Below are 72,089 nucleotides of genomic sequence, written 5' to 3'. Positions count from 1 at the left end.
TAAACTATTTATTGTTGTTCATGACCTCAAATTTTACTAATATAATGGCTCAATGCTTAAGGGCATTAGCTATTCTTCTAGAAGACCCAGGCTCAATTCCAGCACACACATGGCAGCTCATAACTATCTGTAACTCTTACCTCTTCCAAGGGATTCACTGCCCTCTTCTATTCTTAGTGGGCACTATGCATGCATGTGGTACAACACAGGCATTTGTGGAGCCAAAACACCCAAACATATAGAAAATATATAATATGTAAGTATTATATGTTTGATATATTACAATCAATAGTAAGATAAATATTAAATATGTATTTAATATGTATTATAAATAAATATATGATGAGAAAGAATGGAATGTGTGTGTAGACAGATGGAAGGATGAATTTTGATTATATAGGTTTCTTAGCATCTTATGACTATTGCTTTTTGTTATAAAAGATTAATATAGTTTCCACAAACTTACTTAAAATATAGGACAAGGAAGTTGCTCACTACCTCTGGCTTTGGTGTTTTTGTCTAAAAGGGGTAAGAGTGACATTCCAGTCATTCATCTTTCCCCATTCATCTCTCATGTATAAGGAAACTTGTTTTGGGATGTGAGAAACTTTCTCTGGGATCCTTTTGGTTTAAAGGATCTGATTTAATGCAGTCTCAATTTTAGCAAAGACTGATGCCAGTGCGATTATTTGAGAATGTGTGAGTCTATGTCAAAAGGGATAAATGTTCAGTAAAATCAGATTTATTAATTTTTGTATTACAGAGTCTTGATACATCATTTGGTGGCCTTGAAAGAATCAAGGTAAATCCTAATCTAGGCTGTGTTGGGATGGATGTGGGGGTCCCTATAAAATTTGTGGATCCCAGTACAATGTACCCGCAGGATAACTGAGACTATAAAACTTACATCTCAAATAGTTCAGTATGTATACACTGGGGACTCTGTAAACATTTTTATCAGATATCTAATTTTGTGGCTTTAAATAGGATTTCTGCTTTATTTTATGTCAACAGTATTTATGAATAGTGAAAGTAGAAAGAATTATCATTATTTCATTTTGTTTTCATTCTGGAACTCGGTGCTAGGCTAAGCTTTAATGTACTCGCAGCAATTGTCATTGAGGCACAGAGTTTTAATTAAGCTCATGTATGATTATTTTTCACCAAACAGACTAATTTATGAAATTGCTAATTGAACTAGCAGGTGCAAGCATCAGCTGGTAGGGTATTGTTGGCATGCAGTGCAGCATGCGCGAGTACCTGGTGCAATGTCAGATGAGAGAGAGAGAGCGCGTACTTTAGCCATTGTCCTTCAGTGACATCTATTCATTCAAAGATATTTATTGTCCTCTCCCCTTTTGTGGCTATCACTGAAGCAGCAGCCTCCAAAATGAAGCTTAATCCCTTTGTGACTTCTGACCAAAGCAAACGCCACAAACTGCATTTCAATGTACTCCTAATGTTTGGAGGGAGATCATGCCTTTTCTTCTTTCCGAAGAGCTGAGACAGAAGTGTCATGCTTGGTCTACGCACACTTGAAAGGGTGGGGAAGTTCAGGTTGTCTGAAGACACCACTAAGATCAACAAAGCAGTTCAGCTGTACAGTATGCAACGTGTCATCTATATCAAATGGGTACATTTAAAAATGGCTAATGGCACAACTGTCCATGGGGACATCTGACCTTGCAAGGGTATTACTAGAATTGATATGGAAAAAAAATTCCTGGAAAGGAAAGCTAAGTCTTACCAAGTACAAAAGGATAAGGGCAAATCAACCAATGGAGACTGAGTTTTATATCATAAAAGTCAGACTTCTTTTTTTTTCTTTTTTTTCTGCACGATGACATCTAAATGCTGTTTAGCACATGGTCCTCGACGTGGTGGTGATTCAGTCTCATTTTATCTTCTGACTCTGCCACTGATGGGCATCTTAGTTTACTTCATTTCTAACTGATTGTGGCAAAAGAAGCTGATGAGAATGCACACGCGCATACACACACACACACACACACACACACACACACACACACATCACTTCTTAACTATTTTCACTTATAAGTCCAGTACATCATTTTTGTTGACATCTCCTGCTAATTGTTGCCCGGAGGAGAGAGGCTGGGGCATGCAGTCTCTGGCTGAATATATCAAATCTATTTTGTAGCAATCTTTGGGGGATGGGCCAGTTATCTCTGCCACAGGTTCCGGGGACTGAACAGTGGGAGCAGCAAGCAACTGAACGTGTCTTCATAAAACATAATCTCTTGCATTTGAAATATGTTAAATTCTCTAGAATTCAAGGCAGGGCAAAGAAGTAAGCCACAAACTATAAGAAATAAAGAAGAAACTAAATGGAGAAGAAGAAGAGAACGCATGGAGCTAGGGCAGGAAATCAGTGTGCCGTGTGAGGCTTCTTTTAGAAGTGGAGTATCAGGGAAAGACCTGGATACTCTGATGAATCCAACCATGTGAATATCAACAGAAAAATAAAGAAAACCTCCAGAGGATCGAGCAGGTAAGAAGGCCCTGCAGCTGGAGAGGAGAGCAGGGGACAGTGTCTCCACAAAGACAACTACAAGCTAAGGCTTTGGCTGATTCTTCTCCCCAGCTGATTCTAGTTTGTGTCAAGTTGACCATGAAAAGTAACCGGGATGTCAACTTGCTGTTGTAGTTAACATTATTGAGATACAACTTTTTATAAAGTAAAATGCATCAGTTTAATATATTTTTGAGAATTGTACACATGTCTAGATACAAGAAAGATGGAATCAGGGCTGGAGAGGAGGCCTGGCTGTTAAGTGCTCAGGGTCACAACCAAAAGATAGAATGTTTCTACCACCTGCCACCTACCTTTTACAGACAATCCGTATCATTCTAGAGTAGAGGCAAGAGGATCTGAAATTCAAGATCCTATTTGGCTTCATAGTAAATTTGAGGGTAGCCTGGGATATGTGAGCTGTTTTAAACAAACAACAATGATTCCTGAGGAATGATGCTTGAGGCTTTCCAGTCTTCTACACACACACACACACACACACACACACACACACACACACACACACACACACACACACACAAAATCTCTGTTTAATTTTTTAAAATTATCTTTAATCTTTTTTTTACTGTCCAGTCATTATCCCCCTCCTGGTCCACCCTCTGACAGTTTCTCATCCCATTCCTTCTCCCCTGTTTCTAAGAGGATGTCCCCAACCCCCTCCCACCACCTGCCAGGCTTCCACACTCTCTGGGGTCTCAAGTCTTTCCAGGGTTAGTGCATCTTCTTTCCCTGAGGCCAGACCAGGCAGTCCTCTGTTGTATGTGTCAGGGGCCTTGTACCAGCCAGGGTATGCTGCCTGGTTGGTGGCTCAGGGTCTTGAGAGATCTCAGGGGTCCAGGTTAGTTGAGACTGCTGGTCTTCCTATGGGGTCACCCTCCTCCACAGCTTCTAGCCTTTCCCTAATTCAACCACAGAGGTCCCTGGCTTCTGTCCATTGTTGGTGTAAGTGTGTCTGTCTCCATCAACTGCTAGTCAGGCCTTTTGGAGGGCAGTCATGCTAGGCTCTTGTCTGTAAACACACCATAGCATTGGTAATAGTGCTAGGCCTTGGAGCCTACCCTTGAGATGGATCCCAAGTAGGGCCAGTCACTGGACATCCTTTCCCTCGGTCTTTTCTCCATTTTTGTCCCTGCAGTTCTTTTAGACAGGAGCAATTCTGGGTCAGAATTTTTGACTGTGGAATGGGATGGCAATCTAATCTCTCCACTTGATGATCTGCCTCTCTATTGGAGGTGAACTCTACAAGTTCCCTCTCCCCACTGTTGAACATTTTTTCTAAGGTCCCTTTCTTTGAGTTCCACTTCCCATGTCTCTAGAGGGTCCCCCCACCTCCTACCCCCCAAGGTCACCTGTTTCCACTCATTCTGCTGGCCCTTAGGGTTTCACTCTTGTTAGCCCCCCTATACCTGATCCTGTTCCTCCTTTCACCTCCCTTGTCCTCTCTCCCACCCATGTCCCTCTTTCCCTTTGTTCCCCACCACCACCAATTGTTTTCTTCTCCCTCCCAAGAGGGATTGAGGCATCCTCACTTGGGCCCTTCGGCTTGTTGACCTTCTTGAATTCTGTGGACTGCATCCTGGGTATCCTGCTCTTTCTGGGCTAATATCCACTTATTAGTGAGTACATGTCATGCATGTTCTTTTGAGTCTGAGTTACCTCACTCAGGATGGTATTTTCCAGTTCCATCCATCCATTTGCTTGCAAACCTCATGATGTCCTCATTCTTAATAGTTGAATAGTATTCCATTGTAGAAATGAACCACATTTTCTATATCATTCTTCCGTTGTGGGCCATCTACAAATATTTAATTATGATTTATAAATACTTGGTTAAACTTATCCCTGCATATGATATATTTTTGAAGATACCATAAATAGTATTTAATTTTTAATTTATAATTTTAATTGTTGATATATAGAAAAACTCTTGGTTAGAAAATATTGGCCATGAAGTCTGTACTATTACTGAGTACTCACAAATTATTCAAGTAGATTTTTAAAAAAAATCTGTCCTAAGTACTCTGGCTTTCTGTTGAGTGAGATGAGATGTTATTAAAGGTAGTTAGAGTCAATAATGGCTCATCCACAGGACAAATCTAAGGTTCTCTTTAAAACATGATAAGAGTAAACACTAAAGCAGTTACATAAATGATCCTGATGTTAAGGGAGAGAGCCATAGGCTGACATACTTACTGGCTCGTGTATGACATGTATAGAATGTATTTGGATATTAACAGGGATGGCTGATATAGTGGTTCTACCTAATACATTTGAACAGAAGTTGATAGGATTGTCAGAGAGGTCTAAGGAAGCCTGCATGCATATGGAATTCTGGAAGCCATGGGAAGCAGTGGTTCATTGTAGCCAGCACTGGCTATGAATCTGGTAAGATGAATGCTGAGCCCTGAAGCAGTAGATATGGCAGGCCCCAGCAAGCACTTCTGATGGTAGGCTTGGGTAAGAGACGGCTTAGAGTGCTGGGAAGAGAAACTGGGGGCTATGAATATAGAGAATGATTTCACTGAGTTCTGACCAAAGGAGAGAAATGAAGGGCAAGATAGGGTAAGTAGAGTCAGGAGAGCCCTCTCCCAATATAAGTTTCAGTTATTTTTCCATGTAAGTTTCAGTTTTAGTGGGAGGAAAGCTGTGTATTTTCACTCTGCTTTCTTATAACTCAGGATAATAGATCAGAGAGGAGGGAGTGTTGCCTAAAAGCCATGGCTTTGATTGGTTAGAAGGAAGGATGGGGTCTGGATAACAACAAAGAATGTGGGAAGGCTGGGAGGTTCCTCCACAGTGACAGGGGAGAGGGACAATGGGTGTGTGCCTGAGGATGTACACATGTGTGGTCACCATTTTATTAACCATGGACATGCTTGCTTTGTTGCTTTCTCATTGGATTGAGCTTGGTGGTTAATTGGGAAATGTTTGAAACAGTGCCTGGCAACAGTAATGCAATTCTTCATGAATCAGTTCATTTTCCTGCTTCCCAGAATCTGGTTATAGACCAATGAAGAATGAATATAGGTTCCACCGTTAATGTTCAAGTTTATAAACCCCAAGGTTGCTCTATTGCTTGGTGATTAGGTGGAGAGAACTGGAAGGATCTGGGTAACTGTTACATTGTCAATTCTTCTATCTTCTGTCCTACTTCTTTATTGAATGGCAAGAGCCCTCAGTTTTTTCTTAATGATAAATGACTTAGAGCTATTGGCCTATTGTTTGTGCTAAATGCCTAGACAGTGCTCATTAGCATCACGAAGAACAACATCTAGGCACACATGATAAATAGACCATACAGTCAACATTTACTGTGTGAAGGGCTTTGCATTAGTAAGTATACTAATTTTCATTAGTATACTTAAGAGCTTTGTGCATAAGATCTTGCATATGCTTTACATGTAGAAACTCAACTCAGTGAATGACACATTGCTGAATAAAATGTACTACTAGGCTTCATTACTCAACTGTCAGGCACACTCTTCTACTGTATTTGTTCTTGCTACTTTTGATTTAAGGTACTATTGGGTACTGAAGGAGAACATGGGGAGACACCAGATTGTGTTTCAGCTCAACCAAATGCTGGTTGATGGGACTTGAAAAATGGCTCGTGAGGTGCTTTGCATCTGCATCCATGAACTTTAAGGATTTCTACCATTCTATTGCATTCTAGCTTTTTTTTTTTTTTTTTTGAGATTTTTGTTAAGTCTGTGCCTATTGTCTTACAGGAACCACATCTCTTTCATACCTACGCCTCCTGGGAGAAAGGTGACTGTGGTTGGGCATGATAGTGACTGAGATTAACATGAACAAGACTATCACCTACACCTGAGGTTTTTCCAGTTGTTTACCAGCAAGATTAAGGAACTGAAAGTCCCCTCACTTCTGCTTCAAGAAGAGCAGTGAGCAAGCTTGCCAAGCACAAGCTTCAGGCTCATCTGGTTCCCAGAGTCCTAGCCCCAAGAGCTAGTTTTAGTGCCTGGTATTTATTATCTTTGTGGAACATTGGCCCAGAGCCTGGAGCTGGGCATGTAGGGTGAATGATTGTACATGGGGCTCTCATGCATCTAACTTTAAAAAATCTCAATTACATCAGAAAGAGGGTTCAGGGTAACAGATGGGGTCCTGGGGACGATCGTGTAAATAACAAACAAAGGCATTTTCTGAGATGTATCACTGGTCCCAGAGAGCACAGAGGCTGATTGTCCAGCTGGAATGCCCGGAGATGAATATCCAGGAGGTGGCAGCACTCACAAACTTACAAACCTGAAAACACAATAGCCTGGTGAGATCTGGATTGGTAGGGGGAATTTGGAGGGTATGAGCGGACATAGGTTTCTCATCTCACAGGAGATAGTAAGAGAAGTGTTTCATGAAGCTAGATAGATGCAGAGTTGCAAAATGAATGAACGCATTGGGACTGGGCTGGGATGGCGCTGAGCAGAGGAGCTCGTTTGACTTGGCAAAGTCCCTTTGTAAGAGACACAGCCATTTGTAATATAACTCAACAACAGAAGGCATCTTCTGTTGAAAGGAGATTGAGAAATCTCTAATTCAAACACTAAGAAACCAAGGTCCTGGTGGAGGGGGAAAGCAGGGCCACTCAGCTGCTTGGTAGTAGACCTTGACTTGGACCCCCATCTCCTGCGTCTCAGATGCTATATCCATATTTGCTCCAGCAGGCTCAGCTTCCATAGTTACCAAACAAGAACTTGGCTTGCTGCCTTTTTGTGTGATACTGAGATTTCTTTGCCTGATGGACAACTCAGGATTGTCCCTCCCCTCCTGCATTTCCAACTCCTACTGTGGATAAAAAGATAGAAAGAACGGAGAGCAAGAGAGAGAGAGAGAGAGAGAGAGAGAGAGAGAGAGAGAGAGAGAGAGAATACACATCAGTAGAGGTGAGAGGATAGTCTCAGATATTGGTCCTCACCTTGCACATTCTTCAAGGCAGGGCTTCTGGTTTTCCTGCCTCTCTGCACATCAAAATAGCTGGTCCACAAGCTTCAGGGATTTTTGCCCTGGTATTTTAGCCATGTCTACTACTTCATCTAGCCTTTATATGGTGTGGTGGTTTGAATAAGAACATTTCCATTGGTTCAGATGTTTGACTAATGTGGGGTTGTGTGGATGGGTGTGGATTTGCTTAAAAAAAAAAAAAAGCATATCACCGGAGAACTTGCTTTGAGGTTTCCAAGCCACATGCAAATTCCCAGTTTGCTCTCTGCTTCCTGTTTGGAGTTCAAGAGGTACCATGCCTCTGCTCTGTCATCATGGTCTCTTACCTCTCAGGAACCAAAGGCCAAACAAACTCTTTCTTCTGTAAGTTTCCTTGATTGCTCTGTTTATCACTGTAATAGAAGAGTGATGAATACACACAGGCTCTAGGAATTTGAAGTTAAGCCATCATGTTTATATGACAAACAATGAATCTATTAATCCGAGTCTCCAGTCCTCTCCTCTACTTCTCTTAACAGTTCACTTCAGCTCACACTAACAAAAAGCTCTTTTCTATCTCCTGTGCGCTACATCAAGGATATTTCTCTAGACTCCTAATCACTGGAAAAGAGTCTAATATTTATGCATCAAATATTTGATTTCGCTCTTATTCTCCAACAACAGGATTCTAGCTTTTATTTAGCTATATTTCGAGTGGGAATAGCCAGCAAGAGAGTGAAGTTGTCACTTTTTCAGGGAGCCAGGTTTGGTCACATGACTTGATTCTGGCCAAATACAGAAAAGGTGAGAGTGAGGCTTCTGGAAGGCTAATTCTGTTGTGGTGCTTGGGACATGAGGCTCAGGCCCCCTAGCTGTAAGGACAGTGAGTAGAAGCACAAAGCAGCACTGGTCTTTAAGGACCACACAGCCTTATGAAACCACACTACCTATCACTGTGGCTCCTTTCCTGGTAAAAGAAAAATTTCTCTTCCTGTTCTCCTGTCAGCCTTCAGAACTCTCACTTTTGAATCTCTCCTTCGCCGTTTTATGTGACTATAATATCATTTATTCCATTTTTGGCTCAAAATTCATCCCAGGATGAGCATCTCTGACAGTTTTCCTAGGTCAATAAACACAGCGCCTCACAGATGCCTGAGATGGTTCTACTATGAGAGGCTCTTCATGTGTTTAGAAATGAGGATGCTTAAGCACAAAACACATGACAATGAGTAGCTTGGGGCTTGACACATAAATAACTGCTGAATGGATGCTGCTACAGCCTGTTAGAATTCTTCCCAAGTCCAGCCTGTCATGGCTGTGTATAGATGCGTTTCAGTGCTTTCCATGTCAATGTAGCGCCTCCTTTTAAAACCAACTTCTTTGGAAGTCTAACATTCTATATAGTTTTCATGTTCTATGTAGTTTCATCTGTTCTTTCTGGGACAATAACATGCATGCATGCACTTGCGCATGCACACAACACACACACACAGACGTGAATGTACACATGCACACATGTACACATATATGAATACACACACATGCACACACACACATGAATACACACACATATACACATACACACACAGATGTGCACGTGCGGGCACTCACACACACACATACATATACACACATAAATAGGGCTGTTTTTCCAAAGTCCTAGATGGGCCTTTCAGGCATATCATTCCTCCATTTTCTTGACACAAACAGATCATGTGTAATAATAGCTTGAAAATTCCCTGAATTCCTGTAAGTGCTCTGTCGTCTGTCAGACTGAATATGATTGTAGGGCCGTGTGTAATTTTATGGGCAGATGCTGCTGTCTAAATTCTGGTGATTCCTTTTTACTGAGCTGTAGTCTCCGTGATCCATGGTTTTGCTATCTGTGTCTTCAATTACCTACAGTCGACTGGTACTCAAAAATTGTGAGTGGAAAATGCCGAAAATAACTTTTATTTTTAAATAAATAAGTTTTAAATAACTTTATGACAGTGTACTATTAACATTGGTTTTTTATTATTAGTTGTGGTTAATTGCTTTCAATGCTTAATTTAGAAGTTAAACTTTATCATAGGTATATATATCTAGGGGAAATAATGTGTTCAGTACTATTTATTCCTTGATTCAAGTATTTGCTGGTGGTCTGAAATTTTCACCATAATGAAAATAATCTTTTAATTCAACAGAGGGCACTCTGGTCATAGGGGTCAGGTTCCTGGAGGAGCTGTTTGCAATCTGAGGGCCACTGGATACATTGTAATCACAGAGCCCAGGAAGAGAAACATTCACTGCTGGCTAAAGCCCCCTTGTAATTCCAAATAGCAACAAGTCAGAGGTTTCCATGCAGTTGTTGGCTCTCTCCAGCAGTATCTGATTTCTGCAATGATGCTGAAGTGGAGCGAGCCTGAGAGTTCATGCTGTCCAGATGGAATCATAAATGTGGATAGCTCACCACTCCTTCACTTTTAATTGTGCAGCATAGGAAGGCATTTTGTTTTATAAAAAGGAAAACATCACATGAATGGACATTAAGTTTGCATATGCACACAGTGCAGTATTACTCAGCCTTAAAAAAAAAGTCTTGTCATGTGTAACATACATGAACGTAACGGGCAGATACTACATGTTATCACTTATGGGGGGTGTGTCTTTAAAATGGTCTCAGAATCAGAGAATAGACTTGTGGAGTCCAGGATGGAGGGAGACGGCAGAGACGGCATTGTTAGTCAACAGTGTAAAGTCTCAGAAGTATAAGATGTCTCCATTCTAAAGATTTGCATGTAACATGATGCCTATGCCGAAGCTGTAGCTGGGCTTGAAATTATATTGGAATATATGGTGTATTTTTTTTTCTTGGTAAGATCCTATTGCTGTGCTGTTTGCATAGCAGATCCTCTCACCTAGGATGTTCTTTTATCCAACCTTGTTACCGCTGTGTGAAGCTTTTTTTTTTTTTTTTTTGTGGTACCCATACAGTCATTGAGCAATTGCCATGGTGATGGGGATTTAGGTTCTCTCCCAGCCACTGATTAACAAATTGTCCTCTGAGGTTTCTTAGGGAACCTTCAGAGGAGCCCCCATGGATCACTAAAATGGAGACAGGAAAAGAAATGGACTGCAGAGCTTCAGACCCCTGAAGGAGCATTAACCAAAGCAATCAAGTTGTGCTTGTTATCTGTACTTAGCTTGCACAGAATTTCATTTAGTAGAAAGCATTCCAGAGGTAAACACCTTTAAATCACTGATCATGTCAAATGATCAGTCCTGTGTGTGTATATGTGTTTGTGTGGTCTATGTGTGTGTGTGTGTGTGTATATATATATGCATGGGCTCCCTTATGTAGGTTATGTGAAGACAAGAGGCATCAACTCCATCTCTCTCTCTCTCTCTCTCTCTCTCTCTCTCTCTCTCTCTCTCTGAGACAGTGTCTCTTAGTGAACATAGAACTCACCAGTTTGGCCAGCCAGGGAGGCCAGGGAACCTTGAGATCTACTTGACCCTACCCTTCCTCCACCGCTGAGGTTACTGGTACATGCTGCTATGCTTGTAGAATGCTGTAGATCCACACTCAGGTCCTCACTTGCCAGCAAGCACTTTATCCACTGAGCCATCCTAATAGCCTCTCTTAGCAAAGTTGTTTAAATGAAGGCTCAGGCATGTGACCACAAAGCCAGTCCACATTAGGATCAGGTTGGATTCCAGATTTAATGTGTGTTCATTGTTTCACCTGGCCATCCTCTTTTACTTCAAATCTAGAAACATCTAACACCAGTTAGAAGGAAATAATCTGGTTCCAATCTGTATAGAAAAGAAATATTACTAATATGTAGATCAACTAATATGATCCTTTCAGGTGTCTCGGGGGCTCTTATGGAGCTGATGCAGCAGGAGTGCAAGCCTGATGCCTTCCTAAGCTTGCATGGGTCTCTAGATTGTTTATAATAAAAGGGATTGGCGCTTTCATAATTTTCTTTATTGAGCACCTACTTGGTTATGATACTGTATTTTCATGTGTGCCACCCCACTTAAAGCAATATAGCATTAGTAGTATTTGATGAGATTCCTATGTCAGTTATGTGACTGGAGGTACAGTCATGCAGACAAGGTATCTGAGGCTGCAGTGGATGTGCAAATCCACAGCCTTCTCCACAACCAGCACAAATACTTCTTCCTTGACTTGGCAAACATAATACTCAAGACGTTTCTGTGTAGCTGCATGTTTGCTGTTCTACAGGCCAAGCTACTTCAAGGCCATCATCCCTGGCATTTACATTAGGAAGGGATCCTGGAGAGGGGGTGCTAGTGCAAGTCTCTCTCTGGATCACTCTTCACTGAGCATCTCCATGTCAAGGCTGTGCTGTGATGGGGCTGTTCAGAGCTGATGTCCTTTCTCTGGTTTCTCTCTTATTATTATTTTTTAGAGCCTACTGGGCAAGACTAATATGCAGTAAAACTGATTTGTGCACTCTTCAGCTCTGGCTGAGAACAACAGCTGTGTGTATTAGTTGGGAGGTATTTAATGGATGATTTATAAGATGTTGAAGATAAAACTTGAAAGATACATGGGCAGCACTGAGGTGCAACGTTCTTGAGACATAGAGAACATTAAGTGCTTGATTGGCTGAGATGATTTAGAAGGAAGCCCCAGGCTCTCATCCAGCCACCCCTACATTGTTCTGGCATCTTCTCACCCAACAGCCATGATGCCAGGCTAGAGTAGAGATGTGCTGACTCGTAGATTTTAAACATAATGTGTGCTTTGTCTTTGGCCAACCCTTGAGGGCTTTCTTTTCCACAAGCCCCTTGGGGATGGAGCTTACGTTTTATAGAGGAAATCTGAGCAGTAGACGGTATGATGCTTCCTGGGGGAGAGCCCTAGCAGCTCAGCTGGTTTTCTTCTCTTTCTTCCTGCAGACAGACAGCTTCTAGTTCAATGGTTGATGGCTGTCTTCCTATCTGAAGATGGCATTTGGTCTTGGAGAAGAAAGATGAACAGGATAAGCAAGAGTGACCCAAACTCCAACCTTTTCCCCCTTTTGATATTTCTGAGACAAAACAAAGGCATCCGCTGTAAGATAAACTCTCAAGAAAGAGCTATTTAGAAACACCTCAGGGGCTCCAGAGACTGCGAGGTCAGCACACACCTGCTGGGCAAAAGTGAGAGTTCATATTCCAGAGCCCATATAACCGCCACGGCAAAAGGCTGGAGTCTCGGTGCTGTGAAAATGGAGGAAGGAAGATTGCTGGGGCTGCCTGGCAAACCAGACTATTTTACTCGGCAACCCCTAGACCAGTGAGAAATCCTGTCTCAAACATAAAGCTGGACAGCACCCAAGGAATGACATCTGATGTTGACCTCTGGTGTGCAAACACAAGCACACACATTGACATACACCTTTGCATACATGTGTAAGCCCCACAATAACATACACACACACACACACACACACACACACACACACACACACACTGAAAAATCTGATGTTCTGATTAGGACTCCTATCTTGTTCCATTTCTGATGCTTTTATAAAATTCCTAGACAAGAGTAACTTGGGGGAAAAGGGTTTATTTTAGCTCACTATTCCAGAGGGGATACATTTCATCATAATGGGGAGGGCAGGGCATAAGATCGTGGGGCCACTCTATCACATTGCATTGACAATTTAAAAGCAGAAAGAGAACAGGAAGTAAGGCCAGGCTATAGAACTTTAAAGCTTGTCCCAGTTACTTATTCCCCTAGTAATGTTCCACCTCCCAATAACTCCACAACCTTTTGAACAGTACCACCAGCGATGAACCAAGTGTTTAAATGCATGACCTTATGATCACATTCCAACGACAACATCCCATGCCTAGCTCATAAAGGCTCTTGGCTACCTTCATAACAGAATCTGTCTAGTCCTTTAGAAGTCCCCATTGTGCCTAACAGTCTGCAAACTGTTCACAAGTCCAAAGTCTCTTCTGGACACTAAAGGCACTCTCGTAACCTTGATTCTTTGTTCAATTAAAGAAAACTACAGATTTCCAACACACAGTGGCACAGAATGCATGTTTCCATTCCAAGAGAAAGGAATGAGAGGGTAGTGAGGAAAGACTGTGAAGAACAAGATCGAGACAGCTAGCATCAGATCCTGAGTCTAGTATCTGAGGCGTCACTTTCAAATGGCTCATGTGGCTCTGCTGCCCCTGGATTGGTAGTTGCAACATCCCCCTCTTGGGCTGTTTCCACTTCATGTATACAGCTCTTGTTGGTACATATCCCGTGCCATGGCTTTGGAATCTCCAACATTTTGGTTATATCTCTACCCTAATTTAGGCTTCACCTTTATAGCATCACACAATGGCCTTTCAAGGCCTCCTTGCTGACACTGAACCTGCCACATGGTGCCTGGCATTAGTGGCTCTCAGAAACCATGGAAGAAGATTCTATCACTCCCTTAACATTGCATCTTTCATCCCTCCAAAGCCAGCACCATTTTGATGACACTGCCAAGTTCTGTCGTCAGCTGGAGAAGGAACCTGTCCCCTGAGAACTACAGTTGCAGCAGCTTCTTTACGATAAAGGTGGTGAAAAACTTCCATAGGTTGTTGTTTTCAAGATTCATGAAATTCCTTTGGTTCTATCATTTTACAAGTGAGAGCCTTTGGTGGGCGGATCTTGCCACAATTCCCCACTATTCTACAATTTCCCACCATTCTAGTGAAGAAAAGGAGGCTTCTCTTACTGGGACCAATCTCTTTCACAGTTGGACACACTCTGTTTTTTCCAGCAGATGCTTTGGCTGCAGCCTTGACCTTCTCAGTGTACCTTTTCCTTCCAAAGTACACATACATGTTTTATTTTTGTCTGTTCCTCTTGTTGCTCTTTGCCATTGTAGACAGGCATAAGAATAATCAGTAGCAACCATGCCATAGAATCAAAGTTTTATGTCCAGAAATTTCTTTCATCAAATGAGTTAGTTTTAAATTACTTTAAAATTCACTCACACTCATGTTGTTGGGAGATGAACGAAGTAGTGCTGTATTTTTGCTGAAATATATAGAATAAAATCTTACCTTGATTACTTTTCTATTTCTATGATGAGACACCATGACCAAGAAGAACTAATTGATTGGCCCTTACAGTTTCAGAGGGTAAGAATCTGTAACCGTCATTGTGGGGAACATGGCATCAGATAGGCAGGCAAGCAGCCAGACAATGATAGTAATTGTAACAGCAGCCAAGAGTTCAGCCCTTGAGACACAGCCACTGGGCATAAAGAAAAAGGTGGCATAGTGTGGGCTTTTGAAACCTCAAAGCCCACCTCCAAGATCATGCCTCCTAAGGCTGCATCCTTAATCATTTCCAAACAGTTCCACCAACTATCTTCCAAATTATTCAAATATATGAGCTGGTGGGAGCCATTTTTATTCAAACCATCACAAATCTGTACGAGCTCTAGCTACATTTTTCATAGAGATTTGTTCTCTGAAATCTCAAATACTGGACCTCCATTATCTGCATTGTTTTTGGTCTTCTGGTCCTCTAGGTTCTCACTAGAATAGCCTGCTAATCAATCCTTGGACCTACATTGTCTGCATTTCCTGGCTTTCTGGTCCTTTAGATTCCCACTAGAATAGTCCATGAATCCCTGTTTATAGAATTCAAGGGCTTTTCTAGCCCAAAGTTCTAAACCTATTTCTAAACAAAGTTCTTCCATATTTCTCAATCTAATTCCAAAGGTCATGAGATCAGGTTTATCAAAGCAATGGCCCCACCTCTGATACCAATTACTGAATTAATTTCTCATTGCAGTGATTAAAAAAGAAAGAAAGAAAGAAACCCCAATTGAGGCAACTTCCTGCAGTAGAATCAATGAAGCAGAAATATGAAGCTGTCAGTCATGCTCACAGTCAAGGTGTGTGTGTGTGTGTGTGTGTGTGTGTGTGTGTGTGTGAGAGAGAGAGAGAGAGAGAGAGAGAGAGAGAGAGAGAGAGAGAGAGGAGCAAGCATTGTGCTCTGTGCTTTTTAGCTCTCCACTTTACTTTTAAAAAGTTCAGAATCTCTTCCCAGGGAATGGCACCATTTTCCAACTTCAATTAACATAATCAACTAATCCCCATAGACATATCCGCAGGCTACCCTGATCTAGTTACTTCCTCACTGAGACTCTTTCCAGATCATTCTAGATTGTGTTGTGTTGATGATTAAAACTAACCATCCCGACTCCCAACTCGATAAGGCAGTGAGTCACCACTGGTTTGAAAAGTTCTATTCTTTTTAATTTTCATTATTTTTACCTCACAATGCAAAACCATTGTGGTTCAGTCTTGGTTACTTGTGGTCTCAGGAGGGCCCATTACATCTTGTAGGCCTATTCTCGGGAGAACTACAAAGTAGGTAAGTGGCCATCATGCCTTTTCTACGCAGAAGATGGCCTTTTCTTTCTTTCCAACTCACACACTGGCATCCTCACTCAAGCTGATGAAATTCAACATCGATATTCCATACACCATGCTATGCCATAGCTGGTACAGAGGAGTGTCTCTGGGGACCAGTAATTTGCACTGGGGCCCTGAATGGTAATGGAGTTCTGAGACCTAAAAGAATAACCTCTATGATGGTAGGATTTCAGTAAGTAACAGGAAGAGATGTCATTTGGTCTTGTTAAATCTTTTTTTTTTCTTTTCTTTTTTTATTAACTTGAGTATTTCTTATATACATTTCGAGTGTTATTCCCTTTCCCGGTTTCCGGGCAAACATCCCCCTCCCCCCTCCCCTTCCTTATGGGTGTTCCCCTCCCAACCCTCCCCCCATTGCCGCCCTCCCCCCATAGACTAGTTCACTGGGGGTTCAGTCTTAGCAAGACCCAGGGCTTCCCCTTCCACTGGTGCTCTTACTAGGATATTCATTGCTACCTATGGGGTCAGAGTCCAGGGTCAGTCCATGTATAGTCTTTAGGTAGTGGCTTAGTCCCTGGAAGCTCTGGTTGCTTGGCATTGTTGTACATATGGGGTCTCGAGCCCCTTCGAGCTCTTCCAGTTCTTTCTCTGATTCCTTCAACAGGGGACCTATTCTCAGTTCAGTGGTTTGCTGCTGGCATTCGCCTCTGTATTTGCTGTATTCTGGCTGTGTCTCTCAGGAGCGATCTACATCCGGCTCCTGTCGGTCTGCACTTCTTTGCTTCATCCATCTTGTCTAATTGGGTGGCTGTATATGTATGGGCCACATGTGGGGCAGGCTCTGAATGGGTGTTCCTTCAGTCTCTGTTTTAATCTTTGCCTCTCCCTTCCCTGCCAAGGGTATTCTTTTTCCTCATTTAAAGAAGGAGTGAAGCATTCACATTTTGATCATCCGTCTTGAGTTTCGTTTGTTCTAGGGATCTAGGGTAATTCAAGCATTTGGGCTAATAGCCACTTATCAGTGAGTGCATACCATGTATGTCTTTCTGTGATTGGGTTAGCTCACTCAGGATGATATTTTCCAGTTCCAACCATTTGCCTACGAATTTCATAAACTCGTTGTTTTTGATAGCTGAGTAATATTCCATTGTGTAGATGTTAAGTCTTACCTCATGGGTGGACCATGTGAGATTTTTCTGATTCTTGTTTGCAGTTTCTCCCAGATACTTGGGTTGGGCTAAGGGGCCAGGAGTACTGGTTTTCAGCAGGTGAACGAATGCTTATCTTTGGTGAACTTCTCAGCACTGCAGTCTTTACTTGTGACAATAAGATCAGAAAGGTATAGTGACTGAGTTTGCATAAGAAACACTGGATATAGAAAATGGGCAGTTGGACTTATCAAAAAATATATAACGAGGGACAATTGTTCATCACAGAAAATGAGAACATATCACCTTAGGGGTCAGCACCTTCAGAGCAGTAGTTGTGTGTTGTATCAAATGGCTTATGAATATTACAGAGAATTTTGTGGTCCTGGGAGGTTATGTGTGTACCTGGGGGTCACTGGGTCACTCAGTGGTGGGGTCTGAATTTGGAATTATGCAATTTGTTGTGTAAGCCTGGCTTTTCTGAAGCTTGGGTATAGCTTCTCCTAGGAAGGAAGGTGCAACTGACCCATCTTTACAACCATGGTGAGGAGTCTCAGAGGTCTGATTTATGTGAACTGAGGTGACCTCTTGATGCCTGTTCTGCCTTTCCACCATTATAAACCCTTCTCTGTCCCATGCAATTCTGGACAATAAATGAAAAGATGCAGAGTAATTAGCCCCATTGCCATCTTTAACGGAAGAGAAAAAAAGATTCAGAAAGTTCTCTGCTTTTTAACTAATAACCACCTGGTGGCCTCAGTGCTCTCATTGGCTCCAAGGTCAGAATACATTACAGACATCATCAATATACCCAGCAAACAGAAGTACATCCAAGGTATTGTCATGGGCCTGGGAGACAGGAGCATATCATTTAATTCAATTTAGCCTAAGTATGCTGAGGCCTGTGTGAAATAGATAGAGAATGATAAAAGATTATTTTCTACATGAGAGAAGCCAGGGTGGACGGCCTTATTGTCTAGCGAAAGAAGTGTACGCCAATAGAGACTACATTAAAATATGAAGACAGACACTGAAACATAAACAAGTCAAGCACCGTCCTCAGAACATATGAACTCAACTCAGCACTACTGCCAGCCGATGAAGCAGCTAGACTCACTTTTACTCTTGTCCTTACTCTATGGACAATTTATGTCATTATGTGGTCAGAATACTGACATGGACTCAGCCTATCAACCATGTCCAAGCCTCATCATTTTTCATTCTGTGTGTGTTGTGTTGTGTTGTGTGTGTGTGTGTGTGTGTGTGTGTGTGTGTGTGTGTGTGTGTGTGTTTAGGGCTGTTTTGAAGGTATACATGATTGGCATCACAGTCTGACACAGAATGGTGCCACTGTACTGAGAATTGTTGCATGTTTTTTTTATGGTCACCATACTTTCTCTGTGCTAGTGAAGCCATGCCTGGCCATCACTGTTGTCTGCTCCATTTGGAGAACGTTACTATGTCAGGAATGCTGAATAAATGAAATAATACAGTCTGCAACTCTAGGAACTGGTTTTCTTTTTACTTGTAATTTTCTCAACATCCATCCAAAGTGCTGGCTGTTGCTTACATCAACACTTTAGTCCTATTAATCACCAAGTTCTAGTTCCTGGCACAGATGTCTCACAATTTCTTTAACCATTTACCCCATTGACAGACATTTGGATTGGTTTCAGGTTTTGACTGTTACAAATAAAGTCACTTACAAACCTTCATGTACAGATATTTGCATGAACAAAGTCTTATTTTTTTGTGCTAAATGCCTATGACGAGTTGATTATGGACAGAGTCTAGAATATATCTTATTTTGTGCTTTTATCTCAATGCCCAGTCCACCTTTGGGCTCATATTTGCGTACCTCTGCTACTTCTCATTGAAGATGCTGGCCAACAAAGGTGGATGTTCAGGAATGAAGAGGGTGATGGGTATATTGCCCAAACCTTGAGGATCTCTCTTGACTGGCTTGGTCCCATGGGAGCTTTGTGCAGGCAACCATAGGAGCTGTATGTTCTTGAGTCTTTGGTTCTGTCCTGGGAACCAAAAGTACCATGGCACAGGAGTCCTCCTAGCCTGTGTCTCTTACACTCTTTCTATGTCTGTTTTTGTGATGTTCCTCAGCCTTGGAGGGAAAAACGTATTGCCTCATTTGTGACTGAGGACTCTGGAGACACATATACTCTGCACGTTGACCAGTTGAGAGTCCCTACAAAAGAAAGCTACTCTGCTGAGATATGAGAGCTGCACTGATCTCTGAGTAGAAAGATAAGTGTTTAGAAGGCAGTTTGATATTGTGCCTACTTTGAAAAACAGTGGGTTCCCCTAAAGCCCTGTGTGTGATTTTGTCAGTCACAGGTTTGGCAAGTTTACCATACCAGGCATGAGTTTCCTCATGTGGAGTGAGTGAGACTTAAATTCCACCAGAAAGTGTTAAGGTACTCCCTTAATTTCCTGACTGCAGATGCAAAACCACTAGGTATCCTGTGTTAGAGGCTGTCTGTGCCCTTGAACTAGAACCCATATAAACCCTTTTTTTAAGTTGCATTTATCAAATGTTTTATATGTCAATGAGAAAAGTTATGAATTCATTATTTCACCCTACTTTATTGTGTAGCTAAAGGCAAGTCCTGTCCTAAGCAGGGAGACATTTAGTGGTTCTGGTATGGTGGGTCAGGACAAGCAGTTTAAGAGGGGCTAGAATTCAGAGTCACATGTGTTCCCTTGATATTGGACCGGGATGGCCATCCCTATAACCCAAGTCCAGAATCCTTACTTTGGGCTGAGAGGGACGGAAGTGAGAAGGTACTGTTCTGGTTTGCCATGGCTGGCTTGACAGCTGCCTTCTTCCCCATCATTCCAGTCAAATCTACAAGTCCTAGAAAGGGAAGAGAGAAAAAACATCAGTCTAGGTTTGAGAAATGCTTTCTTTAAAGCATGTAGTTGAATCGCCTCGCCAGCAGACAGGCAGAGCACATCTAAATGATTTAGCTGCAATACACAGAGTTCATGGAGTGAGGAGTTCCCATTCCCATCTCTGAGAAGCTAGGAACTGAATAAAGCCAAACGAATGCTTGGCAGTGCAGTGCCAAGAATCATTTGCGTTCTTATTTAAAGGTATAGACCCTTATTTTGAGTAAATTCCCCATGGTTTCAGTAAGATATTCCAGGCTACAAAATATTCATTCCTTATATCATAAAACCATCTTAATTAGAAAATTCAAGCCATTTTTACCCCGCAAGCTTCTGTATCTATTTAGAACTGCAAGGCTAATAATAATAACACAACAACAACAACAACAACAACAACAACAACAACAACAACAACATCTTTTTTGTTGTTTTCTTTGAGACAGGTTCTCCTGTAGAGCAAGATGACTTTGAACTCACCAAGAAGTTGAAGATAGCCTTAATTCCTGACTCCCCTACCTTTGCCTCTAAACTTCTGGGATTATAGTTTATTATTCCTCTACCTTGCCCAGCTCAATAATTAATATTGTATGTCAAATATTTTCGTGTGTTATGTCATTGAAATCTTCATAGAAACCCATATGGACTTAGTAATGTTGCTGTGTCTAGTTTGCAAAGATTAGGTTGAGGCTAAGAAAGGCGAGGTCACTTGTTCAAAGCCACTGAGCTACTGAGTGGAGACGGCAGACATGCTTGCACTCTGGCCAACAGTGTGGCTGTGAATATCCATTCCAAAGCTGGGCGGTGTAGGCTACTCGAATTCTGGGTTTCAGAGCCTCATTTTTTGATCCAAAGTTGGTTGTCAGGCTCTAACATGGGCTGGGAGGCTCAGTTTCTGGATGAAGTAGTTAGAGGTCGGTCTCTCTACTTAGTGTAGGACCTTGAAATAGGTCAGAGCTATGCTGTGTCTCAGTGTTCCATTTGTGTCAAGGATTACAAACCTTACCCAGAGAGTGCAAAGACTTGAAAAGGCCCATGGCATGAGTATGTTCAAGGGAATTTTACTTTAATTCAATGGTTCTCGACCTATGCATTATGACTCCTTTAGGGTTCAGCCCCTTACACAGGGCTAACAGATCAGATATCATGCATATCAGATATTTATATTATTATTCATAACAGTAGCAAAATTAGAGTTCTGAAGTAGCAACAAAATAATTTTATGGTAATGGACCACCAGAACATGAATTATATTAAAGGGCCACCAGCATTAGGAAGGTTGAGAAGCACTGTTCTCAGAGTACAGTGTTGCAGGGGAAGCACGAGTGAGACTATAGCATCTGTGGGAGAGAGACTGGCTGAAGGAGCCAGGGACCTTTAGGTCACAGCCTGTCTGGGTTTGCCATCAGTCTGGCCTCAGGATCTCTGGATCCTGAGGGCTTCTGACTCCCCCTCCTCTAGCCCAGGATATGCTGTGGAATGGTGGAGTCAATTCTGGCCCCATGGTTATTCCCTTTATACTCCTGGCCCAGTCAGAATCCCTTCTTAACCTGGAGTCTTAATCACAGGGAGCAATTACACGAGAACAGAACAACAAATTGAGATCGATACCGACTCGACTGTCTACTGGAAGAAACAAAATTTATGATTTGGCTGGATTATGCTTACCTGCCCAAAATAGCAGTAATTCCAAGCAACCCCACCAACCAGGATCAATCAGGGCATTTTATTACTTTGCTAAACCCTGCTTGCTCCCCACTCTCCAACGTCCATCTCGTTAGAACCCAATCTCCAAGGAAAATATTGCACTTGTTATCAAATTTTAGAAGAAGAATTTATGGCAGAGACAGATTGATTTAAAGCCTTCTTTTAAAGGAGAGTGAGGGCGGTGGAGAGGTAAATTTTGCAGCGTCTTTTAGATTGGTTCTTTTGCTTATCTCTTCATTTTATGACATAATCTGTTGTAGCATTACCCAGGGTCCTCTGGGCTGAAGCTTCTGGCCCAGCGTTAGATAAGGGGGAGATATTGTCTGGGTGTAAAGTTTAAAGCCCGTGGCAAGGGCTCATTTTTCTCATTTCAAGCAAGGGAAAAGGGATATAAAATGAAAAGCAAGCAATCAATAAAGAAGAAAGATAGAGATCTTTCCAGAAAAGGGGGGAAAAAAGAAATCCTTAGCTCTCAGACTACTTTCCTAACTAAGACTTTAAGGGGTTGATAATGAGTTCACACATCCTGTGGTTTGTCAGGGACTGGAGGGCAGGTCCCCAATGCCTGTATAATCCACTGCCCTTTCCTCTCACATTCTGCACCATGAGTGTTTGCATTTTGTTGTAAAACTCATCTCTCCTCACTCCTCCTGTCCAACTTTTAAAACAAGAGCAGATTGGATAATTACTTTTCTTGTAATAGATGGGAGTTTTAGGGTTTTGTTCAAGCACAGTAACACGGGCTCTGACCCTATCCTGCCTGAGTGGACACTTCTATTCCCCCATGGCTCATGAGCGAATAAAAGAAAAGGTAAAAGGTATTCTTTGGTTAATACTGAAGTTTATGATAGACTAGTGTGATTTAATGGTTCTACAGTCATTCTGTTGTTAAAAAAATCAATATTTTCCTGGGAAAGAGTATAGGCTATCATAAATATACTCCCAGTTATATGAACTTTAGCCATAGAACTTACATACTGCAGAGGCCATAATGAGCAGCCAGGAAACAGCCCCCAAAGCATCAGAGGAAACAGGGCACTCCATAAAGATGTCCATCGACCTGTGTATGGCCTCAGTCCCTTTGAGACCAAGAGCTTTTCTGTGACCTTGAGGAAATGAGAGTTCCCTGTGGAGTTTCTGTGCTCCTCATTCCAGAAGAGCAGGGATGGGATCAAACCCCGAGTGTATCCTCAAGGAAAAAGAGGAGGCAACAGTAAAGCAAAGGCAGCCCAGAGTCATCAGACAGAGGCAGGGTCTTGCAAGTGAACCACTTATTGACACAGTATGTTAAGCAAAAGAAGACAGATTCAGAAAGAATAATGTGGCATGTCCTCCAACAAGTGATTAGTGAGCTCTCTTCCTTTTTAAAGGTTTACTGAGAGGGGAGACTGCAGCTGGGTTGTACACACTAGTAAACAGAGACAGAGAGCGAAATGCTGGTTACCAGGGTTCTGCCTGCCCAGGAGGAAATGGGAGACACACGTCAGAGGATACAAATGGCAAATGATTAGACTGAGCAATTGAAAGACCTAAGCACAATAGGAAAATAATAGTGTATTATATTCGGGACTTTTATTAAATGAATAGATTATCAGGCAGATGAAAGAATGGGAGAATATGGGACACAATGGGCATGGTAATTATTCATCCACTGTAGTCATTTTGCTAAATACATATCTTATAACATTATAACATATCTTATAACATTATACTATATGCTGTATGCCTTAATATGTAATATAATTTAGTTTGTAGAGATTGAATTAAGTCCTCTACTGCCTAATGTGGGCTTTGAACCAGTCACATACCCCCATTTTATAAAGGAAAAAAATGAGACTAAGGGTTTTTTTTTTTTTACATCAACTAAAGTGCTGAATTTTGAGTTTAGGGGAAGTAGGTACTAGACATATGCCATTGATTTTGGCTGGCTAGCATCTAATGCTTTCTAAGTCTTGGGGTTTCTATTTCTCAGAGCAATGTTTCTGCCATGGATTCATGCATTACCACCACCCTCCTTTGCAGGTAGGGCAAGTCAAAGACACATAACCTAGGCTTCACTCAGGAGATGGTGAGGCAAAGCAGCAGGTACTGTTATTCTCTGGTGGTTGTGGACAAATCCCTGCTTGTGGGTAGGTAGTAACAGCAGTGGTGACCACTAGTCACTGTTAGCAGTCATTGTTACCAGCAGATAGGGGGCTCAGATTCCAGAGTGGTAGGACCCCATGGGTGGAGTCTAAATGCCATTCCCCCCAGGGTCTTGTGTATACAGTTAAAAATTCCTTTTCTAAGGCAGATTCCCCTAGGTGAATGCCATAGGACTTTGCTGCCAGCAATCCTATGGTAGGGTTGACACTCTATAGGTAGGAAGGAATTGTGATACTCAAATACATGAGGTATATTGTCTGGAGCCATTATCCCCTCCAGGACACAAAGACTACAGTTGTGATAAGCAATCTTGATTGTTAATTTGATAGCCAATGTGCTGTGTCTAGAGCATTGCTTGGGGACACATTTTCAGAAAGGATTATCCAAGGAGGGAAGCCCTATGCTGAATGTGGGTAGAACTGTCCCTATGGGCTGGGAACTAAGTGTCATAAGAAGGAAGACAGAAGGATGCTTGCTCATACTGGCAGGGTATTCTGTGCAGTAAAGGGTTTTCCTCCGCCATGCCCTTTTACCACAGAATCCTAACTTTCCATATACCTGGAGACCTACAACAAGTCCACCATGGCTGAAGTCTCTGAGATGTGTGAGCCCAAATCAGCCCTGACTCTTTTCTCAGGCATTCTCCCATAGTGACAAAAGCTAGCACATGAGCCCAACCCATTTACTACCAAGTGATTGTGTGGTGTTGTTGAAGATCCATCTTGGGCTTTGCATCATCCTTATCACAGGTCATAAAGTCACTAGAGCATGTCAAGTTTGGTGATGAGGATCTCATACAGAACCTCCCCTCTGCTCCAGGAGTGTCCCATGGGTCTATTGTGCAAGCAACATCATGGATTGGGACAATAGCCAATATGGAAGGGAGGACTCTTCTCAACTTGTCTGTTGAGTGAATCTCCACACATTTGCCCACTTCAGTCAGCACAGATTCTCATGGGCCCACCTGCCTTTCCCCCGGATGTTTATATCTCTCCCCGAAGTTCCCCGAAGGCTGTTAAACATTCGCTGATTCCATGTGTCACTGTTAAGCAGTACCCATGCAGGCTCTCCCTGATGCAGGCTACTCTACCCATCATTCAAAAGTTTACTACCAATGGAGGGATTTCTTCCAGTACATCCCACAGAACTATTCCTGAGAGGGCTGTTTTATGGCAGTCATCCATTTTATGCCCACAGAAAAATCGCAAGCTGACCTTTCCATGAACCAAGCCTGTGTGTTACACTTCTCAATTAGCTGAACATAATGGTAGTAGCTGCTGAAAGAGAGCTCCAATAGAGCCGGGGACCCTCCATTGTAAGGTTGGGGTGCGTATTCTCCCTGGCAACTTATGAGGTCTCAAATACCTAACTCATCTTTGTCATCACATGACATTCCATGGGCACTATGGAGGAGTCATTCCATTTGGGTGAATAAGTGCTCAATTCAACACTATTCCCCCCCCCTTTTTTTTAATTTAGAGAATACTTTATTAGTTTTTGTAATCAAACCCACGTAGATAAGACCTTACATATTTAATACAGTGTGTTACCCCTGTACAAATGGAAAAAACTTAAGTTCAACATTTCTAGACCAATATGGCTGTTAATTTCTGTACAGTGCCAACTCAACACAGTAAACGGGGATACTTTTTTCCAAAGTTGACAGCACAGCTAAAGTTTCAAAAAATTCAAATTATATATCTGTATATATATATATTTATATTTATATAAAAAGACCAATAATAGCAGTGTGTTATGCATCAACAGCAGCAACAGCTTTTCCAGGTTCTGCAGTCATCTAAACAAAACTGTAGAGACATCCAGCACACTCCATTAAAAAAAAAAAAGTAAAAAAACAAAACCCGAGAAGACAGCACAGTTCTGTTACTCTTGTGGTACCTGGCACCATTTTTTTTAAAATTAGCTTCTCAATCATCATCTGGAAAGAAAACATTCTGAGCAACATCATTAAAAACAGCTCTGTTAAAGCACGGTCACTACTACGTATCATAAAACAGGTACAAGCTATTTTACATCCACAGAGGTATGATACAGTACTGTCCTACATCTATAATACTAGAGGATACAATTTAAAAGGCATTATTTGAGACTTGATTCTACTTTTCCAGCAGAGGGCCCAAAGGATGGTGTGACACAGCTTTGTAAAGAAACATACTCTAGACAGGATTTCCTTTCACTAGTGGCACAGTTCTAAGGATTCATTCTCTCCATGAATGTCAGCTAAAACCGTTATTTAAAAAATGAAATATCCCTAGAACAAAACCGTATAACCACCGGATTCACATGAAGATGACCTAGTGGAGACAAGCTGGACCTCACCTTACCAACAAGCTATCAAATCTGTTATGTTTAAACAGTGAGACCTCCAAGGAAGGAGATGCCAAGTAGTGCTTCAAAGCTTCGGACCACAATCAAACACAGCATCCTTCTCAACAGAAGCAGAAGCTCATCTGAATATGCTCAAGGATGTTGACATCAACATTTAATCATCTCCTCACTCATCCAGGAAGAAGGGTAGATCAGTTACTACTGTACTTTATTGTGTTCAACCAAATCACCATGTTACAAAAATAGCAAGCTGCCATAATAAAAAATAAGGCTCCTCTATCCAGCACCAGATAGCATCATTTTACTTTCAAGCCTAGAAATTGCACACTTGTATATAAACCAACTGAAGATGAGGATTGAGAGTTCATCTTGGTGGATTTTTCCTTTGATGAATATGAAGTGTCCTTCCTTATCTTTTTTGATGACTTTTAATTGAAAATTGATTTTATTTGATATTAGAATGGCTACTCCAGCTTGCTTCTTCTGACCATTTGCTTGGAAAGTTGTTTTCCAGCCTTTCACTCTGAGGTAGTGTCTGTCTTTGTCTCTGAGGTGTGTTTCCTGTAGGCAGCAGAATGCAGAGTCCTCATTGCGTATCCAGTTTGTTAATCTATGTCTTTTTATTGGGGAGTTGAGGCCATTGATGTTGAGAGATATTAAGGAATAGTGATTATTGCTTCCTGTTATATTCATATTTGGATGTGAGGTTATGTTTGTGTGCTTTTCTTCTCTTTGTTTTGTTGCCAAGACGATTAGTTTCTTGCTTCTTCTAGGGTATAGCTTGCCTCCTTATGTTGGGCTTTACCCTTTATTATCCTTTGTAGTGCTGGATTTGTAGAAAGATATTGTGTAAATTTGGTTTTGTCATGGAATATCTTGGTTTCTCCATCTATGTTAATTGAGGGTTTTGCAGGATACAGTAACCTGGGCTGGCATTTGTGTTCTCTTAGGGTCTGTATGACATCTGTCCAGGATCTTCTGGCCTTCATAGTTTCTGGCGAAAAGTCTGGTGTGATTCTGATAGGTCTGCCTTTATATGTTACTTGACCTTTTTCCCTTACTGCTTTTAATATTCTTTCTTTATTTTGTGCGTTTGGTGTTTTGACTATTATGTGACGGGAGGTGTTTCTTTTCTGGTCCAATCTATTTGGAGTTCTGTAGGCTTCTTGTATGCCTATGGGTATCTCTTTTTTTAGGTTAGGGAAGTTTTCTTCTATGATTTTGTTGAAGATATTTATTGGTCCTTTGAGCTGGGAGTCTTCACTCTCTTCTATACCTATTATCCTTAGGTTTGATCTTCTCATTGAGTCCTGGATTTCCTGTATGTTTTGGACCAGTAGCTTTTTCTGCTTTACATTATCTTTGACAGTTGAGTCAATGATTTCTATGGAATCTTCTGCTCCCGAGATTCTCTCTTCCATCTCTTGTATTCTGTTGGTGAAGCTTGTATCTACAGCTCCTTGTCTTTTCTTTTGATTTTCTATGTCCAGGGTTGTTTCCATGTGTTCTTTCTTGATTGCTTCTATTTCCATTTTTAATTCCTTCAACTGTTTGATTGTGTTTTCCTGGAATTCTTTCAGGGATTTTTGCGATTCCTCTCTGTAGGCTTCTATTTGTTCTCTAAGGGAGTTCTTTATGTCTTTCTTGAAGTCCTCCAGCATCATGATCAAATATGATTTTGAAACTAGATCTTGCTTTTCTGGTGTGTTTGGATAATCTGTGTTTGCTTTGGTGGGAGAATTGGGCTCCGATGATGCCATGTAGTCTTGGTTTTTGTTGCTTGGGTTCCTGCGCTTGCCTCTCGCCATCAGATTATCTCTAGTGTTACTTTGTTCTGCTATTTCTGACTGTGGCTAGACTGTCCTATAAGCCTGTGTGTCAGGAGTGCTGTAGACCTGTTTTCCTGTTTTCTTTCAGCCAGTTATGGGGACAGAGTGTTCTGCTTTCGGGCGTGTAGTTTTTCCTCTCTACACGTCTTCAGCTGTTCCTGTGGGCCTGTGTCTTGAGTTCACCAGGCAGGTTTCTTGCAGGGGAAAAGTTGGTCCTACCTGTGGTTCCAAGGCTCAAGTTTGCTCGTGGGGTACTGCCTAAGTCCTCTCCGTGGCGGCAGCAACCGGGAAGATCTGCGCCGCTCTTTCCGGGAGCCTCCGTGCACCAGGGTTCCAGATGACGTTTGGTGTTTTCCTCTGGCGTCTGGATGTGCACAGAGTGCAGTCTCTTCTGGTTTCCCAGGCGTGTCTGCCTCTCTGAAGGTTTAGCTCTCCCTCCCACGGGATTTGGGTGCAGAGAACTGTTTATCCGGTCTGTTTCCTTCAGGTTCCGGCGGTGTCTCAGGCACAGGGGTCCTGCCGCTCCCGGGCCCTCCCCTACGAGAACCCAGAGGTCTTATGCAGTTGCCTCTTGGGCCAGGGATGTGGGCAGGGGTGGGCAATGTTGGTGGTCTCCTCCACTCTGCAGCCTCAGGAGTGCCCACCTGATCAGGTGGTGAGGTCTCTCAATTCAACACTATTAATATTGATGTTTGTCTATAGGTAATGGCATCTTTCTCCAGAATCATAGGAATCTGTATCTAATCTAAGCTATTTCTATGAATGTCACAGCACTCTTATACGTGATAGGTATCACCCTAAGCCATGAAATCTAATGAACCATGTATTTCAAACACCGGACCACTTGTCCTATAGCCTAATTCAATGTCCTTCTTGTTTCCATGACATGATGGTTCATCATGTGTGTGGGTGTGCCCACACATATGGGCCTCATTAGCTTCTCCAGTCACTGGCTAGAGGCTCTTGGGTTCACTTCCTGGGAAACAAATCCAAGGAACAGAAAGAAGGAAAATGGCTGGGGAAAGAAAGAACAATTACAAATGACAACACACACACACACACACACACACACACACACACACACACACACACACACACGAAGCATGCCTGAGAGTGATGAGCTTCCAGCAAAAAATACAAAGATGACTATCAACTGTTGTCAAGGGTTGGTCTTTAACATTTTGAAATAAATTAATGACATGTATGTATGTATGTATGTATGTATGTATGTATGTATGTATGTACGTACTACGTACCTAGGTATGTGTGAGCATGTGCTTCAGCTTATACAAAGGACAGGAGACAACTTGTAGGAGTCAGTTCTCTCCTTCCCCCATGTAGGTCCCTGAGACCAAACTCAGGTTACATGCTTGGCAGCAAGTGTCCTTAATCACTAAATCCATCTCACTGGGTCTCACTTCCCCCTTGTCCTCTGCCCCTTCGTAGCTCATTAAAGTCCTCAGGGATGGAATAGACTCCTTATCTTTGCAGATTTTCCTCTGCATCACCAGTCTATGTATCCTTACAATGTGCTCACAGCACTCAGTACTTTCCCCTCATCAGGCCTAATTCAGATGATTTTCAAGTGTAGACACGGGATTCCAGGTGCCAGAAAATGCTTCTGCTTCTAGCTGAGAGCAGTGAATCTGCCATCTCTGTAACGTGCTAAACACAATTTTCAACAGCAAGGCCCTCTTTAAACACTTTCAGAAGGTGTTTACACAACCATGATTCCATCGCTTCTGTCATCTCAGTCATTACTAGTCATGAAAACTCTGATAGCTGCCCAGGAAGTGATGTAATTTCACCATCCCTTTCTGGTGATCTTGTTTTTAATCCTGCCTCCTTAATGCATACCACTGAGGACCCAGGGCTTAAGACAGGATGCAGGTATACTATTTATCTCATTTGAAGGCGAGGCCGGCAGCCCTGGGCAGATAGAGAACAGATGAAACTGTATAATGACTATATTCTCTGCACGCGTATCTTGGAAGTCTAAAAGCTGGGCAGAGTCAATTTCTCCAAGCTAACCTGCCTGTGAGGTGAGGAAGCATTTGCCCACCAGCTGCTGCCAGTCACTATGTGAGAGTTGCCTGAACAGCACAGCACTTCTCTGATTCCTCCAGCTAGAGTGAGCCCCAGCAGACAGTTCTGCTGCTTAGGGTTGGAATTTGATGCAGAGTTACCAGACAGACTAACTTCACCATGGCTCAGTCCTTTCCATGTAGGGCCAGGCCATCAGAGGAGATGTAGAGTACTGTGAGCCTCTGGACTCTGCATAACTTCGAGGAGAATATGTCAAAGTGAGCACCGAGGGCAAACTTGCACATACTATGTGGTCCACACATTAGCTTTGATTATATCACATCTGAACAACTTAAGGAGCTAAAGATGGGCAGAGATAGCAGACAGATATCACTAGAGTCTGCTTGGGTGTTCCAAGTTCTGAGACAGGAGGATTCTCATGTCAGAGGCCTGAGTACTCACCTTCTAGACAGCCCTCTGTGCTCAGAGTCTCCTAGACACAATGAGTTCTTTGAATTGTGCTGTACTTTTCTAGGCAGGTAGCTGTGCAGTGGCCGAATCTGGCTAATTGTATGGCCACTGTGGGCCTCATTAGCTCCTCCAGTCACTTGCCAGAGGCTCTTGGGTTCACTTCCTGGGAAACAAACCCAAGGAACAGAAAGAAGGAAAATGGCTGGGGAAAGGAAGAACAATTACAAATGGCAAGTCCCAACCCCCAAAATGCAATTACTTTTCAAACAGATTGTTTACTTGGGACTGAATGAATCTGCTGGGAGCGGACCTTGTAGGCTGGCCAGGGCTCAGAGATGCAGGAAAGAGCACTGGGCTGCTCAGGGCCGAGTAAAGAAAAGCAGGTGTGTTGGCTTGCAGGCCACTGGGAGATGACAGGAAGGGAAACCAGGACACTTGTCTCTGCTGCCTTCTTCAGATGCCCAGCTCCTGTTGATCTGTCAGCCACCTCCTCACCTGCTTCCAACTCCTCACCGCAACCCCTCAACCTGTCTCCAGGTTGTCACCTCCACAGTACCCTGTTCATTGATTTGTTCTGGACTGCAGCTCGAGTTCTGCTACCCCCAGTCAAAATGTCCCAACTTCCTCCCTGATCACTCATTGGAAGGATCCAGGCAGCCTCTCTGCTCAAGGCTATTCTGTAAAAAATTATCTCATTGGTTCTCCCCCTGAGCCTATGATGTTCATTGCGTCTTTATCTTGTTTGTGCTTTCTTTTTAAAAATCCAGGGCTTGGTCCCGTGACCAGCACAAGTGATCAACCTAGCCTCAGCTTTCTTGCTCACAAGAAATAGCCATTGCTGGCTTAGTGAGTAAGCCATACTTAGTGAGTATGCGCTTGCCATATAAGCCTTACAGCCTGAGTTCCATTCCTGGGACTCACAATGAAAGGAGAGAACTGATTTCTGAATGTTGTCCTCTGACCTCTGAAAGTATCTATAAATACTCATATATTACACTTACACTTACACTTACACTTACGCACAGAGATAGAGACAGGCAGACACAGAGGAAAAGACAAATGCTGAGAGGCGGAGAAATAATAAATAAGGTTTTGAAAAAATGAAAATAGGAGTCTAACTAGCACTGGGTGTATGCTAAGGTTGCTGGGATGCCTGAGGCGGTCACTGCTACTTAAATGTTTAGCACAGTGTCTGGTATCTGGAATCAATTGGATTGCCTGGTCTGGCACAGAAAGTCAGGAGCCATTCTCCTCAGCATCTGACCTGCCTATTGTTTCTAGGACTGAGAAAAAACCTAGGTTGGTCAGGTTTGGTTTTTTATCTCTATATTCCGACTTATTTACTTTAGACTAATCAAAGTATAAATCTGAGATGTATTTGAGAAGCATCTACTGCAAACTTTTTTTTTCTTGACTGGACAGTATTTAAATTAGTCCAGCATAAGTGAAGATTCGGAAATCTCCAGGGCTTGTAGAGAAGATTCTGAGAATGGTTATCTTCACTCAATATACAAGTACTGCTTCAAAGGGAAGTGTTTCCTAGGGCTAGCCCTGATCTCTAGGATGAGCCAAACTTGTCTGGGCTAGGACTAGCAACTGCGACATTGTTATCAAGCTGGCCTGACCTGCTAGAAATGAGACCATTGGATGATACACATTGGCCCTGACAGATGTCCCACCTGTTTCTGTTTTAGGTTTTGTTTCTGTTGGTTGGATACAGGACAGGGGGACTGTCCCATTTTGCTCAGGCTTGAAACAGCTCTGTGCCTCCCCAGAAGCAAAACAAAGGGGGAGCTAGAAACCTGAGCTGTGCTTTAAATCTTGGCTCACACTCCAGCTGCTTCATTTGTTTGCAGACCCTCCCACAACTGCTGCTTCCTGGTAGTTTATGGACATGCATTGACCCCAGGAGAGTGATGAAAACATTCTGACCCTTGGGCTTCCATCTTGGTTTAGCCAATGGGAGGCACTGAGGAGACATCAGAAAGTGAGATCAGAATATTTATCCTCTTGGAGTGCGCTCTCTCTCTCTCTCTCTCTCTCTCTCTCTCTCTCTCTCTCTCTCTCCTCTCTCTCTCTCTCTCCACCCCTTCTCTGATTGTGAGAAATATACTTCCTATACAAGACTACTCTTTTCCAAGGACTGCTTGGTCTTACTCCTTTTCCCACAGACCTGCCCTTCCTTTGCCCTAAAGGCCAAGGCATGAGAACCAAGGCTGTTACCCTGGTTCATATTATAGTCTCTTGCTCAATTAAAGTAACCATGCCATAGCTTTGTAACCTAATCCTCCTATCTATCTTTGCTCCAGCATTGGGATTCAAATACCAACTTAATTTTTAAGCAGCTATATGACCTTAGAAGAGATACCCCAGCTCTAGATGTCTCAGGGTCCTTTAATATGAATGAGTGTGTCTTCCTGACTGTCAGGCAGAGGTCTTCTAACAGAGTGGGAAACAGCACATCCTCAGAGATGTGATCCTTAATTGCTCAGCAGCTCTATCTGGGAACACAGATGGGGAGGCAGAAGCAGGCAGTCTGGGAAGAAACACTAGCATAAATATACTCACACATCAGGCAGCAGGAAGGCCAGAGGTGAATTAAAACTTGATCTAATAGACAGTTGACCTAACCAACAAAAAATTTCAAGGAAGTAAGATTTGTCAGCATTTTCCACAATAGCCAGATTATGAATTGGTGTAAATGACCAACAAATGAATCCATAAAGAAAAGTATGGCCAAAGGACAGCTGATTGTGTGGCACCCAGCCACAGGGCATTCATCTAAAACACAAACTACACCCAAGGCTCAGGGAACATTGCTGAAGAGAAGGCAGAAAGACTCTAAGAGACATAAAAATAGGAAGCTATACCCATGAAGTCTCATCAACATGACTGCCTACATAAGACCTGACCAAGGATGACACTAGGCAACATGCTACCATGAGAAAGAGAAACCTTGAAGAACCCCAATCCTAGAAAAACAATTACAGGCAACTAAGGAATGTTGAGAGCAGGAGAAACAGTCTTCCCGAGGGAAGAGCTGGATGCAGTAGCTTGAGTTTGTAATCCCAGCTCTCCTAAAACAATAGGAGGCCAAGACAGGACAATCCTTGGGAACTTGCAGACCAGCTAGCCTGGTGTTCCACAAGTGAGCCCCAACAAGGAAGAAGGTAAGGACAGAAAGCAGGAGCCCCATAGAGGCATACACACACACACACACACACACACACACACACACACACACACACACACACTGGGGTGGGGTATCATTGTTGGGTATCATAAAACCCATTGCTTTGTTTGCTTTGTCTGATGAACATACACTAATAAAAATTTGAAAACAAAATCATTGACTAGGCAATAGCTGAGGGTACTAAGGGAAACTGGGGAATGGTGAAGGCACGGAAACAGTGATTTCTGAAGAAGCAGAGACAGGGAGCCTTTATCCAATGTCATATTTGCCAAGAGTGCTCAAGCTTTAGAACTCTACAAGGAAGTCTGGAATCTTGAAGCTATCTATGAGTTCTGTTATAATCTGAAGGTTCCCCCTGCTCCCCTTTCCAACTCAGTTCTTTTGAATTTGATTTCAGGTGAGACTGTGGCTACAGTGTGTTTCTATGAAAAGAGCTTATATAGGACATATTTGGCATGCCCTCTTATTTCTCTCATCTTAGCTTCTTGTTCTGGGAATCTCTGCAGACATGTGACTAGCCTCTGCTTTACCTCCTATTGTCTACACTTGGTCTTCTCTATCTACATCTTGTAAGGAGCTATGAGGGCCTACTTATTTACACCGCCTCCATGACTCATTAGGAAGAACAATGCGAAAGGCCAATTCTCAGGGGAATCCTTTATCCACGAGTCAGAATTTGAGTATGTATATTTTCATTTCATATCTTGCAAAATGGTGAAGCAGAATAACCTCTTCAGAATTCCCTCTGGGGATTGTATTCCAGCTACACTATTTCTGAATCAACTCTACAGCAGGCTCCAGGCTGACTCTTTCTCTCTCTTTTTCCTCTTCTCCCTTCTCATTCCTACTGCTGGGACATTCATTGCCTAAGGTAAATTACTAGGCTGGGTGGATGGCTCAGTGAAGTTCTTACCTTGCAGGTACAGGGACCTGATCCCATGTAAAAAGCCGGTTTAAGCTGAGCATGCTGTCATATGACTTCAATAAGAGGCAGAGGCAGGCAAATCTCTGAGTTCCTGGACAGGATGGTTTTAGGTCAGCCAGGACTGTTCAGTGAGTCCCTGTCTAGTAATCTCAGTGATGGTGAGATGGGAAGAAGAGACAAGCAGGTTCCCAGCTAGCCTGGCCTATGTGGTACAGTCTCAGGCCAAGAAGAGACTCTTGTCTCAAACGTTAACTGGAAGGCACATAAGCTGAATGCCTAGGGTTGCGCTCTGTCCTTCACATGCCCTGTGCAAGTATGCATCTGACCCCACAGGAATGCCTCTCCTGAAAGTGTCTTCACACAAAAAATATAAGAAGAAATGACCTACTGGAAAATCCTTGCCACACGTTTTGTGTTGCCAAGGGAACCCCAGAGAAGCCATCATTTCGTTTGGTGAATTTTACTGTTGCTTTTTATGACACTTTAATGAATATAGTTTATGCCCTCTTAATAATACACAAATAGCTGGAAACGAGCCTTTCATAAATAAGACCACAAATTCAATGATGAGTCTCTCAGCAGCTCCCTCTCCCATGAGTTGCGCATCCCAACAAGGTTAGCATATGTTGGAGGAGGATGGCTCAGTGGAAAGAGCAATAAGTGGGAGGCAGGTGCATGCACTCCTTAATCCATCTCTTCTACCATCTAATCACATGATTAGAAATACTTGTTTAACAGCTTTATTGAGTTATAACTTATAGGCCATAAAGTTTACCCAGTTAAACCGTATAATTCAGTGGACTTAAAAATATTTCTGGAGTTGTACACTGTAATCTAGTTTTAGGGCAAACTAAATCCAGCAGTCATTACCTACTCCCTAGTCATTCTTCCCAATCCTAAAGCTTCTCACTCCTAAGTCTTGAATAGTTACTAATTTACTGCCTATTCCTACGGAATTTTCAATTCTAGACATTTCATAGAAATGGGATCACACATTGTGTATTGTTTTTGCTTCTAAATGACTGCCTTCTTTGATTTAACAGCACACTCATCCACACTGAAATATTAGTTTTTTAAAATTAATCTTCATTTAGTTTTATGTTATGTGCATAAATGTTTTGCCCGCCTATATGTACATGGACCATGTGTGTGCCTAGTAGCTGTGAGGCTAGAAGATACATACAATGCCCTGAAACTGGAATTATAGATGATGATGATGAATACCACATGAGTACTGGGAAATGAACTGGGATCCTCTGCAAGGGTAACCGGGGCTCTTAACCACTGAGCCACTTCTTCAAGCCCTGGAGTGTTATTTGATTTTGTATAACCATCAACTTTCTGAGTTCAGCTTTTATACACTGGAAGAGCCTCCCAGGTCTCTTATCCTTCAGGGCTTAAAATGTAATGTGTCAGAAAGTCTGTCTTAGTCAGGGTTTCTATTCCTGCAAAAACATCATGACCAAGAAGCAAGTTGGGGAGGAAAGGGTTTATTCAGCTTACACTTCCACATTGCTGTTCATCACCAAAGGAAGTCAGGACTGGAACTCAAGCAGGTCAGGAAGCAGGAGCTGATGCAGAGGCCATAGAGGGATGTTACTTACTGGCTTGCTTCCCCTGGCTTGCTCAGTTTGCTTTCTTATAGAACCCAAGACCACCAGCCCAGGGACAGCACCACCCACAATGATCTGGTCCTCTTCCCTTGACCCCTAGTTGAGAAAATGAATTATAGCTGGGTCTCATGGAGGCATTTCCACAACCGAGGTTCCTTTTCTGTGATAACTCCAGCTTGTGTCAAGTTGACACAAAAAAACAGCCAGTACAGAGTCCTAGGGGGATGGGTACTCCAGTGTTTGTTTTGTAACTTTAGCTTTGAGGTAAAAAACAAAATAAAACAAGACAAAGAGATGAGGAATATCGTGTACCTCCGAGGTCTTATTCGACAGTTGGTGCCCGTCTGTGTGCAGAAACCAATTACCTATGAGGAGTAATTGAAATCATTAATAGCCACAAACAAATGTGTCTATTCTGCAAGTAATTTGCAGTAACATTTAGTAATTGATAGTAATTTTTAGTAATTAAACACCAAGTAATTCATTTTCCAAGGCACACAGTCATTTTATGGGGTTCCTTGGTGCTCCCACAGCAGATCTTAATTACTTAACCCAAGCTCAGGGAGTATTTCTGTCATTTCTACAAAAATATAGACAATGTACTATTCTCAGTAAGCCCCAATAGCGAGAAGCAGAGGAGGAAGAGAGCAATTTCCTGGGGCAGAAGTAATTAAAAGAAGGAAGCTACCTTTGGGGCCAACAAGGTTGCTGAGTGAGGTCCTTTAGATTTATTTATTTATTTTTTGTCTAGGATGCATAGTTTAAGTGAAATCTGGGTTACAGCAGCTTATTTTTGTCTCCTCTTAAATGTTTTGCCTCAACCTTGCCTGGGCATATTACAAATCCACAAACAGGCAGGCTGTGGCAGGTACCAACTTCAGGGACTCGCTTTTTCACTTCAAGATATTACCTGAGATTTGGGTCCTGGTATAGATCGTCATGCATAATTCGACTTTATCCAGGAATCTGCCTCTTTATACAGCCTGTGAGATTGGAGGAAGCCAGATTTTAGTCTGGATCTTTGTCACCAAACCAGCCCTTAGCTATTTTATTATTGGTTCTTGCTAGAGACTGGTTTAAGACGGCAGGGTATATGTGATCCTGTGATCTATGTTACTCTGATCATAGTGAAGGAAGCACTCTCATTCTCTGGTAGCAGGGAGGTCTCATTTCACCTCTTACTCCCCAGGATATTCCCATCCAATAAAGGAGACTGTCTGTTAGAGGAATGCAGGCAGCCATCTTGAATTATGGAAAATCCATGTAATAGACAAGCTCTACTCAGAGATAGGTAGAGAGACTGTCTGAGAAACTGAACCTGCTTCCTGCCTGGATAATGCTTGGCTCCAGATATTGTCTGGAGCCCCATTTCAAGGCTTCTAGTCAGCTAGGAACTGTGTTATATTTTCTTAGGTTTTTATCTAGTTTGAACTCGTGTTCTGTTATTTGCAGCCCCTAAGCATCTTAACTAACCGGGCCCCGGTTCTGATCCCTGGTTAACATCTCCATTCCACAGACCTGTCTCCCCACTTTGCTTCATGCACAATCCCCCAAGCGTAGGATGCTCTGTGTCACTCTACTCTGTGAGCAAAGTTATGAATGTTCAATCTTAAGTCTAGGAAGGTGGGACCGTAAGCCATGCCAGGAAGCTTGGTGGGTAAAGTGGATGTGAGACCCGGAAACTCGGTGAGTACATACCTGAGATGGTAGGCACCTCCCTGCTCCCTGCCAAATTCCTGGCCTGGAACACGTATCATACTTCCCACATAAGAAAAGGTGACCTGCAGTCACGTAGGCCTGGAAGAGTTCTCCATGCTAATGAGAGGTACTTAGAGACCCCGAGGGTTTAGCCAATAGGCTCCCCTTCCCAGACATTCACCCGAGCAAAAGGTATTTAACCTTGGGTCCACCCTGACAAGTTGGTACGGTGTGCATCCATTTTCCAGGATAAATAACCAATAAATAGTTTGAAACCTAGGACTCTGTCTCATCAAGAATCACCATGGGGAGCATGGAGGAGGCCTTCGCCTACAGAGCAGAAGCCTAAATCTCCTATCAAAGGCCCATCTGTGCTCCCAGACATCACTACTGCCAAATTAAGGACAAACACTGGTGAGCTAAGCCGGAGCTCCCCAAGTCCCCGCCCTGGGCTAAACTCTGTCTTCAGCCTGCGGGCTCCCAAGAGTCCCAGCCTCATCGTCAGCCTGTAGACCCTCTTCACTTTGTTCCTGACTCCTCTGTGCAGCACCCCATGAATGACTGAGTGCCGGAGAGGGGGTGAGTGTGTCTGGGAACCCCAGCTTCAGCTTTTCCACATTCTCTCTCTCACACAGCACTTCCCTGAGTCCCAGCATCTGCCCTGTGGCAGCACTGGGATAAACACAGTTAAACTCACCTCCTTTTGCCTCCCAAGCCACCATGCCCTGCAGCAGGGTAGAACACAGACCCACACAGGGACACATCTTCTTTAGAGCTTTAGCCAGGCGTCTCATCCATGACCCGCAGACATGTATCATAACAACCAGACTCTGAACAACACAGGCATGTGTCATGTGACCGGATGGACTGGAAGGGAGATGAATCAGCACCGGTAGAACATTTCATCAGGCAGTCTGGCAGCAAACACAGAAGGCATTCAGAAGAAGGGAAAGCCATCTGGGTAAGGTAGGCTGGGAAGACATGGAACCATCTTGAGACAAGGAAGTCGACCCTGCATCTTCAAAGATATGCTCTCTTTTGATAAAAGCTGCATGTGAATTTCTTTCTTTGATTTGCTCTGTTTTGTTTATTGGTTATCTACGACCTCTTAAGCATTATGCCAAGCTGAATCTCGTTTAATTTCAGAACAGTATCCACAAACAAATCCTGCCTTTTCCTTTTCCCAGCTGACGGTGCTCATGCTCAGGTAGTCTCCTGCCTCCGGGTCCAAGTGTTCACTGCACCTTGTAACTTCCACCTGCTCCTCAAACAACAGGGTTAGCACACCATAGACCGGAAGATTTGTAGGTTCCAATGGCAATACAATCTCTTGGGATGTCGCACTCTATTCCCAATTGAAACTTTACACATCACACTGAAACTTGAATTTTCTATCATTCTCATATGCCACGAAACATTCTTCTTCCTCTGAAGTGGTTGGAATGAGAATGACTCCATAGGGTCATATGCCTGGGTCTGTGGCCCCTGACTGGTAGGACTGTTTGGGAAGGAAGAGGAGGCATCGGATTGTTGAGTAGATGTGGGCTTTGAAGTTCAAAAGACCATGTTACCTTAGTGTGCTCTCTCTCTCTCTCTCTCTCTCTCTCTCTCTCTCTCTCTCCCTCTCCCTCTCCCTCTCCCTCTCCCTCTCTCTCTCCCTCTCCCTCTCCCTCTCTCTCTCTCTCTCTCCCTTGTGGATCAGACGTGAGCTCTAAGCTTCTGTTCCAATACCATGCTGGCAAACTTGCCACCATGTCAGGATGAGCATGGACTCTAACACCATTGAACCCTGGGCCCCAAATAAATACTTCTCTAAGTTGTCCCAGCCATGGCCTCTCTTCACAGCAGTAAGAAAGTAGCTAAGATACTACCATTAAAAACAGGTTAAATGTGTCTTGTGAGCCAGGTTTTCTCTATATGCCATAATTTACATATTCATTTTTCCTCAAAAAAGAGCCTTTTGTATTTATTGCAATAAACCATCTAAAACAAAAGCTACCTTTATATCAAAATATCACATATATGGTTAGCTACACGCATAGTACTGTTCTGGAGACTTTTTAGAATTTAACCATATTGCTGAATATTAGTTAATTTCTGAGACAGGGACTTGCAGTATTGTCCAGGTCGGTCTTGAACTCATTACCTCAAGTGGCTGCCCTGTTTCAGCCTCCCAAGTAGTTAGGGCTATAAGCATGCATCATTGCATCTGGATCAAATTATGGAGCATTTATGTGGCTGAATAGCAACTCCTTATGCACTTCTTCCCAGAGCCCCTGGCAACCATCATTCTGCTCTGTTTCCACGAAGTCTATTTTAGGTACCTCATCTGGGTGAAAGTCTGCAGTATCTATCCAGTAAGAGGCTGATTCTATCCAACTGAGTGTCCTCGTGGGTGCACTTTGAAGTCTGTGTCTATAGAGAGGTGAGCAGAAAGGTCTTGGGGCCATTTCCCCCTTCCCTCTCTCCTTCTTTCCCTCCTCTCACCTCTAGAAGCTCAAGACTGGAGGCAGAGACCTCCCCAGATGCAACCATGGCTGCCAGCAGCCAGGCTCCACTGCCTGCCCCCAACCTGTTTATCCAGGCAAGACATACTTTTAATTTAGTAATCTGCAAAGGTCTCTGATGAAGTCTGATGACCAGCCTTTGCTTGCCCTCTTTCTTGAGCCAGAGGTAACTGACCACATCCCAAGCTCACCTTCTATTCTTGTTCACTTTATTGAACAAGAGCAGGCCTGAGTCTCTTTACAAAATCAGGACTCAGCCCCACCCAATCAGTTAAAAGAGAAACACTTTTAGTATGCAAACAGCAACAAGCCTTGAAAAGGTACAAAAGTGGGGGGAAGAGAGAGGGAGGGAGAAAGGGGAGGGAAGAGAGGGGGAGGGGAGGGAGAAAGAGAGGGAGAGAGGGAGGGGAGAAGGAGGGGAGAGGGAGGGGGAGAGGGAGAAGGAAGAGAGAGTCCTGCAGTGTATTCACAGTGAATTCCAAGGATTTTCTCACATTCTTTTGTTTGGGGAAGCCTAGGATCAACAGCAAGGCCCAGCCCACTAGCAATACTTTACTCTCAAAGAAAACTTCAGTTGGGAAGATTCTAGTGGGAGCTGGAGCTGTGTAGTTTAGGTTTCATGTGAGCATATGCAGAAACGTGTCAGCCAGGTCTCCTCCATCCTCTAGCGGGTAGAGTGTGCAGCAGCCAGAGCCACACGTCTGGAAGGGATGATTTATGAGGAGTGCTTTAGCTCCGTGCGATGTTACGTCTGTCTCATTTTCCTCTCCTGAAGTGAACAATCAAGGCAGACTTTTCTCAGGCAGGGGGTGACTGGGTGGTAGTGGGAGCCGTCATTAATCTCTAGGCTCTTCAGGAAAGCCAATTTGATCATTGTGCAATAACAACCTCTCTGAGGGTGTTGTTGCTTGTTAGCTTGGATGTGTGCCCTCTGGAAACAGCAAGCTGGGAAGCCCAAGTGAGGAGGAAAGGGTGGGAGAGCGAGGGTGTGTCTCCTGGGCTATTCAGAGACTTCCAGGGGAGCAAATAGCTGCCAACAGTCACCCTGGTAAAACTGGGGACCCAGGAGGGATTTGCCTGGGCTTCTCTTTCCTTAGTCTCCAAGATGTGGAGGCAGAGGTTGATATGTAAGTGTGAGTGTGAGACTGAGTTCTGCTTTCTTCCTGGGTGTGGAATTTTCCCTGCCATAAAATACGTCAAATGCATTTTAAGGGCAAAAAATAAAAATAAAATAAAACAAAGTTACTCTAAAGTGTTTTAACATAGGGAACCACCCACTTCATCCAGGATTTGGGTTTAGAATGTGGTGGGTTCAAGGTGCTCTCCCAGGAGGGCATACCTCTCCTGTCCTCATGGGGTGCCCTCGAGCAAGTGAAAGTGGTCACCGTGAGCTGGACAGCTGAGAGACCTCTGGCCTCTCTATCAGGAGGAACATTCATCTTAAGGTGCTAGCTTGCTTTTCACTTTGCAAAACACTTTCAAAATATGTGATTTCTTTTTCATTTTTGTTGATTCTCCAGCCATTCAACAACCTTGAGAGGTCATTCAGCACAAGGATAATAATAACTTCTGCTGAGTGGATGCCATATTTTTTTATTATGATTATGAACAAAACTTCACCTTTCTATAGAAACAGACTGATAAAACATGGTAAATACTAATAATGTCTTTCCCATGCCTGGCTGTGCTCTGGTTGCTATGCGGCGCCTTCATCAATCCCCTCTTGTCTTGCATGGAGACACAGCTAGGATTAAATGACTCCTGAGAGCTCCTCTGGAAGAGGAAACAGGTAGTAGAGCTCTGACTCCAAGTCCTGTTTACTCCTGGTCCAGAGGGGCTGGAGCACAGCAGTGATGTCAGATGGCCTCCTGCATCCCATCTAGAAATCATGTAACTTAAAAGCCAGTTATGGTGGCTTAAGCAGGTAGGATTTGCTGAAGGAGGCAGAGGCAGATGCAGAAGTAGAGAGGCAGAGGCCAACAGCAGGGGCAGGGGCAGGGGCAGGGGCAGAGGCAGGGGCAGGGGCAGAGGCAGAGGCAGAGGCAGAGGCAGAGGCAGAGGCAGAGGCAGAGAGGCAGAGGCCAACAGCAGGGGCAGGGGCAGGGGCAGGGGCAGGGGCAGGGGCAGGGGCAGGGGCAGGGGCAGGGGCAGGGGCAGGGGCAGAGGCAGATCAGGAGTTCAAGGCCTCTGAGCTACACATTTAAAAGCTGGGTGGTGGTGACACATGACTCTAATCCCAGCATTTGGGAGGTAGAGACAGGTGGATCTCTGTGAGTTCTAGGCCAGCAGCCTACAGAACCAGTTCCTTAAGAGCCATGGCTACACAAAGAAACTGTCTTGAAAAACAAACAAAACACAATAAACAAAAAGCAAAACTCAAAACAAAACAAAACAAAAACTTAGTACTCTGTCTGTAGTGAATTCAGTTTTGTCTTCTGGCCCTGACTACTATGTCTGTGCACAGGCTAGGTAAGTGCCCTACTTCTGGGCTATAGCCTCGACCCTTTTTGTATCTATCACTTGAGATAAGGTCTTATGAAATTGCCTAAGTTGGCCTAGAGCTTGCTCAGTAACCCAGACCGACCTTGAAGATGCAGCCCCCCTGCCTTAGACTCCCAAGTAATGGGAAATGTTTTTGATGAAGCTGTACCATTCTTTCTAGGAAATGCAATATTACCAAGATGTTAGTACAGACCCATTCCTCCGGAAGGATGGAAGGTCATCCAGGAACCAGCTCCATATTGATCTTGTCATTGGTAATTATTATTTTATTTTTATTATTCATTTACAGATAGCTTGTATTCTCTCTGGTCTTGAAGCCGACTTTCACAGGTAAAAATCATGATGTGTTCTAGACACTTTGTTTCCTTCCTTTTATTTATTCCCTGTGGATAAAGAGAGGGGTTCTTCTCTCGAGGTCTTGCCCTGCCTGGTAAGAGGTCAACAGAGGAAGAAACCTTTCTAGTAAGAAAGCCCTAAATGATTCAGTTGGCTCACCTGTGGCAGCAGACAGGAGAACAAGTTGGGGGCTGTGCATTGGATGAGTTCTGTTTCTAGAGGCACCAAGAGAGCAGGATGAAGGGTGTGGCTCCAATTTCCCCAGCCTTCTCCCACTTTAAACATGAACTGCCTCTGCAGGGCCTGAGTTTGCATGATCTGTTGTGAGTCTGCCTTTTATTACAGGGACAGCACTTGGGCCCCAGCCTGGATTTCTGCTGCAGCATTCTCTCGCAATTTGGAGTCTGGGCCACGGGGAAATTGCAGACAATTTGGATGAAAACGGTTGGAAAATTGCAGTGTTTAGGCCTCTCCCACCAGCCCCTTCAGGTTTTTTTTTCTTACTTTCTTTCTTATTTCTTTTTCTTTCCCTTCACACCCTCCTCCCGCCCCCAGAATTACTTTAGAAGCAGGGAACAACCGACTAGACTGGCTGGATTCTCTTTTCCCAGTCTGTGGCGTATTTTGTAAACAAACATGTAAATGGATACAGAATTTAACCACCCCCAGACAAAGGGGCTGACTAGAGAAGGGAAAGCAGTCAGCCTCCTTGTGAGAAGGCAGTCACTGGAGGGCCGGGGAATATTTGTCCTAGTTAATTGAATTTCTGATTTGAGATATGAGTTTACTGGCAGACCTTTACTCTCTTGCAGATTGTTCTAAAATGAACCCACTTACCTATCTCCATGGTTAATTAATTATTTAAAATTTTCAAACCCTGTTTAATTCTAAGAAAGAATTTGAGGAAACTGCCTTATTAATAGTAGATTAATGACATCTTTTCATTGGTCATTGAGATTCATGGCCACGGTGCTGGAGGTATTTATCATTGCTCTGCACGATGAATGGGAAGGCGTAGCATAGAGGATGCAGATTACACAGATCGTCAGTTATCAGAGGCATCAGCTGTCCCTATCTGCGGGCTCACTCACTAGTCTCTCTTCTACAGTGGTCAGTTGAGTTTCTTTGATCTTCATTTAAGAGCTCCACCATAAGCAGTACATTTTATCTGTAAACAGACCTAATTACTGTAAGTTTCTCCCGTGATACTGGGCTAAAATTCATTTCCCCATAGTCACTCATTCTAATTCATGATTTACTGAGTGGACAAAGAAGGGGTGCCTTGTGGGAGTGGGCAGGAGGAGGATGCCATGCTTCTTGAGGTCTGTGTTGAACAGAGACTTGGTGATGATAGGGTAGGGTGGAGTGAGTTAGCCTTGGATTGAATTGAGCTCTGAAGCTTAGAGATAAACGTTGACAGATTGGCGACTGAGGTCAGCCTAAGATTAGCCTTACATTGGGCGTATGCTACATTTTGTTGTTACTGTGACAAATGCCAGAAAAAATTACCACCAACAACAAAAAACCTTACAGTTAAGAAAAGATTTATTTTGCCTCATGGCAAAGTACAAATGTTAACATTGCAGGGCATGGCTAAGTGCACTGCTCAGTTCATGGTGCTCAGGAAGGAGGGTGGGGTAGCCCAGGAACTTGATGAAACCCCAACCAGGCCTCATGGTATGATAGATTCATAGCGTGAATCTATCAAGGGACTTACTCATTGATTAGGTCAGAGACCCCAGAACTTGGATCCACCACCTGAGGACCAAACCTTCAGCACACAAGCTTTATGGGGAAATACTTCATATCAAAGCCATCATGGAGAAGCAACGAGTTTGAAGAGGCCAGGAAAGCCCACAGAAGTCTGGCTCAAGAATGAAGCTGAAAGGTGGCTGTGATGAATGGGACATGACAGAAAGAAAAGCAGAAGAACTTGGTGTCATGACAAGGATACTTTGAGAAGGAAGGAAAGGTGCCAGAAAAAGAGCTCAGTCACTATGCACACTGTATCATCTGTGAAGACATTCACATAGGCACGGGGATACATGTGGGCTGTGCAATCCCAGGCCAGGGGAGGTGAAGACAGGAGGAATCCTGGGGCTTGCTGGCAAGCTTTAGGACAATGAGAAACTCTGTCTAAAGTAAATAAATAAATAAATAAATAAATAAATAAATAAATAAATAAATAAATAAGACCGGACAGCTTCTGAAGAAAGGAATCCCAAGGTTGCCCTCCTGCCCCCAAAGTAATGTGTGTATACACACTCCTGTGTGTGTGTGTGTGTGTGTGTGTGTGTGTGTGTGTGTGTGTGTGTGCTGGAATTAGGTGGCTGTTCTGACAAAATTATACCATGCAACAGGTCTCACATGGGACATTTATTAAAAGAAAGAGATAAGGGGGTACAAAGACCCCCTTATCTGGAAGGGGGGAAGAAAAGAAGGGATGGAGAGAGGTAAAACATGGGTCTTTTATAGGGATTGAGGCACATGCACAGGGGGACATGTGACAGAGGCTACAATGGGAATGTGCCTCTTCTGGGAAACGGATAATGGATAATGATGTGTCTTGTTGCTGGGTTGTCTGATGGTTCCATTGATGCCAGGTGGGGCTGGCTGTAGAGTAGGGGTTGCCTGATTGCTAACAGTATGTACACATGTGTGTGAATGTGTGCGTGAACAAACCCCTACATGAAGGTTGGTTTCCACATCTTCCACCTACACATACACAAATGAGGAAGCTAATGCTAGCAGTGGTTCTTTACATCTGTAATCATAGTACTTCAGAGGCTGAGACAAGAGGGTCCTCAAGAGTTTTGAGATGATCTGGTTAGGCCACAATCTCTTCAACCTTAAAACCTAGGACTGACGTTTCTAATTCAAGTATGTGCAAGAACATATGAGTGCATGCATGTACAGCTGTTGCGTGTGTGTATATGAATGTTGACGTGTTTCTGTATGTATATACATGCATATGTGTGAAGTGTGTCTTTGTGTGTGTGCATGCTTGCATGAATGCATGCATACATGTGTCTGCATGTGTATTTGTGCATTTACAAGCATGCATATGTATCTGAGATGTTTGTATTTGTGTGTTCGTGTGCTAATGCATGTGTTTTCTTTGAGCCAAATCTCTGAAAGACAATGAATTTAGGGAGGATTTTGTTTTTCTTTTTGTATGATTGTGTGTGTGCATACATGCACAAATCTGAATGTGTGGCTGTGGATTTGTGTATGTGTGCATGTTGAGGCTAGATGGCCAACTTGGATGTAAGTGTTCGCCTTCCATGCTATAAGTGATGCATATGTTTATTTCTTTCTGCTGTGTGCATCATACAAGCGTTCCAGGGATTCTCCTGCCTCAGTCTTCCTTTTCTCTGTAGGAGTGCAGGGATTATACATGCTATGACTCAGGCCTTCACCTGAACTACTGGGATTCAACCTCGGGCCTTCATACTTGTGTGGGAAATGCTTCTACCCACTGAGCTATGTTTGTAAATCAGGGAGGAGGAAATGGGATCACAGAGATAGTAGGCTAGCCTGCTCTCCATACCTCAGACAGACCTCATGAGTCTGTGGATGGTTTTCTCTGTCACTGTTGCACTTGGCCTTGATTGAACTTTCTAGGTTCATGGTCACTTCGAATGGCCAGAACAGAGTCAGAGGGTATCAGGGTTCATTTCTTTTCTCTGACCATTTGGGTTCACTGGGTCTCAGGCATGGTAAATCCTTACTCTTCTTCTTTTGCAGTACCCAAAGGTGGAGCCCCGGTGCCAGGCCACGTGTGAACTCTGACCACCTGCTCTGAACAATACCAACCCCTCATAGCAGGCATTCTTACAGGAACAGAAGTTGAAGCCACCAAAACTTGAATCAGAGACCTGTGAGACAGATGGGCATTTTAATTTCCAGGGTTGTTGATTCCTGGTTTTATGGTGGCCCCCCATGACTGCCTTAGAGTATTGGTATAATTAATACGTTCTTATGCCTCTGACTTCTCTGTCTCTCTGTCTGTCTGTCTCTACCCCTCTCTTCTCTCTACTCCTTCCCTTCTCCTTCTCTCTTCCCTTTCCTCCCCTCCCCCTCTCCCCTCTCCCCTCTTCCCTCTCCTCTTTTCTCCCTCTACACATCAGGGTGCACTTTGACACAGTAAAGCAGTGAAAACAATGATCTGCATCTCTGAAAGGTTCTAAGGCAGAGAGAGCTTTCCTGGCAGGGTCAGAAGCCTCAGCAGAATCGGTTCTCCTGTGACAGTAGACCCGTTGAAATTTCTCCAACCTTCTTCCCAAGCAGCATCTGTTTCCTGGCCCTGTACCTGGCAGGGCTGGGCAAGTGCATGCAAAGGGTGACTTGGGGGTCAGAAGGTCAGTAGGCTGGTAAGTTAATTTTGTTACAATTGGTAGCCTGGAGTTTTGCAAAAATGACAAAGTGCATGTATCAAGGCAGGGAGGGTTTAAGTCAGGCCAGAAGGGCTGGACCCCTCACCACAGGCTTCCAGAAAGAGGCAGAGCAGGTGGCTATGCAGCAGAGCTTCCCAGTGTGGCGCCAGCTCCCATCTCTGCTCTACATGGACTTCGGGGTAGCAAATAAGTCTTGTCTGTGGAGTTGCAGAGCGGTGGAAATAGCTTAAGGTCTTGTTTCAGCTGAAGCAAAGCCAGCACAGGGCTGGGAGTCTCTTTCAAGTGCTGCATTTCATCTGTAGGAGAGGAGGGCCATCTGTCTTAGATTGTCAAAGCCTGGGGTCTTCCCATCTTCTGTGCAGTTCAGAGAACAGAGAACCTAGTGGGCCATTGGCACTTGTGTCCTGCGTGGAAACTCACATCCTAAGGCACTCTTGAAAACACTAGTGGTAAGATGACGAGAAAAAACACAGCCTTGACCCAACTGGGGAAATGTAGTTGGGAAGGCCATGCAGCCCCTGGCAGGTTGGCTGAAACCCAGCTGTCACGGATGGCAGTACTCTGGGGTAAGCAGGATTGGTGTGATGGATAGAAGAGAAGTTATCTAAATCAGTCACAATTCATAATACTGGTGAATTTAAGGGGTACCTGTGATTAAGAGTTGGGTCCATGGACGTAACTCTTTCCTGAGGATTCTTCTCATGTTTCCTGTAGGGAAGAATGCATGGTTGTGGCTAGTCCCAGCTCCTGAACTTACAGGCTGGGCAAACTTAGAAGAATCGGTATTTGTTACAACAGCTTCATACATATATATTTCTGTGCTTCGCTCATATTTAGTTGACATTTCGCCCCAAGTTACATAGCTGGAGGCAGAACAGCAATTCCCAGCCTGGTTTGCCTCCACGTGGCCGGAGCTTATCACTTTATCTTGGTTATAAACATCTTTAGAACAGGCTGTGCTGCAGGCTGGGCTGTTTGTTGTTGTTATTTTTAAAACCCAGCTCAAATTGTCCAGAGCACACGAACTTCAGGGTCCTGCACACAGAAGGGGGCTTAATAAGAGATATGTGCTACTGCTGAGTATCAGGGCTTGGGGGTGCATGGTGGGGCAGCTGGAGGGGAGAGGGCAGAAATAGGTAGGTACTTACATACATACATACAAAGAGAGAGCGCGAGAGAGACAGAGACATCAAAGCTTGATATGTGTGTGTGTGTGTGTGTGCGCGTGTGTGTGTGTGAGAGAGAGAGAGAGAGAGAGAGAGAGAGAGAGAGAGAGAGAGAGAGAGAGAGAGCGCTTTGGAATGCAAAAGGTTAATCATGGTCTACCATCCTGTGGTTTGGCCAGCAGCAGAGGCATCCACCTCTCACTCCCAGGAAAGCAAGGGCTTAGATTCCAGGAGGTTGAGGGCACAGAGAAACAGTCTGTTACTGCCAGTGAGCTGATGGGCAGCTCCACCCCAGGAAGTCTGAACAAGGTGCTGATTTGATTGGCTTGGGTCTGTGAGTGCAGAGGTGGGCGTGGCCTGCAGTTCTTTTCTGCCTCCCTCTGCAAAAGGAAACAAGGACAATAGGGACCAGGAGAAGAGGTGACCTCTGCATCCACACCTGGCTGGAAATTTTCAGAGCTTTTGAGTGGAAAATGTGTCTTCTTCATGCAGCAAGAGTTGTCAGTTTGTATTCTATCACTGCCAAAAGCCCATTATCACTCCAAACGGGGGCTGCAGCCCCCTAAGTCTGATATCTAAGCAGAATGTAGCACCTTTCTGGAGAGAATATCCCCAGGCAAGACAGGGTATTCCCTGAGTCTCCAGCTTAGCCCAGGGGGACTCCTGCAGATTCTGAAGGAATAGGTTGTCTGTGTTCCTCCTTTGCTTCTTAGATGTGGCTAAAAGAAGCTGCATCCCAGTGTTATTTCTGTGGGAGACTCACTGGATGGATGTCTTAATAAAACCAGGCTTGGAGCAAGGCCAGAGGAGGTGGTCTGTGCTCAGAGGGGCAGTCAGCCGTAAGGCTGCACCAGGTTTTTCTGCTCAGTATGGTGGAATGAGAAGAAGATTGGCAGGAAGGCTGCAAATGTGTTTGTGTGTGCATGCGCACGTGTGTGTGTGTGTGTGTGTGTGTGCGCGCGCGCGCACCTGTGCGCGTGTCTGTGTGCATGCATGTGTAAGCATGCACAAGTGCAAAAGCGAAAATGCATGCACTCGGTGTCCAGTCACTTGTGTGTGTGATCTCACCTGTATGTATTACTATGTGTGCACCTAGATACATTCACCTATGTGTATGTGTGTCCATGAATGTATATGTTCACTTGTGTGACAGTGTGTGCATGTGTGTAATCACCTGTGTGTTAGTATGTGTGAATGTTTGTGTGCACTGCCTTGCTTTTGTGTATTAGTGTGTGTATATCTGGGTAGACTCATCTCCTTGTGTGTTTTAGAGTGTTATATTAATGTGTGTGTATCTGTTTACAGTGTATGTTAGATGCATGTATGGATGCTTGTGTGCACTCATCTGTGTGTATATGTGTGACCTCACTTATGTGTATGTATGTGCATTTACTTGTTTGTATGTGTTAGTGTGTGTGCATGTATGTACCTGTGTGCACTCTGTGTGTGTGTGCGTTGAACAAGTGCAATCACGCAACGCCAGGGCAAACACACTAAAAACCAATAATGTAACATGAAGGTGGGGGCCAAGTGTGGCAACAAAGTAGAGTTCAGGCTTGCCCTTGGGCTGGGTCAAATGGACGAGGCAGAGGTAACCTGCCAGGTGTCCCTGGAACAGCTGTTGGGAAACTTCTGGCTCTCACAGGTCATGGCCTCTGCTTCCAGAATCCTAGGCTAAAACCCAACAAACCAACCTTCTGAGGGTAGCTCTGTCTTGTGCTGCCTTCTCTTCTCAGGATGGGCCAAGCCTTCCCTCACTGCCTTTTTCAGGGACAAAGTGTGCTGTCAGCGTCCTTCGGGGTCCTTGCTGGTTTCTTAGGGCTGGACTCCTTTTTCATCTCTTTGCTTCTTTGATCAGGGATGCTGTGAGACTCTCAGACACTGAACGAGGCTGAGAAACTTAGCTCTGCTGTTCGAAGCCAGCTTTCCCTCAACCACCGTTTACCCATCCATAAGATGGGCTCAAAATGGAATGATATTGAGACAGTGATCATGGAGGTGAAATGATGCAAGAATCTGCATTATGGGGGTTGGGGATTTAGCTCAATGGTAGAGCGCTTGCCTAGCAAGCGCAAGGCCCAGGGTTCGATCCTCAGCTCGGAAAACACAACAACAACAACAACAACGAATCTGCATTATGAATCACTCCATGTTGGGGATAAAATGTAACTATTGGGTAGTGATATCTCCAGATGCTACACACAGGCGTCTGGCCTGGCTTCAGTCTGCTCCAATGCACCTTGCAGTTCTCCCCAGACCTGCACCCTGACTTCATGTCCTTCCTAGCCTTAATTCCCTATAGGAAGCCTACCTCTTGGGCACAGACACTCAGGTATATTTCGGACAGAAGAACACATGAAAATGCTTTGAAAGGGGTAATCAACTGTTTATCAAATTAACAGAATTCTGGAAACCTGGCTAACACAGGGGGAATCAGATGCAAATTAATGAGCAGCCAACAGCAGCTCGCCATCAAGATTTACATAAATATGCTTTGTCAAACTTAGGTAAACAGAAGCAGACTCACAGCGGAGCCAGATTCATTACACCTGCATTCCTCCCGAGCCTCAGCAGTAGGGATTACAGCAGGAATTTCCCCTCTTTTAAGAGCTAGTCTTTTTGCTTTGTATTTTATTGTTTCCCTGCACTGCTCTCTCTCTCTCTCTCTCTCTCTCTCTCTCTCTCTCTCTCTCTCTCTCTCTCTCTCTCTCTCTCTCCCTCCCTCCCTCCGTCACCCCACCTCTTTGCACTATCCACTTGCTTTCAAAACGACCTGGAGGCAAACAGAACCAAGGCAGAGCCGCAGGCCTGCCAACTGAGCAAGACACTTTCTCTGCCACCTCCCCTGTCTGGTTCTCTTGGGTTTCTCTTGGAGACAAAGGGAAAACCTGAGCTGCGGAGTTTCCGGTGAGGGTCCCTCCAGGCTGCTGCCCCATCTCAGAGAAGATATAAGAATCAGGCTGTGTCTCTAACATTTGCCTGAAGGATGGTTTTAATCCTTTCTAATTGCAGCTAATTGGAGCTGTCAATCCTTTAAAGCCCTGAAACTGATGCAGGGAGGTCAGGCGATTCAAATTTACCCAACTGAATAGAAGATGGGTAATTAGATGCACATGGAGAAGGCTCCACTTTTCTGTAAGGAAAGAGCCTCGGAAGAGAGAGAAATGAAGAGCAGAGCTGGACATCCTTAACCGCCTGAGTCCCTGAGATGTCATGGTGGTATGGCTGGCTGACTTGGGCTCCTTTTAGCACAGATTCATAGCATTTCACTGTGGCTGTGGGCTCTGCAAGAGGCTGGGTCCTGACTGTGAACCTCACTGTTTAAAGAGACAAACACAACCTAATGTAGCAGAGCTGGATACCTCACTGTTTAGGATGGGGTTTACCTTTCCCATTCCTATATTGTCTTGTGAGAGGTGACAGGAGAAGGGAGGTGACTATGTTTTAGGAAGGATTCATTTCAACAACTCTAAGCCAGCTAGAAATAGCAACCAGTCATCTAGAAAATCTGAAGGCAGAAAGTCAAATTTCATAGCATGGTCTCACTTACCTGTGGTCTCTGTCAAAGAGATGCCATGGCGAAGTTCAGACAGGCAAAATTAAAAGTATGGCACCTGAAGAAAATAGAGATGCCTCATGTGTGGTTCTCAGAAGCCACAGTGAGTGGCTGACCTGCAGTGGGTGAGGGAAACTCTAGCCTCCTCCCAGAAAGGTTAATGAGAGATTAAGTTGACCAGTCCAGTGTCCCAAACAAGTGTACACAAGGCACACAAAATGGAGAAAAATCACTATAATAATAATAATAATAATAATAATAATAATAATAGGTGAGAGAACTTCAAAGGACTTGTCAGGCTTCACATGCCCTAGTCAATGGTTAGCTCATTACTCATCTATGTGAAGAGTCCCATGATACTCTGGGGAAAAATAAAACTATTCTGAGAACTTTTAGGTATATCACAGAATAAGTTTCTATGATCTCTCTCTCTCTCTCTCTCTCTCTCTCTCTCTCTCTCTCTCTCAACACACACACACGTTCTGAATGTGCAATGCTCCTTCAGCTGGTGGTAAGGTTTGAGGAGGTTACACTCCTCAATAAATGATCAGCAGGTCCTTGGGGATTGACTGGACTCCTTTATATATATAATATAAAATTAATATACATATATAATTAATATATATTATATATAATTAATATATATAATATATAATATATAATATATAATATATTATATATAATATAAAATTATATTTTATATTACATATATAAAATATATAATTTATATATTTATATATAATATATAAATTATATATATATAATTTAATGTTTCTTGGTGTTTTATCTGCATGTTTGTTTATATACCATATGTGTGCAGTGCCCATGGAGGCCAGAAGAGGGTGTCAGATCCTCTAGAATTGCAGGTACAAACAGTTGTTTGCCATCATGTAAGTTCTGGTAATCAAACCCATGTCCTCTGTAAGAATAGCAATTACTTCTAACCACTGAGCCATTTCTGCAGCTCTTGGTTTCATCTCTATCTTCCTTAGGATAGAGGTCTCATCTTCCTGACCTCGGACACAATTCAAACAGGTGCTGTACTCTCACCACCATGGAGCTTCCTGCCACCGTGCCTTTGATTCCACGGTGGATTGTATCCCTTCAAACTGTGATCCCAAATAAACACTTCCTGCTCTCGATTTGCTTCTTGTCAAATATTTAGGCACAGTGATGACAAAAGTACACTCACTAATATCTAAAAAACAATCCAGTATCTCTATTTTTTTTAAATGAAGGAAGGAAATCTTAGTAGAGAAATTACAGCAAAATCTTACTAAAGACTATGGCCAGGATGGGGCCGTCAGATTGAAAATAGTGGAGACAAGAAAAAGCAAGGTGCATGGTTCAGAAAACAGGAGCTTTGGATGAAGGGGAACCAAGCAGACTTCAAGTCCCATCAGGTACCAGTGGTTTCATAGTTTGCACATGAAATGTCAGCACAGGATTGCACATTAGAAAACTGGGGTTCACACTACACTCCACAAAGGAGACTGGACAGGAAGGAGGGCACAAGCAAGGATGCTTGAGCCTCACTTGGAAGGGGGAACGAAACTGTCATGGAAGCCAGAAGGAAGGAGGGAACTGAGTGGGACAGGAGAAGGGGAGGGGGATGGGGAAGGAGTGTGGGAGGGAGTGATCAGGAGGAGGGCAGCGAGTGGGATGTCAAGTGAATAAATTAAAAATATTAATAAAAAAGTAGTGGTGATGGACACAAACATCAGAAATATACCAGTAATTAAAATAGTAATGTTGACGTTCTCTATGCAGCAGTAAACATGTCTGGGAAATTTAATTTCATAAACTAATAAAGGTGACTTTTGATTCCACTTAAAAAAGAAAAGAAAACTGGGTTTCCACTTGATGGTGCTGTTTGAGTAGATCCTGAAACTTATAAAGTGGGGCTCTAGCAGAGGAAGTGCTTAGTTGAGGGCTAGCCTTTGAGGACACATCAGGAGAGATGTGACTAAGACCTTGGAGACAGCTGTCAATCACCATGTTTTCCCTGTCATGTGGACTGTATCCCTTAAACTGTGAGGGAAAATAAATAAACCTTTCTCTCTTGGCGTGTTCATGCCAGGTATTTGGGAGGCATAACTAATCCATTCTGGGATGCGAATGCATAGAGTGAGTACAAAGCCTTTGGGGGTGCGATTTCTTCCTCTTCCCAGTTCTGCAACTCCACAGTCTCTGTACATCCCCGCCTTTGTACCTCGCCTGTGAGGACAAATGGGAAGTCTGTGCCTGGTTTGCTATCTTCAGTCCCCCTTTGGGAATGGTCCCTGAACCCCTCTGATGCTGTGGACTGGTCTATCAAAGTAAAACACCAAAGTGGAATAGCAATTCTGGATTGGTGCAGCACAGAACTCAGGGTTGCTTTGGGGGCTCCTAGTCTCCTGTACTGGGAAAACTTCAGCCTCCCCCAAATCTGATGGGACCTAAGAAGCCTCAGGGGGCTCAGAGCTGAGACGGTGCCTGGGGAAGATAACTGACGGTTTTTCCTCTGCTACCCACTGAGAACAGAATCAAATGGACTCTCCACAACTGCAGAGCCCTCTCAGGGGGTTGGCTAATTGCCAGCAGCAGCAGGCCTCTTTCAACAGCAGATCCCCAAACACAAAGCTTCCCTTATTCAAGACAAAGGTGATGCCACCACCTGAAGCTGTCACTCAGAAGCAGCTAAGGGAGATCAAAGAGGAGGCCCGAGGAGAGACTCCAGGGCTTGTTAGAGTCAGCCTCCTACAAGCACAGTGAAGCCACGGGACAGGGAAGCATGCAGTCTGCAGAAGCCAGCTGCCTTGCTGTCTGTTCGCTGCCTTAGCATTAACACATGAATGATTGCTAAGCACCTTTATAAAGAGGCGTGGAAGGACTGGTTTCAGAGTTGGGGGCAGAGGGGACTAGGTAGCCTCCTAGCAGGCAGAGGTGGGAACAAACAAAACATCATCCTGAAAGAGAACAGCACTGTGAGTAAGCACATCAGGAAAAGTTATTTCCCAGCACCTCTGTGGCGCTGCGAATCCTTCATCTCTCTTCAATGGGAATCTGATGCACCGCACCGACATCCCCCTAAACAGCTCATGATCTGAAGGTCTTGCTCTTTTGCCTGTTGTGTTTAGAATCAGAACCCCACACTGTCTTGTGTTCTTATAGTTTTCCTTGTACATGAATGTGAGATTTTACTTTCCTTACCATACTATCGGTTCTCCAAGAACTCGGGACTGGGTCCTGAAAAGGTCCCTGGATACTCAGGTCCACAGTTTCCAAAGCCCTTCCCACCCATTTCATTCATCTTCCATCAGATAAGTCTTTCCAGGGCAGGGCTGGCCACAGCTGTTTTAGACATGTGGACACTGACACTTGGCAAGTGGAGGACTTCGTTAGGTCTACCCTGCTGTTTGCAACCAGCATGAACCCACATGACTGGCTGACTGGCTGCCACCTCCTGCCTGCCACCATGTATGTTCCCTAGTACCATGGTTTATAAATAAGGAGGATCAAGCAGCTAATAAAATAGTTATTTCTGTCTTAAACATTTCAGAGCCCAATGTGGTTAATTAAAGGTGGCTGCACACTTTTAACACGCTTTCCAAAAAGGCAAAGGGTCTAAGTCCCATCCCATTGAATCTGGGCCAGACTCTGTGGTTTGTTTTGACAAATAGAATAAGGGGGAATTGAAGCCGTATAACATACAAGACTTTGTCAGGAAAGGCCAGGAACATTTGGTCTCAGGTCTGGGCCCTTCAGGTAAAGCAGCATTGCTCTGAGGCAGCCATGATGGAGAGACTAAGCCTAGCACTCCATTCAAGGCAGTATTCCTTGCTTTTCAGCAAGCTCATAAGAAGCCCATATCAACAGGACAGCATCAGTGGTTCCCAGTGGCTCGCACTCTTCTTAACCCATTGTCAGATACTGTAGCATCATTTCAGCTTCCTTTGTCTCTTGGCAGTATTGAGTGAAATTGTGTGGACATTCTGAATTCACTCAGAAAATTAGGTTCCATTTAGAAGCACGATGAGTCCTGCAAATGAATGTGGGATGCCCACAAAAATTATACTTTGTTGAACACCTCTGTGTCCCCAGGTCCCTCTGTTCTAAGACCATATATTATCCAGGGTCCAATTCAGATGGCTTACTCACCATGAAACCTTTCTTCACTTCCTCTGGAGAGAGATGCCTTTCTTTTTGAACCAACACTAGTGGCTCTTTGATTTTTGCAATGTTTTTGTCAGTTCTCTGAGTAGTCATTCATATGCACACACAATATATTTTGATTATGTTCATTCTCACCTGTACCTATAACTCTTCCTGAATCCAACCCTTAAAACCTCAACCCCTCCAATTTCATATCTCTTTTTAAAAAGAAAATAATAATTCACTGAGCCCAATTTTTGCTGTCTGCATATGCATGAGCATGGGGCCATTCAATGGAGCAGGATTGATGGGACCAGGGTCCACAACCCTGGAGAAAACTGACTTTCCTTTCCTCACCAGCCACCAACTGTCAAAAGCTTCTCAGCTGGGAGCTGGTGAGCCTGTCTCCTGTCCATGTTGGAATGGTGCCTGGCTTAATCTCATGCTCCCTTTGTCTAGGAAACCACACTGGGCTTGAGTTTCTGCATGTATCTAGCCTGTCACATGGAGAAGATCCTGTTTCATGACAGTTGTCACCAACCTTTAACTCTTACAGTCTTTCTGCCCCCTCTGCTGCTGCGATGTTCCTTGACCCTTTCGAGGAGACCATGATGTAGATATCCCATTTGTGGCTGAGGATTCCACAGGCACTTACTGTCCGCACTTTGACCAGCCGTTTTTCTGTGTTAGGCACTGTCAGCAGCTTACCAAGAGAGCTGTGCTAGTCTATGGGCAGTCATGTAACCTGTGGCCATTTCCAAATCCAACACCATATGACAGTGAAGCTTCTTAGAACCTGGCAAATGAACTTATTTGCGCATGGGCTGAGTGCCAACCTCCTACTTCTTTTGGAAGAGATCCTGTTGTGGGCCCATGTGCTTTTTTCTTCTGGGCATGAATGAACACAGCCTGCTTTGTGCCCCTTCTGAAGTGCTGCATCAAAGGGACACAAGTCAGAGCTAGGTACATGTAAGATCCCTGCACTGTCATTAAAACACTGAAAAATGTTCCAGGTAGCTCAGCTGTGTGCTAGAGGAAGTTTACTTGATGCTCCCTAAACTTGGTGCAATGGTTAGGGTTAATCATTAGCTTGACAGAATCCCTGGGAGACCGACCTCTAGCCATGACTGTGGGGAATCTCCCTGATTACTTGTGGTAGGGTCATCCACCCATTCTGAAGGTCATCGTTCCCTGACCCAGGAGAGGGAACTTAAGAGAGGCAGGCGTTCATCACTCCTTCATGACTATGGCTACTGTCTCACACTTCTTCAACTGTCGCTTCCCTGAAATGATGGACTATATATAACCTGGAACAGTGAGCCAAAAGCTTTTTTTTCCCCAGGGTACTTTTTATTACAGAAATAGGAAAAGAAACTATGATACTAAGAAAAACCTAGAAATAAAGCTTTTATGATGATGAGATCCAGAGAGGTCAAGGTTTGTTTGCTCAGTGTGTTAGACTTCAGTGCAGTCTAATGTATCCCGACTAATAAACCAATAGCGCCAAGATGTTAATGGCATACGTTGCATGGGGATGGAGAGATGGATTGTGATTAAATGCACTTGTTGCTCTAACAGAAGACCTGGGTTCTGTTCTCAGCACTCACATGGTGGTTCATAACCTTCTATAATTTTGATATCAAAGAACCTGATGCCCTCTTTTAGCGCAAGTGGTTCACAGGCATACATGCAGGGATTTACACATAACATTAAATGCATACATACATATTTAAAATAGTTCATATTGCTGACAATGTTATGAGTCAGGTTTTTTGTCAAGTATTTTATTTGCTTAATATCTTAAAATAACTCCCAAAGTCTATATACTAGCTAGTATTAGTGAAACTCTCATCTCAAGGTTGAGAAACTGTATACTTAGAACAATTAAAATAGTTGTTTCCTGTGATCAGAGCACATTCCTATCTGAGTCTAGAGTGATGTCCATGACTCCATAGACTTTCCTCCCATATCTGAAATCTCAGTTGCTTAAAAGGACATCATTGTGCAGAGCAGGAACTCAAAATGAAGGTTTTGCTTTTTTCACTAAAACTAGAATAGTTTGATTAATATAACGAGTCTTGGTTATATGCTAAAGCAACTTAAATTTATCTCTTTAAAATGGTCCAAGTCTCTCCTCAGTTCATTTTTGAAAACCGAAACTATTATGTTCAGTTGGTAATATAATGCAAGTCCAGTATATTCATTAAACTTAACCTGATGGCCTGGAAGGAGGCTGAAGCTGGGCTCCAGAGTCATGGATCAACATCAGCATATCTAGAGGATGTCGGAGCAGAACATCTGTGCACCTTTTACATTTACACAAGGAATCTTAACTCATGAGATGATGATACACGGAAGTAAAGCCCTTCAGGGCTAATGAGCTCACCATGAAAGAACCCTTATGAATGGCATTCCTCTCCTTACAAAACGGGACTTAGGAAGGAACTCCTCATCCTTTCCACAGTGTGAAGACAGCCAGAGGTACTGACTGAAGAAACAGATCCCCCTCAGCAGATTCAGAAACACCAACTTTGACCATGTACTTCCAGCCTCCAGAGAGAGGAGCAACCTGTTTGTAAGCCATCCTATATGGGGCACTTTCCTTAAGTGGACATGAATGAATGAAAGCTGAGGAAGATTGTGATGTTTGGGTTTTCATCAGAACTTAAACTGTCTTTTCCTTGACTGTGACACATAGTACTGTGATTCTTCCAGTTTCACAAAGGGTTCTGGGTTCGAATCAAAAGTTTAGCACTTGCCTTCAGAGGATGTGAACTTGAATTGAGGTTTCTGCCCTACGAAGGGGCTTGTGTCAGGAGCCCACCCTGCTGATGGAGCCCAGCAAGGATTTCCTTGAGCCTCACTGGCAGTCGCAGCCAAGTATGATCTGGTGAGGCTGCAGCACATAGTTTATGGTAGCAATTACTGAGCCAGCTTCTTAAGAAGCCATGGTAACTGCAGTTATGGGCAAAGTTGGGGAGGTCAACAATAATAAGTGTTTGCATTTTCAGGGTCCTGGGAATCCATAAAGATCACTGGAGTATATTATTTCACTCCCACTCTTGGCCTTCTCCTCTGATTTAGAACGTTCTCAACACAGAGTATAAAATTAAACACAGAACACCAGGTAAACCTGGCACAGTGGAATAAAAGAGGGGAATAAACCCATTAAAATGGAATGGAATGCAAGCAAAGGAATCGCCGCTCTTGCCATGGTAGATGCTGTAATTACCACTATATATGTAAAAATGTATAACTGTTTTAACCACTGAGATTATCTCAAAATGTACAGAAAATTTGCAAGCACAATAAAAAACAATTAATTTTAGTTGAGAAGCTTAAGGGAAAGTTGCTGATGTTATGCCCTGCCACTTTTCCAGTTTTATTTTTCCTATAGAGATGTTATTTGGTACTTTAAAGGGTATATTTATTTTTATGTGGAGCATGAGTATATTCCTGTATGAATGTATATGAACCGTGTGTGTGTGTGTGTGTGTGTGTGTGTGTGTGTGTGTGTGTGTGTGTGTGCTGTCCAGAGATGTCAGATGAAAGCATTGGATCCCCTGGAACTGGGGTTACAGAGGATTATGGGTTTCCATGTAAGTGTCAGAAACTGAACCAGGGTCCCCTGCAAGCACAGCAGGTGCTCTTGACCACAGTATCATCTCTTAGCCCCAAGGACATTATTCTTTGCAACCACCAATGCCAGAGAGCTGACATCAAGAGTTACTACTTAGTACTCAGATACACTGAAGACATGTTTTGCAGCTCCCCACTTATACCCTCCAACAATAGGATCCAGTTCAGATCTCAGGGTTGTGTTTAGACTTGTTTCTTTATTCTCTTTCTTTCTAAATAGTTCTCCATCTTTCATGATTTTCCTAAAAAATTATAATCCAGGTAAGTTGTCGCAGTCTTAGTCTGGTGTTTGTCTAAGGTATCTTCAAATTTAGATATAGAGTCATTACAAGGAAGTTTAGGTTTCCTTACTACATCCTATCATGTGACACATGTTTTTGTCTCCTTTTAGATAATCATTTGATTATTGCCACCTGCTGGTATTCCACAGCTATCTTCCCGGTAGAGCTACATTTCCTCATGTTATAATTAAGGAGAATTTTGGGAGAATTGTTTTAAAACTAATTGAGTATCTGGTTCTTTGTTGAATTTAGTCTTTATTCATTTATATATTTCTATGAGCACAGAATTATGGTTTTCTCTTTTATTAAGTAGGTTATACATTACACTGAGTTATTATTTATTTATTGCTGTGACAAAACGCTATGACTAAAGATAACTTATGAGTTTGTTTTGACCCACAGTTTCAGAGGGAGAGTCCACAATGGCCTGGAGGCATGGCAACAGGTGGCTGGAACAGAGAGAAACTGGAAGTGGAGCTAAGCTAATAAACTCTCAAAGCCTGTCCCAAAGATGGATTTCTTTCAGAAAGGTTCAAACATTTCATAACCTGTGCAAATAATGCCACTAAGAATGAAGTATTCAAATACACGAGTCCTTGGGGGGATTTCTCGTTCAAACCACCATAATTACCTTTAAATAAATGTATATTTGATACACAGATTACATGCACACATCATGTCTGGTCATTGGGAATGCATTCAAGTTAGCTCATGCTATGGGTCCTCACACAGTGCCACCATCACTATCTCCTTGCTTTGTTACACAACTATATACCACAAACTTGTTTTGTGTTATCTCACCTTACGCTTGAATTCAGCCATTCTTCAGGAAGCCCTAGTTTATTTTAGTGAAAAGTGATATTTGGAAGTCAAGAAATGAATACTAGCATTACACACTACCTCAGGGATGCCAGTGACTCTGAAACCTCTCAAAGAACAGGGATAGTGACACACACCACACACACACACACACACACACACACACACACACAAATCCACATCAGTGTCTGTATTTACATATGCTAAAGGCTGAAATGCACCCCGATAGCTAAATCTCAAGTCACTACTTTATGCTTTATTTCCTCCCTCCCTCGTTGCCTCCATTCTTCCCTCCCTTCCTCCCTCCCTCCCTCTGTTCCTTTATGTTTTCCTTTTTCTTTCCTTTCTTCTTCCTTTTGTCCTTCCTCTGTGTATATGTAGAGATCAAAAAGGTTTTATCATATATTGTCATGATCAGATTTGATGCACAAAAATATGATGTATGCATGTGTGTGCTGTTGTAGTTTTAGGTGAGCTTACCACTGTGTTTGTGTGTGGAGGCCAAGATTGCTTTTAGGTATCTTCCTCTATTTTGCTCCACTTTATTTGAGGCAAGATCTATTGCTGACCTTGGGCTTGCCATTTTGGCTAGACTGGCTGGCCAGTGAGTGATGGGAATCCACCTGTCTCACCACTCCCCCGCCCCACTGCAGTTGTAAATTTTGGGAGGTACAGAATGACATTTCAATATGCATATACAGTGGTGTAGTACTCAGAGTATTGGGTATCTAGAACCTTGAACACATTTCGTGTGCTGAGAACACTCAACATTTTTAACTCTATTTTAAAAATCTGATTATGTGTTGTTAACTATACTTATTCTATTATTCTTTAAAACATCTGATCAAACTGTATTTCAGTGAATAATAACACCCCATTTGATCTCTCTCTCTCTCTTTCTCTGGCATAGTGCGACTTCTTTCTCATTTTGGTGAAGAACTTGACTTCTGCTTCTCCTAATACATGTTTGTCTTCATTCTCCCTTGTTTAGAACCACATAACTATTCTCACGACTGTTCCTCCCTTCCAAATTATCCTATTCTATCATTCATGTATGTATGTATGTATGCATGCATGTATGATCTATCTATCTCTTTATCTTACTCCAATATCTCACACTGAGTCATGCCTCTCCATTTAGGTTCTGTCAGAAAATTCAAATTCAACACTTTGCTTTAGCTGGCCCCAATATGTGGCCCTACTTAGGGTCTACTCATCATGAAGAGTCCCTCTGTTTTATGTTTGGCCTACATATCCACCCTGGACCATCTCCATAACTAAATTTTGGTCTCAGTATTCTCAAATGTTCAAATCTTATACTAGTACATTTCTTTCTACTTATTTTGTTCTGCTGTTAGATTGAAGTATTTAAGAAGAAAGGTGATTCAGCCTGCTGAGGGTTAAGGTGGTCAATGTTTAGCTGGATTTGTTAACTTCACTCTGGGAGTCCAGTGTAGCAATAAAGAACTTGACTGCAGGAATGTTTTGGTACATGTGTTGACAGTATGAGACAGAGCAAGGGAGAAATCACCTCCATATGGCCTCTGACCCTTTCCTTCATTTGATTTTCTGTATGACAAGGAAGAGGATCCAAGATGTTTATGGTTTGCTACAATGTAGCATTTAACTAAAATTTCTCTTTCTCTCTCTCTCTTTCTTTCTCTCTCTCTCTTTCTTTCTTCTTTCTTTCTTTCTTTCTTTCTTTCTTTCTTTCTTTCTTTCTTTCTTTCTTTCTTATAAAAGCCAACATTTAATTGGGGCTAGCTCACAGGTTCAGAGGTTCAGTCCATTATCATCAAGGCAGGTACGTGGCAGCATACAGACAGGCATGATGCAGAAGGACCTGATAGTTCTACATGTTCAGTTGAAGGCTACTAGTGGAAGACTGACTTCCCAGCAGCAAGGATGAGGGTCTTTTAGCCCAACCCACGGTGACACAACTACTCCAACAGGGCCATACCTTCTAATTATGCCATTCCCTGGGTCGAGAATATACAAATTATCATTTTCCACTCCCTGGTCCCCACAGGCTTGTCCAAATATATGAGTCTATGGGGGGTATATCTAAATATAGTATAATGCAAAATACATTTAGTTCAACTTCTAAAGTCCCCATAGTCTATAGCAGTCTCAACAATGTTAAAAGTCCAAAGTTCAAAGTCTCTCCTAAGATTCATCCAATCACTTAACTGTAATCCCCAAAGCAAAGGAAATCAGCTGGGCAAACTCCAAACTCTGTATCTCCATAGCTGATGTCAAAGCAGTCTTCAGATCTCCAACTCCTTTTCATCTCTGTTGACTGCAACAAACTTCTTTCTCCTGGGTTGTTTCCATTCCCTGTAAGCAGCTTTCCTCAGCCGAGAGTCCATGGCTCTGGCATCTTGTACATCTTGGGGTCTCCAAGGCAACTTCAATGGTATAGCTTCTTGTTTTAATGTCTGGAATCCACACATGGTCTTCTGGACTCTTTCAAAGGGCTGGTGTCACTTCTCCAGCTCTGCCCTCTGTAGCACTGTAAACTCAGGTTGATTCACACCACTGTTGCTGCTGTTCTTGGTGATCATCCCATGGTACTGGCATCCCCAATACACTGGGGTCTTCTGCTGCAACTGGGATTCAACAATAGCCTCTCATAGGCTCTCTTCATGGTGCCAAGCCTCCACTCCTTTGCATGACCCCTTTAGTCCTGGGCCTTCAACTGCCACTGGGGTTGCACCTTCACTAATGGCCTTTTATGGCCTCTGACTGTGCCAAGCCTCAGCTGCTCTTCATAACCACATCATGCCTTTAAAACCAGTACCACCTGGGTGACTCTTACACACTACCAAGTAACGCTGCAGTGTGAGGTTCAACCTTGGCTATCTCTGGAACACAGCTTCTTTGTGCTCTCAAAAAATACTTCCCAGAAGATTTCTTTTTTTCTTTTTAACTTCTTTTATTGCATATTTTCTTTATTTACATTTTAAATGTTATCCTCTTTCCAGGTTTCTCTGGGAACCCCCATCCCATTCCCCTTCCCCCTGCTTCTATGAAGGTGCTCCCCCACTCACTCACTCCCACCTCACCCTCTGGCATTCCCCTACACTGCGGTATCATCGGTATCATCGAGCCTTCACAGGACCAAGGGCCTCTCCTTCCATAGATGCCTATGCTACCTGTGGCTCCTTTCACTTCAAACTCTTTGCCCTTCAAACGAATGACCAGGCCTTGTGGTGTCTTTGCAGATGAATACAATTTAAGGGTGTTTGCCTGCTATAGTCAAGTCTACTTTGATATTCAGAATTAGAATTTGAGGCTTCATATGAATTTTCCTGTGCGATGGAGGAGACAGCGCACATCCTAGAGACTTTGTCATACTGCGGTGCTTCATAAATGCCCAAATGAATGCTTTGATGATAGTGAGATCAATGTGAAAAAAAACAAAAAGTATGAGCCCTGAAGGAGATGGAGTTCTGTAAGACTTCTAACACAAGCCTTTTTGATGAGGGATTAGCCTTTACTTTTCTTTGTGAGATGCAGAGGCGTAATTCCAGGGAAAGAAATTGTGCTCTAAAGCTCACTAGTATTTTCTTAGACATTCAGGAGATTAGAAGTTTATCACAAATGAGACTTTCCAGTCTATAGGACATTCAGTATATGCCTGACCTCCGCTCACATGTCAGTGATTTAGCAGGCATTATGATGCAGGGTCCATTATGACCTCATAGATAAGAGCTTAAGGCAAAGAGGTGAAGCGATATACTATGTTATAGAGCTAGGAAAAAGAAGACTAAAGGAGTGAAAGCTTTTAAACTCCGCTTGACCATTGGCTTCATTGACTTGAAGGCTCCCCAGTGACTGGCTCTGTCATTTATAGCTGATTCACTTTTTGGGAAGCTGATAGTTAAGCAAATAGATGGAAAATCATTTGTAGTACCTAGAAATTACCTATCTTCGTGTTCACATCATAATTGTTTATGGGGTGCTGTTCTTTCTCTGTACCCCTCCCCCCATAGATATTTTTGAAAATGCCATGCTGGTATCAATTCAGAGTAAGCAGATGCAGGAATACGTTGAATGTCACATAACAGCTGTAATAGTGGAAAGCCTGACTTTAATGAGAGAGAGAGAGAGAGAGAGAGAGAGAGAGAGAGAGAGAGAGAGAGAGAGAGATTGGGGGAGGAAGGGAGAGGGAAAGGGGGGAAGGGGAAGGGGGAGGGGGAGGGAAAGGAAGAGGAAGTGAACAATGGCCTGTAATGATGATTGTGATTAAGGTAAGCAGAAGATGCTATAGGAACAAAAAGGAAGGACATAAAAATGACATCCTACAAGTTTCTGCGACTTTGAAGTCAGCCTAGTTTACATAGTGAGTTCCAAGACAGTCAGGACTACATAAAGGCCCCATTTCCTTTTTCTCTTTCCTTCCTCCCCTCTTCCTTCCTTCCTTCCTTCCTCTTCCTTCCTTCCTTCCTTTTCCTTTTCTTTTTCACAAGGAAATATGAATGAAGTCCCCCACTAGCACAAATCATGCAGTGACTTTGGGGAAATCACATAAGGCAAATCCAGAGGGCCAAAGAAAACAACCTTTATGACCATGGTATCACCCCTGCCAAGTAAATATGACCGTGTCTTTAAAAGAAAATGGAGTGAACACGGAAAGATGCCCAGAGGCCTGCCTTCTACCAACATGCTACTTGGTTGAATAGAGGAGGCCACCCAGAGGCCCACCAGCCACTCAGCGTGCAAGTATGTGGTACGCAGAAGACAAAGAGAAGCTAAATACGTTGAGCGTTATGAAAAGAGCTGGAGCTGGAGACACAGGGTGAAGAGGAAAGGCTCATTGTAAATAGCTAGCCCTATCACCTGAGGCCATGGTGAAGTCCTAGCCTGTGCTGGGTCATATCTGGGTCCATGGGCATGCAGCAGAAGGGGTAGATGTTGGTGTCCATGGCTCATATTACCATGAGAGACTGTGGGCATCCTTGGTCTGCGCAGCTGCCTGGGACCAAGTAGGTGTCCAAGGACTGTGCAGAACTGACCCCCTCCCCTCATTAGCTATAGCACTTTAGGGAGTTTGTCCCCACCTCTCACGGTGCCGTGTGTGCGTGCGTGTGTGTGTGTGTGCGTGTGTGTGTGTGTGTGTTAGTTTGTGGGGGGAAGTTGCAAAGGCAGAGGGTGGATACAAGGTGACAGGGAGATGGGTAGGACTGAGGTGCATGATATGAAACTCATGAGGAATCAATAAAAAGTTAAAGGAAAAAAATGGTGCCCAAGAAGGGCATCCAAAGTCAGTTTTACTGCACATGGTTCAACCGAGTGAGCTTTTCTGACATTTAAAGAGGCCTGAGAAGGGCTAGGAATGCAAAAGGAAGTGGTGAGGCTCCTAGCATCTAGCCATTATGGTAAACTTACATCCTAGAGCTCAAAGGTCAAGGAAGGGAAATGTTTTTCCCAGAAGCCAGTAGGAGTGGCTGCTTGTGATGAGTATCTAGGACCAGGCAAGAATACTCCAATTATTTTTTACTTCCACATTCTAACCTCCTGCTAGATCCTTCCACATGTAATACCCAAATGAAAGCCAGCTGTCCAAGCTATGTAGCCTATGTAGCTCGTCCCAGAAGTCAACCACTAGGACACAGTTCAGAATAGAAATGGATCTGAGGTGTGTGGAAAGCTTTCTGGAAGAGTTATATTTGAATAGATATTGCAGTGAAACTATGTCTTCTAGATATGAGTGGAGAGGAAAAAGGACAAGAGAGACCTGGCAGGCAAAGTGTATCCTGCTTAAAATCATGGTTGAGACAGGAAACAACGTGTTTGTTCATGATGAATGGGTTGTGACCTGTAGAGGAGAAGGGGAATAGAGGCTATTTCAGAACACCTGTATGTTCTCACCAGCTTTCTTTGTCAGCTTGACAAGTATACAAATGGATACATGTTAGGGAAAAAGAGCTTGGGGACTGGGGAGGAGGTACAGTGGGTAAAATGCTTTCTGTGAAGACTGAGTACCTGAGTTTGCATCCCTAGTGCTTCTCTAAAATACTGGCTGTGGTGCATGTCTGTAACCTTGGTGGCTGGGGGTTTGGGGTGGGCAAACAGATATAGGTTGGAAGCTTTCTGGTCAGTCAATCTAGCCAAAATTAAAAAGGTAGGTATTAAAAAATTATTAATATTCTGTATATATTAATTCATGCTAGAAATTAATACAGGGGCAGGTATCCCTTAACCAACTAGGTCCCCAAATATTCACACAGACCGTTTAGTATTTCAGGCCTTAGCTGGGCAACCTCTCAACTAGCTTATCTAAGTTAACCCAATCACCTAGCCCCATCCAGCCAAGTAGATGGCTATACCTTCCAGACACATAGTCCCTCCTTTCTCCCCTCACATCTCCTGCCTTAAAAGCTTCCTCTTTCTTCCTAGAGTTCCCTCCTTCATCTCAGGAAGTCCCACCTATCTCTTACTACTGCCCCTGGGCTTTTAGTCTTTTGTTCACAATTTAACTTGGTGGGCAACATTTGTATAACAAAAGCTGGTCTACATGAGAATTTGTTCATTTTAGGGCAACCAGATATTGCGGCTTAGACTTTAGCATTTGAATACATATTAACACCAAACCTAATCTCAAAAGATAAGCTGGAAAGCAACAGAGGAAGACATTTGGCATCAACCTTTGACTTCTGCACAGGCACAGGAACAGGTATGTGTGTGTGTGAGCACACACAGACAGACAGACAGACAGACAGACAGACACACACACACACACACACACACACACACAGAGAGAGAGAGAGAGAGAGAGAGAGAGAGAGAGAGAGAGAGAGAGAGAGAGAGAGAGTCTTACTATTATATTCATCTTTTTGTGTTAAGGAAGAAAATATATTTGAGCTTATGGTTCGGAAGGGATTCAGTCCATTGTGAAGAGGAAAGCATGACTTAGAAGCTTAGTTCACAGAAGTGGGAATGTGTAGCAGAGACCTTTCGGGTGGTGGGAGACCAGAAAGAAAACAGGGGCCAGGTATTACTGTGAAAGCACCTCCCTTACTGAACTAATTCTATAGGGTAGGCTTCTCTTCTTAGGTCTATAGATTCCCAAAACAGTTCTACGAAGTGTGTGTATGTATGTGTGCATTGGGGGGGTAGGGTGGAGGGGTTGGTCTCAGGCATTCTTGGTCTTGCTGGGGACAGTTTAGATTCAAATCCCAACACTTCTCACAGTGATCTCCAGAGACCCAGATCCTGGCTCAGGCTAGCAACTTTCTAAGAGACAAGATTTTGGGATTAAACCTACAACCCACCAAGTCCCTCAGTTCTCCCTTTAAAATGCTCTGTCTTGCATAGTGGCGCGCTCTCTGAGGCAGTCGGGTATCCAACAATGAACTATTAGAGACTGGCTAGCCCATTAACAGCAGAAATATCGTACTTGTCGTCCTGGAAACTGAGAAGTCCATGATCAAGGAAGCAGTTACCTTGATGTTTGGAGAGAATATGGTGGTCTTTGCTACACAGATGTTGTAGTCTTCTTGATCCTCACATACTAGAAGGGTCAGGGAGACCTACACAGTCTTATTTATAGAAGGCCAGCAATCACATTGATGAGGGCCTCACCTTCAGGACCCAATCATGCCCCAAAGGCTGCATTTCTTAACACTGCCATATTAGGGCTTTGGATTCTAACCTATGAAATTCGGGAGAATACCTACATTTGCTCCATCATTACCTTCTTTCTAGCCTCTTAAGTTATAGTTGTCTCAGTGCGAGGTTTTAGAAGATTGTTTTCTGAGAAGGTGAAACTAAATGTTTAAGAGTTACTCTGGAAACAAAGATGTGAAATACATCTCTGCCTGGGGTTCAGTGACACACAATTCCATTACATCTAGGGAGGCAGAAGTAGAGGCAGATGGTTCTCTGTGAATTTGGTCTAATTAGTGAGCTCTGTGTCAGCCATAGCTACACAATGAAATCCCGTCTCAATAAAATAATCCAACCAACCAAACCCAAACAGAAACAAACAAAATGGATTCTATAACTTTGCATAGTTCTACAATAAAAATGGATTAGATAATTTATCCCTTGTAAAAACCAGCTATGGTTTTACCATTCACTTCTCTGGTGAGATCTACTACAGGTCATGACTATTGTGAGGTGCACATTACCCAGCAGAGTAATGACAGTTTCTGGTCTTTCTACCTGTCCTCCATCCATTCTGAATATGCCGCACTGATGGTCTTCATTAGATGCTCTCTTTCTGCTGCTTGCCTTCCCAGAATCTGACATGACTACTCAGTTAACATTCTCAGTTACCTCTAACAATTTCAAGGGCATTGCATAGATTAATCATGTAGCTGTCATAGTAGCCCTTGAAGAAAAGACACTTATACTATTTTTCTATCATACAGCTAAGCAAAAGCACATGTACACAGTCCTCTAGTTGTCTCTTCCTTAGGATTCATTATCATTCTGACCCAAAATAACCAGTGTTCACATTTTTCACGACTATCTTGCACTGCTTTTCACAGGTGCCTGCTTCACCGACTGATTTGCTTTTCTTCCTTCTAGAATTTTCTTCTAGAAAAAGACAGCATAATTTTCCTTCTAAATTATTGAGTACTTCTTTCTCAGAGCATAATTTCTAAGCTCAGATACTTCTTGAGCATCACTGTTCTGACTTTGCTATTGGTAAACATCTTCCCATAGCCTCAGTTCTAGCTGTCACCAGTTCTTGCTATTCCTCTTTTCTGAACGTGCAAAACTTATGGTTTGACGTTAAGCTGGTTAGGGCTCCCTACCCACAAGTCCTACCCTAATTTAAGGTGATGGGACACAGATGAGGTGCTCCAAGATCTGGGTCTTCTGAGTTTCTCCCTACTTTCTTTTTCAGTTGTTTGGGACCTTTGCCATCCACTGAATTTTTGTGGTCACCACAGCTGTCATGGGTAGTGGTACCTTTTCTCACTTGCAATCATGTCTAACCGGAGAGATAACTTCCATCTCAGTCTTCAGTACATGAATAATAGCCCTGTGTTATGTGTGGGAGGACCCAGATTTCTGACAATAGAACTGTGGATTCAAAGTTGATATCTATAACAAGTATGTATGGCCCTGGCTGTGCTTAAAAGTGTGAAGGCAATAGCTTACATCTCCCCTTCAAAAATCAGCTCTAACTAATGTTGTCAGAGACTTACACAACTGCTAATGGCATGGAAGTATATGATTTGTTTTTGTTTTTGCTATGACCAAATAGCCGACAACTTAAGGCAGGAGGAGTTTAATCTGTGTTCCCAGTTTGAAGTGATCTATGACCTTCCAAACAGCACCAATAACTGAGACATATGAACCTACGGGGAAGAGTCCACATTCTAACATCCTGGGACTTGGTCGTAACTTGATCAAGTTATAGTAATAGACCAATTAGACCATCACTGGTGGAAACACCTTCTTTTGGTCGAGAAGGAATAGCAGATGCAGCTATGGCCTTCTTGCAGCCATTCACCCTTTCCTCTCTTCATGGCAAGGAACTTAGTCTTTTCAAATGCTCTGGGCTTCTCAGTGCAGCTACTTTGCTCTGGACCACGAAATACTCCAGGGTCAGGCTCAGAAGAGGAGATACCTTCACTTAGCAGAGCTGCTCTTGGGTCATTGATAAGATTCTGGGACCTCTTACCTTACATGGAGCTCACTCCATGGGCTGCCCAGCAATTTAGGGCAGAGCCCTGGGGAGCAGGGCCGGGACTTGGAGATGTATATCAGAGAGAAGTCTTTTAGATCTTCAAAAAAATTAATTCTTGAAATTTTCCATTGCTGGGTCTTATAGGAGAATGGACTGGAAGGAGCAGGGAATAAAACCTGAGCCATACATCATTAAGCTTTTGTGGGAGAAAGTGAAAGGGGAAAAAAAAGGCAGCAACTTCAACTTCCCTCTGAAGTGATTTTAAAGGTCAAATGTCCTCAGTGTATTGGCCTTGTCCCTGATGATTAGAAATATAAAATGTTGTTTTGAGAGATGAAAGATGGGCACAGCCAAAAGGCATTTTGGGACCACGAGAGTCAATGAAAGGGATATAGCCTGAGGGCTGGGGAGAAGATGGAAGAACAGAAGCAAAGATAAGAACATTGCTGCAAGGTGGCCCGAAGGAGAAAGAAGCAGAAACAGATATTCTGGGCCCGTAGGTGAGCATACAGAAGAGACAGAAGGAAGGAATATGAATGCATGTTCCTTAGGCATACCCCAGGGCTGACTTGACCTGGTGACCTAGGGGCTGGGTCAGGAAGGGGGGCAAAGAATGTCAGAGGTTTGTCATGAGGACACTGGCAGTGACCTCTGATCCACCACCATGTCTTCTTCCTCAGGAGTCCTAGGCTTGTGGTAATACAAAGGCAGAGGGCAGTTGGTGGTTCAGTGCTCCTGAGGATTGTGTTTGAATTTCCTTCCAAAGACTCTGTCCAAATGGAGCCTCTTATATTGAGTCTTTGCCAACCAATGTTGTCTCAGAGCAGCACAGGCATAGCAGATAGGAAACATTCAAGTACACAGAGGAGACTGGAAAAGCTATTCAGATTCAAGTGACTTTGAATGTGATACCCTGATTATGTACCAGAGGGAATTATAAGAAGTAAACGGCAAGGCATATAGGGGAGTTTGGAATAGGGAATCTTCAGAAAGCCCCATTAAGCCTGTGAGGGCTTATTAGAGATGCTACCCAATGCTTGGATTCAAAGCTACATTTAACTTGGCTTCTTTTGCACCCTTTCTGAGTTTTTAGTTGAGCCCTAGAGGAGGGGGGATTTCATAGCAGGATAGAGTTGTATTTGCTAATTCCTGAGGATTAGCAGAAAATGTATTAATGAGATCTCTATCAGGGCCTGCTGTGGTTGTGGGGAGCCTGGTTTGG

The 72,089-nt window shown here is 43.4% G+C and overlaps 1 long non-coding RNA gene across 2 annotated transcripts; it reads right to left on the bottom strand.

The window, feature by feature from the left end:
* Positions 1-11,997: 11,997 nt before the first annotated feature.
* Positions 11,998-38,720, bottom strand: LOC102554416 (uncharacterized). 2 transcript variants are annotated; one of them, XR_015638935.1, is made up of 6 exons: positions 38,579-38,720; positions 37,094-37,166; positions 36,496-36,548; positions 19,793-19,894; positions 17,044-17,190; positions 11,998-12,466 (listed from the first exon to the last, which is right to left on the bottom strand). It is a non-coding gene; the product is annotated as an uncharacterized LOC102554416 (long non-coding RNA). The 2 variants fall into 2 exon arrangements; XR_015638934.1 differs by lacking the exons at positions 11,998-12,466; positions 17,044-17,190; positions 19,793-19,894 and adding an exon at positions 36,057-36,141.
* Between the last annotated feature and the right edge of the window lie 33,369 nt (positions 38,721-72,089).

The sequence above is a fragment of the Rattus norvegicus genome, chromosome 15 (genome assembly GCF_021556685.1).
Source record: "Rattus norvegicus strain SHRSP/BbbUtx chromosome 15, alternate assembly SHRSP_T2T, whole genome shotgun sequence".
In the NCBI taxonomy this organism is placed as follows: domain Eukaryota; kingdom Metazoa; phylum Chordata; class Mammalia; order Rodentia; family Muridae; genus Rattus; species Rattus norvegicus.
Note: the sequence above shows the minus strand (reverse complement) of the source record. Positions and strands in the feature narration are given on the sequence as shown.